We start from the raw sequence: 72,089 nt of genomic DNA, 5'->3' as shown, positions 1-72,089 counted from the left end.
TTGAATTCTAAAGTGACGAGTGATTCCAACGTTTGAGCTGTGAAAAGTTCATGCTTCAAGACTAAGTTAATTCTTGGCGTACAAGTCAAGAAATTGCCTATTATATATATATTCCAAATTTATTTCAATTTTGTCAGAATTTTTTATTTGTTTAACTAGGCTTGACTTAATTTTTAAAGTATTTAATTACAAGTATTTATACTTTATGATTTAAAATATAGTTTGAATATTAGGAATGTCTATAAATACAAAACAATCTTAATCTTCTTCTTATTAGAACGATATGAAGAAGTGGTGTAACAACTGTCTTACGAAGATTGAATTGAGATGCGACGGAGGTTTTTTGTATGTTCGTTCTTTTTTTTTTTATTTATATCGATAATTAATGGCTTTATTTGACCTGAGATTTCATTGGAGGTTTTCTTATATGTTCTTTCTTTTTTGTTCTCAATTTATACAATTAATCATTTAGTTTGATTGAATGTTTGTAGGTGTTGTTCTTTTTGCGGTAAGGTTTTGATGGAAAGACTAAGCAAACGTATCAAGAAGATTAGGAGAAAATCATCGAACAAATTAAAGCAAATATCAACTTCTTATGTCCAAAGACTTTCGGTTAAGAATTCAAAAGGGGCAACACTTAATATTGGTTTTGATGGTTAAATTTTTTGTAAATTTAAACTATGTACATTATATTAGATCAGTGATGTTAATTATTTCATTACCCCCCAGCTAAACAATTCAATTTGGACTGTTTTGGGATTTTAATTTTATGTCTTGTATTTGTCTCTAACACTAAAAAAATATAATAAATTATTTTAATTGTATATTTATGTTGACATTTAGTTAAAGTAAATTATTTTAACTCATAAAATAAAATTGATACCAATAATGAAAATATCATGGTTAAGATTATAATAGAAAAAAACACTATAAAACATTATATTGAGACTTGATGTTGATCTCATTGCTCAATAAAAATCAAATAAAAAAACTGAAAACAGAAGATTATATTTTTCTGTTTATACTTTCTCTAAATTTTAAAAAAATTCAAGTATATTTCAAATTTGTCTCCTTTAGATACAGCTCATGTTATCTAGAGGAGGCTAGTACGATCTTAGAGTCATGACCCCATTTCAATTTAGAACGTTTTTAATGAGAATCGAATCTGAGACATTTAATCTCTTATCAAAGCTTATGATAACTTATGTCGAAGCATTATCGGGTCGATGATCTATCATATGTTAATCTTTGAGTGTTGATAATGAATCTGATAAGTCTTGATTGGTGACTTGATATTAAAGGGCCAAAATCATGATATGATATTCCATAACACATATATATATGTATATAAGATAAAATATGTGTCAAATAGTCTGTTAACCTTGTTCCTATTGAATTGTAGTTCATCTTTTGGTATAAATTGTATGCGTGTAAAGCTACACTTTTCCGCCTACATTTGGGCTTGACGATTCCAACGTAGAAGCAACTTCTGCCACCACGATTTTATCTCTTTTGAATTCAATGGAATTGCTTTACTACTACTTTCATTAGATTGTCCCCATATCACAGTGTAGAATCCAACTGCTATAATAGCTGCTCCAATTAAACTGCAAAAAAGTTAGATTGAATTGTCAGCATTTATAGTTTCCGTTTAATGATCTATTCAATGTCCCTATAGTTTGTCCAGTTTTCATCCACATTTCAAATAAAGACTGGAAAATTACCTGCCAAGATAAAGAGCATCACCAAGCAAAATCATTCCAGAGATTACAGCAATAACCATACCAAGGGGCTTGAACATAGTAACATAAAGAGGACCCTTCTCTTGTAAACACCATGTCACAATATTGTAACGTATCGCAATTCCAAACGTAGCCTAATAGGATTGGAAATAAAAAATGAAAATACTTAGCAAGATAATAGGGATCAAGAAATGCAAAAGAACTAATAGAGACAGAACAATAAAAAAAATAGCCATTGTGTTGTCGCGAGAGCAACTTCTATTGAATAGGTAGAAAAAGAAGAGTAAAAGCTGTTTACTTACAGCATATATAATAGCAAATGTGGGGATTCCGGGTGGTAATATCCAAGCAATTGGATTTCTTTCAACAAAGAATGCAATAATCGCACATTGTATGGTCCCAAACAAGGTGAAGAAAAACACGACAGTTATCTTATCTGGATATATCTTCACAGTTTCTGCCTGGAAAACACAGTTCGGTTAGTATTCCTCACATAAATGATCATTTTTAAACATCTATCCTCAATTTCAGTAAGATAAGAAGTTAAAAGTTATAGCATTTTTTTTATAACCAGGGACCCTTAGTTCATGTCACTTGCCTCTAAGCACAATTGATCCCTTGATCTAACACAAAGAATCGAGTTTTTCAACACGAAGCTAAATCTTCAGCTTAAGATTAAAAGATTTTGCTTGATTCTACAGTTTTAGATAAATAATTAGTCCAAAATATATAGCAGGAATCCTAGTTACTTGCTTTCTTTGCATCCATGGTAATCACGGGACTATCTTATAACCTTAGTAAACAAAATCTTGGTCAAGTTAACCAAAATAAGTCACCATAGTACTGATCAACAAAACACTTTTAAGATTTCTATATTTGGACATTGTCCCAGCCTGCTGATGGATATTTCAGAATTGCCAATAAAATCTTCTGACTGACTAGAGTAAGAGAAACCAATAAACATTACTATTATGTGCTTATCATCGTTATAAAAAGGATGTCCTAGACGATTAACAACTTTCTGAAGATATCTTGAAAGATTAAGTATAAGACTCTACTAGGAACTAGGAACAAGCTTAAAATACAAATGGCTTAGATGAGAATGATTCAATTGGCATATAATTTAATGCAAGATGGATTCTTAAAGAGATATAAGAATGTACAAATATTATACTGACAAATGGGTACTTACAAGAGAATAACATAACAAATTAACATAACAAGAAAATTTCCAACACTACTCTAATAAAGTGTAAAAGGGAGCTACTAGCGAGGCTTATGAAGCAATAAGGAGCTAACTTAGGTGCATTCATGCTTGAAACAATTTTTGATATTGAAGGAAGTTCCAATTTGTTGCATTATAGCCACAAACCAATCTGTAACAAATTCCAAAGAATAAGAACCAGCTGTTTGGTAAACTAGCATGCTAAGATATATATTTTTTAAATGTTATAGTTCGTATTGATAAATTTGTCACAAAGGCGATTACTAATAATACAAACAATGATTAAATGGAGTCTTTAAGACGAGAAGGGAATTTTAAGTTAACTATGATGTTAAATTAGTTCCAACTGTGTCAGTCTGTCAGATTAGGAAGGACGGTATGTTTTGGATTGAGGTGTGTAATAATAAATCTCCTACCAAACTCTCATTTGATCAAAAACGAGATTTTAATTCGTGATAAACTCAAGCAAAAAGGGTTTGCTCTAACTAGTAAAGCTGCATTTACGAACAGTCTGAATAAACGATTCATTACTTGTTTCTCTTCTGTTATTTTGTCATGTCTTTGAGGGATACGATCTAGTAGGTGTTCAAGGAAAGTTTGGTTAGGCCTAGACCATCTGGAGTGAAAGGAATCGAAAACGAATTTTTGTTTCTTTTATGAATGGAACAAATGTAACGGGTTGGAAGGTGTTTTGTTGAGGAGATGACCAATCATTACAATTTTCCCATTTTGGAGCATTGTGGCATTGAGGCATGCGATTTTTTGTTTTCGGGATATGAGAGTAACATATATGAAACACCAACATTGTTCACTGAAACAGCTCTATATTCTTTGATCAATATAATAAGACATGAAACTAACCTGTAAGATATTCCATGATGCAATTGAACAAGCACTTATTCCAAGCATAAGACCACCAAATGCCCAATTCGATTCATCAGCTGCAAGAGCCTGAGAATCTAAAGCAGATTGAGAAATACCAGACATAATTGGTGGACCTTTATATAGAGTATCCACCAATGCACCTGATACAGCCACTATAGTCCCAAGAAATTTCGCTACACTACTTGCACTCTTCATATCCATTTTCTCAATCCTACACATAAATAGAAGAATTCATAATGAAATTTATCCCCAAAAAAGAAAATTTATGATAATTAACACTAGATCTATCATCTATCAATCATTTACTTGAAAATAATGGCAAGCAAGAATGTGAAAACAGGAACAAGATTGTTAATAGCTGCAGCCAGAGCAGGAGAGCTATATCTGATCCCTGTATACCCAAAAAGCCACATGGTCCTCCTGCAAAGAATTGACATTTTTTTCAATCAGTTAGTTGAATAAGTATTAGATCTGAGAAAAGATCAGCATTGAATCTTACTCTTACCCAAATAAACCTAACATGAAAAATCTGAAGAGTAGAGGGAATGTGAAGGGTGATTGCTTGCTCCTGACACAGATAGAGATCAAAATCAAAACAGGGTTTTACTTTTAGTAGAAAGTAAATATTGAAAATTTGATGATCGAGATTTTGGAAAAGTGAGAAGACAAATGCATACAAGAAACCTGTAGATCCGGTTGATGAAGAAAGGGAAGAGAATTATGACGCCTATGGAATTGTAGTAGACAAGGTAAACAAATGTGCTCATTCCTGCATTCATGGCGGCTTTGGTGAAAATAAGCATTCCAACCTCGCCGAATTCTACAAAAACCATGGCTGCAAAGGGAGCGATCCCCTTTAACGAAGAAATCAAACCCATTTCTCTCGTTTTCTCTTCATCTTTCTCCATGATTTCTTTCTTCCTTAAATACCCATCTCCTCCCTCCTCTTCTCTGTTGCCCTTTCAATCTCCGAACGGCTGAATTTTCATTTCGTACCTTGGCTTCGAAGAACAGTGCCTAGAAAAAAGTTGACTTCTTGACCGTTTCATTTGAAATTTACAAATTACAGTTGGCCTATATTCTGTAAATTTAAGATCTATATATATATATACTTTTTTTTTATTGAGAATGAAGTAAAAACAAATAAAATTTGTATTAAAGATAAATTGAATTTTATTAAATTCCATTTTCATGTTAAATCCTCTTTTCATTACACATTATAAAGGTTTTATTTTTAAAAAATTAAATATATTTTTATGTTTTTAATAAAAATTTAAAATATATAATATTATAGAGTTAAAAATTAGATTGATATTTTTTTAAGAATTTTGCACGAATTCTCATACTATTCCTTAAAGTACCCCCAATGTTTGATTTAATTTATGTACTATCAAATAATTATGAAATAAATTTCTCATTAATTTTATATTTGAAAAAGTGCATATTGTCTTAATTTATATAAATGTAAAAAAATTCAACTTAAAAAAAGAGGGAAAATTAGTGCAAATAATTTTTTTTTTATAAATTATAAGTATAACTAAATAAAAACAAAGTTTTGTGAATAATTTTTATTAACAACAAGATTTAAAAAAAAAAATCTTTTTATAAATATTCATAATAATTAAACTTAGAAAAATAAATAGCACTACAACTATTCAAACTTTAGACCTAATAGTTAGAGTAGAGTAAACCATTTGGCAACAATGCTTTAATTATTGTTCTTTAGTTTGGTACCCTAAACTAAGTATCTAATTTGAAATGTCTTCCTCAAACACTATTAGTTCAAATTTGATTTGGGTTTTGAGTTTATCTTTTTTTTTGAACCCTCTACAAAAATGCAAGACAATTGATAGAATAAAAACAATTTTAGTTTTACAATTAAAAAAATTAAAATCAGGGAGATATCAACCTCAAAACTAGGAAGATACTCTTCATGTGAACCAACAAAATCATATCTCAAATCAAGTCTTACATGAAGATGTAGTGTGGTTAGGACCCTATTTTGTGTGTTGTTATAGTTAGAAACAACAATCTTTTCCTATTCAAAATTTATTTAACTTTGTCTAAAGTCAACTATTACCAGACACCTAATTTAATAAAAGGTTGGAACCCCATAGCCAACAAATCAAAATGTATTATTTTGAATGGTTAAATTGTAGTTAATTTGATATTACTATTCATTTATTTTATAATTTCTCGATAATTTACTTCTTCAACTCTACACAAATTTCTGGTTTTTCCTGCATAGAATAAAAATCTATAGCCACCGGTTTTCACAAGTCACTTTAATAAATTTTATTTCACTTATAAAAAAAACCTTATTAGATTAAGTATTTGAACCATCGATTTTTAAAATAAGTTGTTGATTTGCTCGAGAGATTAAGGGGAAGATTTAAGATCTTTTTTACACTCAATGTACCCATGAATTCAAATCCCATAATCAGCAAATTACTACTAATTTATTTTATAATTTTGAGCTAATTCACTTCTTCCACTTTTTTCTCCTTCATAGCCATCAATTTATTTGTTTTTTTTTACTAAAATATAAAATTCACATTATTCTCAATATCAATAGTAATTTATTTTATAATTTTGTGAGAATTCACTTCTTCCACTCCTCTCAAATATTTTTTTTCTTATGCATAGATTAAAAATCGATAGCCACCAGTTTTCACAAGTCACATTAATAAATTTTATATTTTAGGTACAAAAAAAACGTAAGATTGAGTATTTAACCCTTCAATTTTTAAACAAGTTGCTGGTTTGCCCGAGAGGTTAAGGGGGAAGACTTAAGATCTTCTGCACTCAATGTGCGCATGGGTTCGAACCCCATAGCCAGCAAATTAAGTTTGATTTCACTAAAAAAAAAACTCCATTTTCAAAAATAATAGGGGTGAAGTAATCTTTGCAAAACTGATATTTTGCCCCTGGAAAAAGACCAATATACCCCCTTAATAATTTTTCTCTTCTTTCTCTTTTCTCTCCATTTCTTTTCTTTCTCTCTTCTTCTCCCTCGGCCGTTTCCCCTCTTCTTTCTCTCTTCTTCTCCCACAACCAACAAATCGATCGACGAAGCAACTCTTCGATCAATGAAGCAATCCTCGACTCCCCGATCAACGCATGTAGCAACTCCCATCATTTCAGGTGAGTTTTTACGTCGTTTATCTCTAACATGCATGCTGAGTAGAAATGGTTTTAGGGTTTAGGTTTAGGGTTGTAGGAGGAGATTGTTTTGTGAATGTTGAATGGTTTTAAATTGTTTTAGGGTTGGAATATACATTTTGTGTCTGCACAAATGCATTTTCGCCTGCAAAAATGCATTATTCGTCTGCGGAAAAAAATTTTGCCTACTAAAAATGCAATTTAAAGCTTTGAACTGGACTAACTAGACTTATCCCATTATTTGCAAACTGGATTGATGAGAGTTTTAAACTTTATAAATTTGAAGGCCTTGATTTTAGTGAGCTATGAGGGCTTCACAATTGATGACCTTATTACCACTGCTTCCAATTGTAGGTATATGGTTATATAAACTTGATTTGTTTCTCTTTTTGCTGTTTTTGTATAAATTGGGATGTAATTGTTTTTTTGCAGATTTCTGAGAGAGTTAGAGAAAATTTTGATTCAAGCTCCACAACTTGAGAAAATTCAATCATTCGGTGCCTATTGACAGTGTTGAGAAGATTTTGATACAAACTCCACAACTGGTTGACCTAGGACAGATGCCCTTAATTTTGTTTGGATGGTTCCGATTGATGAAGGCGTTTCAACCTGCTTAGCCCACAATAATTAATGTTTTTTTATTGTTTAAGTTTGTGGTTATTTAATGCTTTTAGGAGAAAAATTGTACATTTTTATGTAAAATATGAATGGATTTAGCTTGGAAACAGAGATGGTCTCATAGTTACATTATATTATAATCCTTGTTTCAGTTCAGAAAATATGATTGTTTTAAATCTAATTGGTTCAATTGATTAAGTTATTTTTACATTAACCACTACATAAGTTAATTTAAAATCCCATTTGAAAATAACACAAATTCAAACCAAATTGTCCTAAGAAATAGGCATTTGATGGTTTATTAAACGGTTTAGGGTTGGTTGCATAATTATATCTCAATCAAAGCACCTCAATCCATTTGGTTGTACAATTGTGCTAAAAATAAAACTCTCATGACGAAAAAAAGTAATCATAATCATGTAAGTTATAAAAACCAAAAATGAGTAAAATTGTGTTTCTTTAGTAACTAGTTGTAACAAAAGCTTTAACCAAAACACATACAAAATGTATAAACACAACACAAACAGAAAAAAAAGATCTAAAAGATTGGCCGCACTTTAACTTATTAGAAAAGTGGATTTCATCTCAAAGTCCTAAGCAAAAGAGATCAACCGATTTCCTAGAACTTCTTTTTGCTTCCTTTAGCACCACCAAACTATGATGGGGTCACAATCATGTATACAAATAAACCCACAAAAGAGATCACCAGAATCAAAGACTCATACTTAGCCAACAATCTCTGCAAGATTAGCCGTGTGAAACAATGTTAAGAAAATTAAATGGATCGGCTAAAACAACAAAAAGAGAAACAAATCAAAATATTATAACTCTCTCAGAAATCTGAAACAACAATTACATCCAAATTTATACAAAAACAACAAAAAAAGAAACAAATCAAGTTTATAGAACCATATACCTGCAATTGGAAGCAATGGCAATAAGGACATCAGTTGTGAAGCCCTCATAGCTAACTAAAGTCAAGGCCTTCAAATTTACAAAGTTCAAAACTCTCATCAGTCCAGTTTGCAAATAATGGGATACGTCTAGTTAGTCCACTTCAAAGATTTAAATTGCATTTTTCGCAGGCGCACATGCATTTTTCGCAGGCGCAAATGCATTTTTCATAGGCAAAAATGCTTTTGCGCCTGCGAAAAATGCATCATCGTAGTAGACGAATAATGCATCATCATAGACGAATAATGCATCATCATAGATGAATAATGCATCATCATAGACGAATAATACATTTTCGTAGACAAAAATACATATTCGCAGGCGAAAATACATATTCGCAGGCGAAAATACATTTGCGCAGACGCAAAATGCATATTTCAACCTAAAACAATTTCAAACCATTCTGCATTTACAAAACAATCTTCCCTCCTATAACCCTAAACCTAAAACCCTAAAATCATTTCTACTCAGCATGCATGTTAGAGATAAATGATGAAAAAACTCAACTGAAATGATGGGAGTTACTGCCTGCGTTGATTGGGGGAGTCGGGGTTGCTTCGTTCATCTGGGAGTTGCTTCGTCCATTGACTTGTTAGTTGTGGGAGAAGAAGAGAGAAAGAAGAGGGGAAACAGTCGGGGGAGAAGAAGAGAGAAATGAAATGAAATGGAGAGAGAAGAAGAGAAAAAAGAGAAAAATTATTAAAAGGGGGTATATTGGTCTTTTGCCAGATGCAAAAGGTTAGTTTTGCAAAGATTACTTTGCCCCTGTTATTTTTGGAAATAACACTGTTATTAGGGTTATTTCGTCAAATTTCCCTATTAGACTGAGTATTTAAACCTTCAATTTTTAAACAAATTGTTGGTTTTCTCGAGAGGTTAAGGGGAGACTTAAGATCCCAATGTGTGCATGGGTTCAAACCTCAAAGCCAACAAATTACTAGAAATTTCTTTTATAATTTCGCGATAATTCACTTTTTCCATAACCATCAATTTATATATATATTTCTTGTTAAAATGTAAAATTCACATTAATCTCGATATCAATACTAATTTATTTCATAATTTTGCGAGAATTCAATTTTAGGTTTGATTTCACTGAAAATAACTTATTAGAGTGAGTATTTAAACTTTCAATTTTTAAACAAGTTGCTTGTTTGCTCAAGGGGTTTTGGGGGATACTTAAGATCTTCTGCACTCAAAGTAAGTATGTGTTTGAACCCCATAGCTAGCATATTACTACTATTTTGTATTATAACTTTGCGATAATTCACTTACTCCACTTTTTATCCATCAATTTATTTGTTTTTTCTTGTTAAAATGTAAAATGACATTAATCTCGATATCAACACTAATTTATTTTATAATTTTGCGAGAATTCACTTCGTCCATCCCTCTCAAATGTTGTTTTTTTCCTCATGCACATAATAAAAATCGATAGCCACCATTTTTGACAAGTCACATTAATAAATTTTATATTTTAAGTTTGATTTCACTAAAAAGGGTTGTTATTAGATTGAGTATTTAAACCCTCAATCTTTAAACAAGTTGCTGGTTTGTCCGAGAGGTTAAGGGGGAAGACTTAAGATCTTCTGCACTCAATGTGCGCATGAGTTCGAACCCCATAGCCAGCAATTTACTAAATTATTTTGTAAATTTGCGATCTTCCACTTTTTCTCCTCCATAGCAATCAATTTATTTGTATTTTTTTTTGTTAAAATGTAAAATTCATGTTAATCTCGATATCACAACTAATTTAATTTATAATTTTGCGAAAATTCAATTCTTCCTCATATATTATTTTTTTCCTCATGCAAAGATTAAAAATCGATAGCCACCCATTTTCACAAGTCACGTTAATAAATTTTATAATTTAGGTTTGATTTCACTAAAAAAAATATTATTAAATTGAGTATTTAAACCATAAATTTTTAAACATGTTGTTGGTTTGCCTGAAAGGTTAAGGGGAAGACTTAATTATCTTCTACACTCTATGTGCGCATCGATTCGCTCCTCAGATCAAGCAAATTACTACTAATTTATTTTATAATTTGGCAATAACTCATTTTCCCACTTTTTTCTCCTCCATAGATTAATCCATATTCATCAATTTATTTGTAATTTTTTTTTGTTAAAAGGTAAAATTCATATTAATTTCGATATCAATACTAATTTATTTTATAATTTTGCGAAAATTAACTTCTTCCATTCAACTCAAATGTTTTTTTTGCATGGAGGTTAAGGGTGAAGATTTAAGATCTTATGCACTCAATGTGCACATGGGTTTGAACCCTATAATCCCGAAAAAACCCTTTTGGTTTAGGTTTTGTGAAAAGGCTGGAAGTTCGAGAATTTGAACATCGGTTTGCGTGTCAGGAATTTTCTTTTAAAATAAAACTTTATTTTAAATGATTATTGACAACTTTTGAAATTAATTAAAAATAATTAACGTGGGGTTTCATTTTTAAACAATCCGGAAATTTGTGGTAATCAAATGAAAATTTGATTTTTTCAAAATCTTTTAGTTTAAATTAATTAAACATATTTAATTTAAAAGATTATTTATTTTGAAACAGAGTCGCGAATTGATATTTGAAAATCAATAAAAGTTGGTATACGTGTAGAAACCTATTGGTGAGAGTTTCTTTTAGTTCGTAGTTTGGTGATACTCGAGAAAGGATTTTCGCACTTCAACCTCCGTAGACGTTTTAAAAACGATCTCTACTTATAAAGTTGACTTTTGAAAATCGGTTGTGTCACGTTTTATTTTTACTGATTATTCTTCTGGTCCTAGTCATGTTTTTAGATTTTAGTGTTATTTAAAATAGTGAAAGAATAATATTTAAATACTGGTACATATTGCTGTTGATAACTAGAGAGGATTATACTTGGAGAATATCAATCATTATAAGAGTGTTAGGGTTTAGAAATAAACACAAAACATGTCTTAGTCAAAATATTTTTTTTGTAAAATATCTCAAAAATATTTTGAAATCATTTTCTAATTTTTGGGGATTTTTAGAAAATGGTTTGAGGTTCTAAAATTATAAAAATAATTTTTTGTTTAAAAAAATGGAATCAAACAGGCCTTAGGACCGGAGTACTAAGCCTTGGGTTCATTTTTATCGATTAGGGTCTAAAAACCCTCGGTCTGGATCAAGGAGCCTCTCGGTCGAGGTTCGGAATCTTCGGTCAGAGCGTCAAAGTCCCTCGGTCTTGGTGCTAAGGACTCTCCGTCCTTGGCTTCATCAGTCTGGGTGTAAATATCCACCGGTTTTAGGTTAACTATGGGCTAAGTTCATCGATCCTATGTTAGGGAATCCTAAGTCACGGTCAAGATTCTGCGGTCCTAGGTTTAGACCTATAGGTCCTAGGTTAGACCTCTTGGTCCTGGAAATACAATTCTCGGTCGGACCTCTCGATCCTAACTTCGAATTTCTCAGTCCAAGATTTCGGTCTAGACCAATGATTGTCGGTCGGACCTCTCAGTCCTAGGTTAGACCTCTCGATCCTCAAGAATACCAAAGTGTAGGTTTTTTAATTTTTGTTTTAAGATTGAATTTTTTGATCCAAGGGCTTGGGTACCTTCATAAATCTCTTAGAAACATGTTGATCATCATCTCAAGATATTAATAAACTTGGATGATGAACAAATCGTTCAAAACAGTTTGTGATAAAAAATGAGTCTTTGATTTAAAAGTTGTTTTGAGTAGAAATGATCTATCTAATAACTTCCTTATATCTCATATACTTGATTGATACCAAAACAAGAACATTGGCTATTCGTTTTGACCAAATCAAGATATTAGAAATTTCAATTATTTTGAAAATTTTGATTTTGATCAAACATTATCGGGATGGATCAAACATTATCCAAATAATTGTCCAACATGATTACAATCATGTTGGGAAACTTTCTAGGTTGTGATTCCAGAGAATTAGCCCTAGAACAACAAATACATTTTTTTATTTTTAAATTCAAATTTGGGTTTTTCTGTTTTAGTTTGATTGATTATTTATAACCTATCCAAAAAGTTTATAAATGATCATATGAATGATTTCCAACCATAAAACACCATAACAAGTATATAAGCTTATGCAATTTGAAATATAAAAAATTCAAATTCAAATTATAAATATGATTTAAAGGATGATTGGAACCTTAATAAGGACTAGAGAACACTCATAGATCCTTAGGGAAACTTTTGGTATGCTCATATCCAAACTTTTAGGCCTTAAACAGAAAATTCGAAAAATTCGAAAGTTTGAAGCTTACATGGCAAATTTTTAATTTTTTTTTGATTTGAAGGTGGACGGTGTTGAGTTATGGATCCTACACTTATAATAAACTCAACAATTGTTTTTTTTTTTGAATTAAAGGAGAACTAGCATGACACCCCACAACCATGGTTTCTCGCTTAAACTCAAAATGCTTTTAGATGAAATCAACTCTACAATTGATAATTAAAGTTTATTGGGTTTGTATCTGGTTTTGGGCTTGGGCCTGACCAATAGTTATTTAGGTTTTATTACCTGAATTTATACCCTATAAATATGTGGTTATTAAGAGCTTACGTTAAGACAAAATTCTAAAGAGATAAAGTGTGAGGCAAAAACTCTGTATTATTTCTTCTTCATAGTGAAATCTGGTGGCGGTTGAAGTGGACGTAGCTTATTTGAGTGAACCACTATAAATTTGTGTCTTCTTGTGTTCTTATTTTCTTGAATTTTTATAGATCGTTTCAAGGAGATCAAATTTGTGAGATACAAATCCTAATAGAGAGTGGATCTCTTGCCTTTGGAATGACTTAGGAGGAGTATTTATATTATTACCCTAGGTCGATTAATCCATCCAAGTGGATTGAATCATCCAAAAACTATTAATGGTGTTTTGGTTGTTCTTGAGTCAACTGGTTGGAATAAGGATGAATCATCCCTATGGAAGTAGCATAAATGATCACCGTAATAGGGTAATCATTTAAGCTTTTGAATCAGCTGTTTTGGCTAACTATGGAGAAAGTTATAAAAATGGAAAATCAAAGACATATCTTCATGTGTATCCTTCCGACATCGCAATGAAGACAATGGTGGCACTCAAAGATGTCGTTTTGTGCGCGTATGGGCATTCCGTCAGTGGTCCGTCCAATGTCATTGGCGTTTGGGCATTCCGTTAGCGATTCGGCTAACAGGCGTTAGCCGATCGCTTGCTTCTCAAGCACGCGCGTCTTTGGCTACAGTAGGATACGTGGACGCTTCCTAGGCGTTGGATGAGATTCTAGCGTCCATCCGATGGATGCGATTTCGGTTGTAGCCTTTCTCTAGGATTTCGGCTACATCGATTACGATTTTATTTTTAATTTAAAACTTTAAGGGTTTGTTTGAAAATGATTTTCTTTCATCCTTTTGGCTTTAATTTTGATTCTTAAATACACAAAATATTAAAATAAATATGACAAATATTTAACCAATTTATTTATATATTTATTTTTTTAGCATATTTTAAGGTTAAATAAATAATTTTGGGGGATGAAATTGATACCTCATTTCACGTAAATTATTTATTTTAATCCCTTGATTTTTTTCTAAAATTATTTTAAGATAAATGAGTACAACATTTACCCCAAATAATTTTTTTTTATTTTAGTCATTTTTCTTAATTAATTAGACTTTAATTATCATAATAATTAATCTAATTAATTGTTTTAATTAAGTTTTGGCATTGGGGTTAATTATTTTGATTTTTTTTGTTCAAAAATAAATCAAAATAATTGTCTTAATTTTATAAATTGGTGTGTAAATTTTTAGTACTTACAAACCCATAGCCAACCGTTTTCATAATTCACATTAATCAATTTTAGGTTCAATTTCACTAAAAAATACCCTTATTACAATGAGAGTAAACCCTCGACTTTTAAGACAAGTTGAAGATTTTCTAGAATGGTTAAGGGGAAAACTTAAGATCTTCTACACTCAATATGTGAATGAGTTCAAACCTCATGCCAATTAGTTTTCATAAATCATATTAATCAATTTTAAAATTTAGATCATACTTCACTAAAAAGACCCTTATTACAACGAGAGTTTAAACTCTTGACTATAAACAAGTTGTTGGTTTGCCTGAGAGGTTGAGGGGGAAGAGTTAAGATCTTCTGCACTTAATGTGTGCATGGTTTCAATCCTCACAACCAAGAAATTACTAATAATTTATTTTATATTTTCACAATTGTAATCCCCGGAAAATCCCATTCTATTAGGTTTTGCGGAAAAGCTAGAAGTTTGAGAAATTTTAACCTTAGTTTGCGTGTCAAGAATTTTTTTTTAAATAAAACATAATTTAAAAGATTTTGATATTATTCTTGATAGATTTTGAAATTAAGTAAAAATAATTAATTTTCGGGGTTCAATTTTAAATAATTCGGGGATTTGTGGTAATCAAATCACAATTTAATTTTTAGAAATTTGTTGGCTTAAACATAATTAATTTAAATGATTATTTATTTTAAATAGAGTCGCCAATTGATTTTTAAAAATCAATAAAAGTTAGCATACGTGTACAAATATATTGGCCAGAGTTTTTTAGTTCGTAGTTTGATGATACTCGAGAAAGGAATTTCGTGCTTCATCCTCCATACTCATTTTAAAAACGATCTCTACTTATAAATTTGGCTTTTTAAAATTGGTTCTATCATATTTTATTTTTACCGATTATTCTTTCGGTCTTAAGCATGCATAAAGTTTGTGCGTTATTTAAAATATTGTAATAACAATATTTAAATTTTTTGTACATGTTGCTGATGTCGTTGACTCTAGAGAAATACCACCTCAGAAAGACAAAGAAGGTGGTTCAAGTGGTCGAGGAGCTCACTGAGATAAAAGACACATTCGTTGTTTTAATTACAACGAGATGGGACATTCTCAACAATTGGTATCAAAGTATTAGGTGCATGCCTAAAATCATCCGGTGAGATCAATTGTCGATCGATGTAGAGTCATTAGGGGCACATCAAAAGAATGTCATATTCCACTATCCGCAGTTAACACACACGAACTACACCAGTTGGGTGATTTGTGTGCAGGCTATGATGGAGGACCAAGGAGTCTGGGAGGCGATCGAGCCAGCAACAGACACATAGATTGATGTCCGACTAAATAAGAAGACGATGTTGCATCTTCTACAAGCATTTTCGGAGAATCTTCTCATGTAGGTGGAAAATTAGAAGAGGACGAAGGAAGTGAGGGACTGTCTTAAGACGAGGTTCGTTGGTGCAGACCAAGTGAAGAATGTATTATTGTAGACTTTTCATTTTTTTGTAATGGATAGGAGTAATGCAACATTCTCCCTCTTAGAAGTGGTTCGAGGTCATGGACACTAAGCATGTGTCGCATCATCACCAGTCTTGATGTTGGAAGTCCCGAGCAAGTATTGGGGGAGGCAATTCATCATGTAGTCTATCTTCTCAACCAACTTCCAACCAAAGTTGCTCAAGACACAACCCCATTTGAGATGTGGACTGGAATGAAGCCACACTTAGCGCACCTTCATGTGTTTGGGTGTACTACGCACGCCAAGGTGACCACTCTCCATCTGAAAAAGTTAAACGACATAAGCCAATTGTTTGTCTATTTTGGTGTCGAAGAAGGAATCAAGGTACACAAGCTGCTCGAACCACTAAATTGCAAGATCCATGTAAGTCAGGATGTTGTGTTCGAAGAAAGTGTAGCATGAGATTGGTAAAGTAAAAGAGTGATCAACCATTCAAAGTTCACGAAGTGGTTAATCATGAGCATATTGGAATTCGAATGATCCCATTCGAGAATGGATCGACCCATAGATAATCTACTTTAGAAGTGTTTCAACATGATGTCTCGAATCCTCCACATCTCGAGCAAGTGGCTGAAGAAACAAACTAAGGTGATGGTCTACCCACTCCATGGTCATGTGTACACATTGGGAGTGATGAAAGATTTTTTGATACATGAATATGACCGATATCTTGGAAGAAACACCTTGAGTGACACTTAATTTTGAAGAGTTGATGTTAACACAAATATAAGAGTTGTCTTGATACAATAAAGCGGTTGGACAACCACAATGGGAAGAAGAAATGGCTAAAGAAATTGAAGTCATCGAGAAGAATGAGACGTGGTCTCTCGTCCCATTATTAGTTGGACACAAGGTAATTGGATTCAAATGGGTATTTAAGCTCAAGAAAAATTCAGATAGTGAGGTGATCCATCACAAAACTCTCTTAATTAGCAAGGGATATGTGTAACGAAAATGCATTGACTTCGAAGAAATCTTCTTTTTAGTTGCTCGAATGGACACAATTCAAGTCATTCTTGCCTTATCGACTAATCGTTGTTGGCAAATACATCATCTTGATGTAAATTCAGCTTTTCTCCATGGAGAACTCGAAGAGGAAGTATGCGTGACTCAACTAGAGGGATTCAAAGTCATAAGGAAGGAAAATATGGTGCTTAAATTAAAAAAGGCATTATATGGCCTAAGACAAGCTCCTTGAGCGTGAAATCTAAAGTTGGACAAAACCTTGAAGTAAATGGGATTCGTAAAGTGTACACATGAGCAAGCGGTGTACACAAGAGACAACATTAATACCCAAATTATTGTTGGTATTTACGTGGATGATCTTATTTTAACAGGTGAAGATCCGAAGAGTGTCAAACTCTTCAAGAAGTAGATGATGGGGGAGTTTGAGATGAGTGATCTAGGATTGTTTTTGTACTACCTTGGAATTGAGAGCTTAGTTCAAAGGAGATATCTTGATCAAGCATACAGAATATGCAAAAAATAATTTGAACCAGTTTGGAATGCTTGATTGAAATTCAACAAAGGCACCAATAGAGCATATGGCTCAACTCCATAAGGATTCCAAAAGACAACTAGTTGATGTAACTAAATATCAAAGAGTCATTGGTTGTTTATGCTATCTCCTTCATAAAAGGTCAGATCTTTCTTATGATGTTGGTGTTGCCAAAAGATTTATCGAGAGACTAGTTAAGATACATCACAAGGCAGTGAAGCATGTGCTTCGATACCTACAAGGCATTATACACTTAGGTCTAGTGTTTAAAAAGGAGATGGTGACGAGGAGATAGTGGGCTACTATGACAGTGATCTTGCATGCGACCTAGATGACCAGAAAAGTACGAGGGGAATTGCATTTTACATTAATGATAGTCTTGTTTTGTGAAACTCCCAAAAATATGGTACTGTCCACATATGAAGCAGAGTTCATCGGTACAACAGCGGTAGCGTGTCAAGCACTTTGGTTAAAATTATTATTGTTCGAACTAAGTGGTTAGAAACCTAAGGCAGTGAAGCTCTATGTCGATAACAAATTTGCACTTGCACTCATAAAAACCCAGTCTTTCACGGTCGTAGCAAACACATCGAAACGAAGTATCATTTCATTCGAGAGTGTGTTGAAGGAAAATTAAAGTAGAGTTTATTCGAACGGATGAACAGAAGGCTGACATACTTACAAAGGCCTTGTCAGCATCAAAACTGGTGATGATGCGACACATCCTCGATGTCCGTGATCTCAAATTACGCTAGGACTAAGGGAGATAATGTTGCATTACTCCTGGATAGTTATGACATAATATTGAAATTTTAACGTCGTTTTACACTTTTGTTATGTTCAATAAATTTGAATTTTTTTTGTCAAGTTTATATACATAGATAGAATTTTACGATTTTACATACATAGATGTAACCGTGAAGAACTTCTTGGCGCAGATGAAAATCTTGAAGGAGTTGAAGTCTGAATCATCTACTCCATAGACGAGTGGTCAGTCGATCATTCAGTCCAAACGTCCTACAACTTAAATCGCAAGACTCCTGCAAAGAGGGCTAGGCCTTTTGTTATGGAGTCCGCCGCTAGCTCCAACAGCCAGAAGAGGGCACCCATCGGAGAAACGAGAGAAGTTGACTCCATTCCCAAAAGAGCGAGATTCGAGGGAAACCCTATCGTTGTTATTCCTCTGTCCTCGATCTTGTCGTTGCCATCAGCTAGCCCAATGAAGGAGAGGGTTTTGACGTCTGCTCCTGTTGCTGGTCAGACGGAAACCAACACGGCTCGTAAGATGGAGGCGTCTACTCCCATTCAGACATCCTCCAAGGTTACTCCTTCACCATTAACCAACGTTTTGGCTAGTTAGCATGAGAAGCTGCTGAAGGCGTCTTCTGCTGTTCAAACTCCATCCATGGTAACTCCACCTATCTTTGTGGCCGAAGTGCCCTCTATTAAAGTTCCCATAGTGGAACAAGATGATGGACCAATTGTTGAGCCAGTTGGTCGACTTGTTGAGAATATTCAGGGGGAAGACACGTTTGTCTTCCTCATTGAACTAGTGGCTGCAGAATTTGTTGGTAATGTTGATGTTACAGTTGAAGTAGAGCCGAAGGCTGTTCCCTCTACTATTGTTGTTGATACTGTTAAAGAACTAGCATCCATTCAGACTGTTGCTGCTTCTGCTTCCATTCTTCCATAGAATGCTCTTTCGAAGAACATGTCTCATTTTGCCCTACTTAGAGTAGCACAAGGGGCTGCAGGTATCTTTTTCAGAGAACCAGCTCCTGCTCCTAAACGTGTTGAAATTGCAGGGAAAGGAAAGGGTGTGGAAGAATTCTCTCATGAACATACATCCGAAGCTAATTTGACTTTCAATCTCATCATGGAGGATGTTGAGGTGAAAGCGGCTAAGAGGATATAAACTTTCGATACATGGATGAGCCGCAGGCTCCACTCTCAATACGTTGACATTATCACTAGTAAGAACATAACGAAAAAGTGAAGAGAACTGTTGAAAATAGAGAAATCAATTCTCTCCTAGACTAAGACGAAAGATGTCAACGAGGCTCTTAAGCGAAGAGAGCTTGTCGTGGAAAATGCGAAAGGGCGCACGCTTTATCCTCTTTTTTCTCAAAGGAAAGCAAACTTCAATTCCTTTGAAAAGTCGGCTCAAACGGAGGCGAAGGTCCTTAACCGCCTTAGTTCGCTCATGGAGTCTTATTGCTCCACTACCCTCCGATACGTTCATGACACCGAGTCATTAGGATCATTTGCTCTTCGAAATAAGTCATCGCGTGTAGAGCTCAACTGCCCAGACAATGATGAGCAAGTTCTATGCATTGACGACATGCCATCTCCTCATGGTGTGTCATATCACATTTTCACAACCGAGCAGATGATCTCGGTGGATGAAGAGAAGATCTTTACTTCATCAAGCAAAACGAATCGTCCGTTGAGGAAAGGTGATTCTCTGCCTGTCATTTTATTGATCAGACGCTTCAATAGTCCACTCACATTGTTGAGAAGGCTATTACTTCTACGTCTAAGTAGACGCCTATGTCTATCCAAAAGGGGACGTCTGAAGTTCCCCCCTTATCCGAACCAAAGAAGACACCGTCTGTTGAGGGGGAACTCTCGAAGTCGTCGGAACAAGAGCAGACATCATCTGTTGAGGGGGAACGTGCTACATCTAAGGTCGAAGTTGTTGAGTCTTCTTCTTCATCTGAAGAGAAGGCGTCTGAAGAAAGGATGTCCTCTCCTCCAACTTACAAGCGTCCTTCCCGATCCAAGACCTCCTCACTTCCTGATAATATCCTTCACTCTAAAGACATTTCAGGATATGTCAAGGATCTTTGTGGTGAAATCCAAGGGACTGGAAGCGACTCCAGGGCAATGATTATGTTCCTCGAGCATCTGTCCACAACAAAGAACTAGAACACTCGATACATGTAAGCTTTCATGACAATCCTCTTTGCTTTGTTCCTACTAGTTCACAAATTGTCTCCTCTGCCCCCTTCTTCTGATGAAGCTTTTCTTGGAGCTGCGAGCTTCCGAAAGATCCTTCTGGATGCCTTGGCTCCAATGCAACAAAAGCTACAAGAAATGTCCTCCATGCTGCAAGACCTTGAAAGGGGATCTACAACAAACAATGAAGCTAATACTGCCTTAACTGTCGCGCTGAAAGGCACAAATAAGAACCTGTTGCAGAACACCTATGAAGTAAATCTCTTCCACACTTAGTATAGGAGGATGCATGAGAATATGTACGGGAAAAACTCATACATTCATGACTAGACCAAGTCCTTTACTCTTGAGCTTCACAATGAGACAAGGACTTCGTTTGAATCTCTCAATCTTTAACTGCTAGAGGCCGCCAAATCACTTAGGAGTGCTGAAGCCGAACGCTTGGAAGAAGTAGAAACAGTCACTAGACGTTTATATGCCGAAGAAGACGCTCTGAATGTTGCTGCCAAATCTAGAGCCCTCGTTGATGCAAACCCTAATAATGTTAAAAGGGGGGACAATAGCAATAGAGGGGGATCAAGTGCTCGTGGCACTCACTTCAAAAGGAAGCCTGCTTAAGGTGGCCGAGGTAGCTGCCAAACTGATAGAGGTGGTGGCGGTGGTAGTCAAATAGGAAGTCGATTGGAATATCCTATGTTCGGGGAAAGTAGTCTTCAAGACGTAAATCTAAGAGTTAAAAGGGAAGAACCTTAATCTTCCATCTTATATATTTCTCTTTTGATATAAACATATTGACTGCTATTGGAGTTCAAGTTCTAAATTGATTTTCCTTTTTAACTTGATTTAACTAAGTTTTTACATCATTAAAAAGAGGGAAATTGTTAGATTAAATTAAATAAATAAAAAAGAGAAATTTAATTAAGAAATAAATAATTAATTAACTTAAAAGAACATGTACTGCATAATTTTGATGATGAGGTTTGAACAAAACTAAGTTGGGTAATTTACCCTTGTGCAAGTACAAATATAAAAGAAGTATATCTCTTCAGACGCTGTCTGAAGCAAACGCATACAGACGTCGTCTAATTATTTTAGACGCGGTCTAAGTAATGCGCGAGCATACGTCGTCCATTTACTTTAGATGTAGTCTAAGTAATGCACAAGCAGACGTCGTCTAATTACTTTAGACATGGTCTAAGTAATGCGCGAGCAGACATGGTCTAAGTAATGCGCGAGTAGACGTCGTCTAATTATTTTAGACGTGGTCTAATTAATGCATGAGAAGACGTCATCTATCTTTATCAGACATGGTTTAAAGAAAAGCGCGAGCAAACATAGTCTATCTTCATCAGACGTGGTCTGAAGAAGAGCGCGAGCACACGTCGTCTATCTTTATCAGACGTGGTCTGAAGAAGAGCGCTAACAGACGTCATCTAACAGCGTCTGATGCCTTGCTTCAACATCCGTCTGAAGGAATCACTCGTCTACTCATCTACTCATCCAACTCGTCTGTAGTGTTCGTTATTAACAGTCTAACAAGCTAGTTGACCTTAATAAATGAACAACTGCCACATACGTCTATATTCAAATTGTCCACGATGTGTTGTACTATCTAGTACACCACGATCTTAGAGAAAATTCGGCGCACTATCAGTCTGGTACGGCCACGATCATAATGCACATGCTCTGTTGTACTATCGTACTATTTAGCGACCGTCTAACGAAAAGAGGACACGTGTCCATCAAGAAGATTCGATCGTTGGAGTTTTTTAAGTATAAATAGATACCCAAGGATAACAGATGAATCTCTGGTTTTTCATCTTTCGGTTATCTTAGTTGCTCAGATTACTTGCTATCAAAATCTCTCTCAAGAAACTCAAGGGCGAATTACATTCTGTCTATCCGTGTGATTACTCTGCAATTCATCTACTGTCCTTTTTGTGTGAAATTTCAGTATTGTAAGTTGAACAAATGTTGTTATGTTCAACAAAGAGTTAGCTAGAAGTTCAAAAACAGTCAGTTGTTAAATTCTTCTGACTGGGTTTGTGCAGTCGTTGTAACAAATCAAAGTCTTCTAGTGAACATCTTCCTGTTGAGGAAGAAGGGGTGACATATGAGTTTTATCTCCAAACATCCATAAAACTACTTGTGTTCTTTACTTTATGTTGATTGCATTCATTTGTCTGACGTTTGAAATTCAACAAACGGTTCCGCACTTGAACTTGTTTAAGAGTTTGTGAAAAATAAAAACATGTTTTAACTTTTAAAAGAGTTAAAATTGAATTGAAAGTCATAAGTTGATAACTGTAGTTAGACCCCGTCTCTATAGTTAACACCGGTCCTAACAATGTTGCATTACTCATGGATAGTTATGACTTATGACATGATATTGAAATTTTAATGTCGTTTTACACTTTTGTTATGTTCAATAAATTTGACAATTTTTTGTCAAATTTATGTATATAGATAGAATTTTACGAATTTAATAATAAATTTGATATTTTCATCTAACTTTATAAATAAAATTAACATTCTTCCTAAATTAAATTTGATTAATTTTTATTATTTAAATAAATTAACCAAACAAGTTAAAGTTACACTCTATCAAAATGTATTAACAATATTTGGAAACATTAGATTATAATATATATTAATATAATATTTAACTAATTATTATTTTTTTTATTAATTATAATACAAAATTATTACATGCTTTCATTCTAATAAGTTAAAAATATATGTTTTTTTAAGCACTCCGAACATCGCTAAAGTACTTATTATGAATTTATGATAGTAAATAACCTTGGCCGGATTATAAATATATTTGTTTTTATTATAAATCGAAATCTTAATATTTCTTTCTTTTATTAACTATTTTAACCATCTCAACTATCTTAGGTAAAATTATTATATTTGGAAGAAACAAAAACAAAAGAATTTCTAAAAATATTGATCAAATATATATTTATATATTTCTTTTTCATCAAGCAAAATATAATAGAGCTTATAATGTTTTTTTTATGGAAGAAGTATATATATTATTTTCTCCTAATTAAAATATTTTAAATGTGGACCTTCAATTTAGTTTATTTTAATATAAATAACTTTGAATATTCAAATTCACAAAATTTAATAATAATTTAGCCTGCCCTCTTTTATGGCTCTATTATTAAAAATAAGACCTGGGACTAATTGACATAGATTAAAAAGATTAAGGTCTATTTATAAATAAAATAAATTTCAAGGGTGAAATTTAAACTATGAGAAATTATAAGGATCTTACTTTAAAAATAATTCCAGAATCCAATAAACCCTATAAACCATCTTCTTCTTCTCAATATCTTCCATAGCATTCGTGAACCCTAATATTCTCTCTCATCTCTCTAACAAAGCTTCAATTAATGGCGTATTCTTCATCAGAGCAGCCAAAATACCGTCAATATCATCCTTACCAAGATCTTCAAGTTCCAATTCAGAATCTTTATAACCTCCCAACATCCCCTGAACTCGTATTCTCAGAAGAAGCTACCAAGGAACGACGATCATGGAGCGAGAATCTAACATTCTACACCGGATGTGGGTATCTCGGCGGAGCGATCGTCGGCGGCGCTAAAGGATCTGTAGAAGGCATTCGAACGGCTGAATCCGGCGAATCGTTAAAGCTTCGCGTTAATCGAGTCCTCAATTGTAGTGGTCATGCGGGAAGGAGATTTGGAAATTCAGTTGGTGTTGTTGGATTAATATTCGCTGGTATGGAAAGTGGGATCATGCATTTGAGAGATTCTGATGATGTTTTGAACAGTGTTTTGGCTGGATTGGGAACTGGTGCGGTTTATAGAGCTGCTGGTGGAGTTAGATCTGCTGCGATTGCTGGTGTGATTGGAGGTATTGCTGCTGGAGCTGCAAGTGCTGGTAAATTTGCAATGAAAAGATATATACCAATTTGAATGGATTTGAGTTCTTAATCTGTTGACTTGACTTGCCTTGTCTTGCATTGCCCTTCATTAGTTGATAGGAAGTTTAGTCTTTTAGCTAAAACAATGGAGATTGAATTGAATTTTGATACTTTTGTTCTTAGGGTTTATATGCATATTTTGAAGTTGTTGGATTGAAATTAAAATACCATGAGTTGATTATGATGTTTTTGTCTTGATGCATAATGTGTATTCATCAGGTTCTTTGGCAATTTTCAGTACACAATAAACAGAGTGACTGCCATGGCAGACATGTGTTGGTTAAGAACTATTGTGGTCCTTCTTTGAGCCACAAGAATCTAAATTCTTCTACTTTTATTTCACCTAGGGCTGGTTTCAAATGGGTTTATTTGAGGCAATTTTTTGGGGTCAAATTACCCTACATGGGTATGTTTAGATTATTGATGTATAAATTGGTGAGCCCTAAAAATAGTTATAAAGGTATAGTTTTTATTAATCTTAGCCTCTAAAGCAATTAAATGAGCTAAATAGTTGTGTCCTATTTAACAATGCTTCACTTTAAAGGATGATTTTGTTTCTTCCAACCCAATTCAAATTGAAAAATATTTGATTGGTTGGATATTGAGTTGGGATTAGGGACGTGAGCGAGCCACTTGGTTAAAATTCGACTTGAGTTTGATTTTGACCAGTTTTGAGTCGAGCTCGAACTGGCTCGTTTAATATTTGTATTTGATGACAACTTTTTCGAGCATGATAAATAATATATTTTTTTATTTTTTTATTTTAATATTAAAATATAAAATAAATATGTTTTCTTCACAAATATTTAAAAATTTAATTTTAGTTTAAGTTTTTGGAGTCGAGTTTATAGAAAATAATAAAGTTTAATTCGAACTCAAATTTATAAATTCGTTTGAAATCGAAATCGAAACAATTATTATCATATATGACTTGCTCTTATATTTTTATTTAATTTATTTAATAGTAAAATATATTTGATATTCTTATTATATTGATGTGGGAAAAAATAATTTTATTTTAGAGTAGAAATGTAACCTGTCCCTCATTTTTTTTATTTAATTAACTATTTCCTTATTTAATTTTAAAAAATGTCAATTATTTTTATTTAAATACTCATTTTAGTCATAATTTTTCTTTTATTATTTTATGTTAATCCAAAATTAATTTTAAAATCAACCTACTCTAATTTTTTGATCAGTAATGTATAATCATAAATAAACACTTTTCTAATAATTGAACTCATATTTTAAAAGGCTTGAATCTTTTGGTATTCATGTGTGTTTCATTGGGTTGTATGTTAAAAGGCTTTTTATGTGTTAATTGAGACTAATGTTTAAGGCTTTTTATATTTAGGTGTGTTTCATTTTTTCTTTTGAAAATTCACTTTGATTAAAAAAAATTCACCTTAAATAAGTCTTTGACATGGTTTCAACAAATAAAATGAAGTTTGAATAGGGTATATATATATATATATATATATATATATATATATATATATATATATATATATATATATATATATATATATATATATATATATATATATTTTCAATCATGCCTCTGATATTGCTTGATAAACTTGTTGATATTTTTAATTAACTTAGAAAAATGAATACAGTTAAAAAATCAAATTTAAAATTTATTTCTACATTGCATTTTAGAAAAATAAAATAAATTCTTTTGAACATTTACCAGAATGAGTAATGCAACTTAATGGTCTAAAAAGGTAAATTTAATGGACTAGACAAAAAGATGGCAATAATAGTTAGATTTTTTTTTAAATATTAATAAAATAAATAAACATATAAATATATAAAATTATTAATATATTTATCATTCATATTTTATATATATATTTTTTATAATAGTATAGAAAGACAATTTTATCTTTAAAAATATTTATTTTGCAAAATTATATTAAAAAAATTCAACAAATAAAATCACATTGAGATCTCAACTAATAGGCCCTGAATTGCATTTTTCTTGAAAATAGGGATTAATTTATGAAGTTAATATTATTTATTTTCAAAAGTTTGAAAAGTATAGATCCAATAAATCAAAATATAATTTTGATGCAAATTTAAAAATTATATATTTTTTTTCAAAAGAATTAATTATCATTCAATTTAGTTTAATAAAGTTACTTTTTTTATTTAAAATTGTAAAAAGTTATTATTAATATTATATATATTGAAAATTTTATTTTATTTTCATAAAGTTTATTTATTTATTTATTTTTGGTTATCAATAAAAGGATTTTCCAAGTTTTGGGTTTCACAGCCTTGCGCCGGCCTTAAACCGAATCAGTCCAAATCCAGAAAGCAATGAAATTCGCAGCTTCCTTGAACTAACAGAGCATATAAAGCCGATTACTTTCTCTCTCGTTCACTCTCTCTTCGTTCACAGATCCAAGCCGACGACGACCGCTAGAAATCTGCGAAGATGGTGAGCAAATTGGAAGAAGAACAGGTGAATCAGTTAGAGGCTCAAGTCGACAACGGAGGAGGTGGGACTTGGGAGTATCTATGCCTCGTTCGGAAGCTAAAGATTCGACGCTCCGATAAGGTCTTAAAACATGGACTATCAATCTTGAAGAATCCGAAAAAACTATCAAGTATTGGCTCTGAAGGTACACAATTTGTATTTCAATTGATTCATCAAATCAGCTTATAATAATACTGGGTATTTTCATTGTTGATCTGGGTTGTTATTACTTTATTGTAGTTAATGTATTAAGTTAGTAATTCTGAGTTGTTTCTATGGACAAATCTGGATTACTAGTTTATGATATTGACTATATCTTCTTGGGTTAGATAATAACTGAAGAGTTAAGTAGTGGGTTGAGAAATTGGAACTAGAGATAAAATCATAATAATGTCTTTGGGTAATCAATCTGTTGGTTTTGTTTGTGTGGAATCACAGAGAAAAATTTGTTGATTAAAGTTGGGATTGAAAGGAAATCTAAATCAATTTGTAACACCCTTCAAGTTCAAGTACATCTCAAACAACTTAAACTTGAACCATTGAAATTGTTGGTTACTCATAATTGATGAATAGATAAATCAGAATACTAACCATGACAATAATTGGCTATATGTTCATAAACTAAAGGCAAATTGGATGTATCTGACTATAAATAATCTCGGTTACAATAAGGTTCAGATGGGTTAGATCATATGCTAACATAATATCAATCTGTTAGTCACTTGATTCAAGACCTAATTAATTGTCAAATATACAATTTTGCATGTTAATAATAGCATTGTGCACCCTTTGCGGCCAGGTTGATCTATCCCTTGAACCTTACCTTAATCTGCATCTTGCCAACTCTTTAGAGACAAGACTTTGATTTTGGTCATAGAATGAAGTCTTCTATACTTTAAACAGAGGTGATAAATTTGTTTGTACAAGCATCATATAAACTCTATGATTGTGTTTGTTGCATACCTTTTTTTAGGTTTGTCTTCTAGGAGCTTATTCTCTCACTGAATTAGCTAAAAAAACACATCTTCACACATTTCTTGGATTGTCTTCTCTATTTTGTTTTTTTTTGTGTGATTGATATATTCTCCTCAGATTTATGGACCAGTTTTTATCCTTGTGCCTTATTTATTTGTGGATTCCAAAACAGTTAATTTTGTGGTCAAGGGATATGGGTAAGCTGAATATTGTGAAACTATGATATTTTTTTTACTAGATATGTATTTCTTTTTCATCTGGGTCTGTTTTTGTGGCACCGTGCTGAACTTTCTCCAAACTAGATTTAGTTTGAACACTGACATTTGGTGTCAAAAAGCTTGTGACCATTGTTTTGTTGAAGATATTAAGCCTATGATTAAAATTTCTGTTAGGCACGATTTATGTTAAAAGTTCTTTTTTCTTCCTCTTGTCCATTTTCTATTAAATCCTATAATCCTTGCTATGAATCTTTCACTATTTTGTATTTTAATTAGTTCCATTCTCTCTTTCTCTTTCTTTTGTGATGCAGAGTGGACTCTATATGAGCAAGTTGCTATTGCAGCTATGGACTGTCAAAGCCTTGATGTTGCAAAGGTATAAGGATAAATCTTCTAGCTATCTCTCTACATGCTTTTTGGGATTTCTCCATTTTCATTACCTCATCAAATTTAGCCAATGCTTTTGTATTTTCGTTCTGTTATTGGTTGTGCAATTATTTTTGATATATTATCCACTATTAACATGTCAATTTGTTAGTTGCCCAGTTTATTGAATCGTTTTACAATCTTATTCTTTTTCGTACTAATTTAAATTTTAAAACGAGAATGTGGAAATGAATGGAAAAAAATGTATGCTTAGCAAGAAACTGTTGGAAACAACTAGAAGCCTGGTTACAAAGTTCAACAAAACACTAATGCAAAGTACATTGATGAACAAGTGGAAATCCTCAACTAGATCGCTGAAATGGTTTTATCCTTTTAAAATAAACTGAGTGAAAATAAATCTATAAATGCTAAAAATATATATAATGGTTTTAGCTACTTCCAGGACCATTCAAATAATTCTATGAACATTGTTCCTTATTATGTGAAACAATAATTCAATTCTTGCATCTAGTACATTGCTAGCGGACAAGGATGATTTCCTTTTTATTTTCATTATTTGGATGTCAGCTAATATTTTCCAGCTATCATTTTGTTCTTATATTGCTCTGGCTAAGATTAATATCTAAAACGTCTTGGATGCTTAAGATAATTTCACAACTTATCTCTCTTTTAGCACAAATCAGTTGTACTTCTAGATATTTTTATTTATATAAGATTTTAATGGCTTTTAGCATTTTTAAACAATGTTCAATTTAAGTAGCAATTAGAAGTCACATATAATATAAAATTGAATTTGAAGCTAATGGATCCATGAAACATGTTTGCAGGATTGCATAAAAGCTTTGCAAAAGAAGTTCCCTGAGAGCAAAAGGGTTGGTGAGTCATTTTATCTAGATCTCTTCTATTTGCTGCATTACTATGTACTTAAGGCTTTCTGTATTTAATTGCTGCATTCATAAACTTGTTTGCTACTTTGTTTGTTGATGTAAGGATGCACAAGGTTGCATCTGTGTCTTTTAATTAGGTGGTTCTAGCCTTTTAGACATTTGGTCGGAATGGAATAACCAAAAAGTCATACATGCTATATGGTATGCTATATGGTTGGAAGTTCCAGATTCTTAGGGAACATGATATTATTGAAATTAAGTAAAATATTGGCCTTGTTTGATGATCCAAATAACCCATTAACCCATCATCGTGACTTCATCAACTAAAATACCAAATTACCCTTTTTTCCTTTTTTTAGAACATTTAAATATTAAATACAAAGAATATTTTAGTCATTTAACCCAAATAATTCACTTTTTCATCAAACAAGATTTTTTTACAAAAATATCAGATTATTTTTAAAAAACCCTATATCAAACAAGTTCGTATTCTTTAGTGGATAAATGAACAACCAGCCCTAAAGAACCAGAAAATGTGTTTGCAGGATGCTAGAAGCTTGTTTAATGAAGGTTATTTAGGATTATTTCCAAATAATCCTATTTCCAATCAACCATCATTCAAATCATTAACTACAATACCAAAATACTCTTACGCTATTTTTTTTATCATTTTAAAATATTAAATGCTAAACTATTTTGGTCATTTTATCGAAATAATCTAAATAATCCACTTTTACATCAAATAAGATTTCCCCAAACAACCCAAAGATTATTCAAATAAGCCAAGATCAAATAAGTTTGGCTGATAATGTAGTTATAATGTTAGAAAGTAAAAGCATTTAATCATGGAGTATCAAGCCTCTCATGATTTCGGTGAAAAAACAACGATGTATAATTATTCTCAGTGACATCATGTTGGTGGATATCAAATTATCAACATTCACATGTATCTCAATACGAAAGATATTACAACTCGAAATACTAGTAATGATTTTTAGCCCGGTTGTTCTCATGGTCACATATATAGTAGTCATGTAATAGGATTTATTGGCTGTAGACCTAGAGTTTTCTGAGTGAATTCATTCTGAATTTATCTTTCATTTAATTGTGGTTGAATGTTACTTTTTACTTGCTGGCAGAGTTGCAATTTTTTCTCCAATTATTTCAGTGATTTGTGACAAATACGTGCACTGGAGTTTTGGTTTGTTTATAATTAATTTTTTTTATTCATTTGGCTTGGGAATCTTCATTTTAGGTCCCACCAAAATGTGCTTCCTTTACACATGATTCTGGAGACCATTATAATACATATTTGGAAAATGATATCTTAATCTGTAGACTTTGAACCTATGTTGTCTCTCTTTCATAGATGTGATGGAAGGAATGGATATGTAGGTTTTGTACAAGAAACAAATGGGAGTACATCTGAAGGTTCCCATGTATTCATCATTATTAAAACTTACGATCATGTTTCCTGATGATAATTTTCTAGTTGCTTGAATATGTTGTGTGATAAATTTCAAATTTGCGAGTTCATTTGAAATTAGTGTTGACAAATGTTAGAACTGCAGTTACTAGAATTTATTGATCTAGTCTTCAAGATCTTTGATAGATTTTATATAATAATCAGGTAGGCTGGAGGCATTACTTTTTGAAGCAAAGGGATCCTGGGATTTGGCTGAAAAAGCTTACTCAAGTCTTTTGGAGGATAATCCACTTGACCAAGTAGGCTGTTCTGAAGTTCCTTTGATAAGATCTTTGTCTTCCAGGATGTAGATATTCCATGATTTTTTTTTCAAAGGAAAATTAAATTAATAATATTCCACAAGTTTTGTTCTAGAAAATTTATAAATATGCCCTAAATTATTTTTGGATATAAGCCCAAAAAAACAAAGAAAGGAAATGAGATAATGATTTTTTTGACATGTTGATCACCCTTTTATTCTAATATCAGGCAATCCACAAGAGGAGGGTAGCAATGGCGAAGGCACAGGGAAACTTCTTAGGGGCAATTGAGGGTCTAAATAAATATCTTGAGATGTGAGAAATTTCTGAAAAGCATATTATTCCATTATCAGTTTACTGTAAACTAATGATTCCTTTTCCCCCCAAAAAACTAATGATTCCTAGTATTAAAATTTGACAGATTCATGGCAGATAATGATGCCTGGAAAGAACTTGCGGAAATATACATTTCCTTGCAAATGTGAGCGTCTGAAGTACCCTCCCTTTTTACATGCTAACCTGCAGATTATAACCTGCTTTTCCAATATTCACAATTGAGCCTATATAGCTTATTCTAACTTGTACATTCCTTGGCTTATATTAGGTACAAGCAAGCAGCATTCTGTTACGAGGAACTGATCTTATCTCAACCTACAAATCCTCTGTATCACTTGGTTTATGCTGATGTAATGTACCTCTCTCTTCTCCCTCTCCTCCCCTCTCCCCCCCCCCCCCCCCCCCCCACACACACAAAAAAATAGAAATAACACTTGAGAGTCATCATTTGCTGATACATTTATTAGCTGAAGTAATGGAGTAGCTGGAATCCAACAGAAATGTTGTTGAAATGTTCAGAAATCAAATATTGAAGTTAAAGTGTTTTATATTATTACCCATTAGGGTTTGGTATAAATACAAATTACACCTCTTGTAGAGAGAAATCAAATCCCTAATAATTAGTCCCTAGAAATTAGGGATTTATGGTTAATGATTTTTAGGAATATTAAGCTAATGTTTATCCCTTGAATTAGTTAATTACTGAAGTGACAAATAGTGTCATTAACAGTTCACTAATAATGAGAATCTATTTTCCCCCCAAAAATAATGAGAATCTACAAAACCGTCTTCATATTTTGGTTATTGTTCATTGGAAAGCCATAGAATTTTTTCTGATAATGTTGAATAAAATTGATGTTTACTGCTCAGATCCTATTCCTGGAGTCTCTATGAAGGAACTCTTATCAGTTAATCTAATTTCTCACTTATCTGTTGATCCATTTATTTACCAGTCTGGGATGATTGATGGTGCTGAGTTGCTTTACCAAAGAAGTTGTTTTACTCTGGACTTAATTCTTTGAGGGATTAGAATTAGAATGTCTTGAGTAATATAAACTATCATTCTAACAGTAATCTAGTAATTTCTATAAAAGAAAAATAATTCGATCCAATTAGTAGATATGATATACTTCTGCATAACCTTACGCACATGCATATGGTCTATTTAGAACAATAATTATAATTGCAACTGAAATTGTGATGATGCTGACATATGTAATGTTTATATTAAATGAATGAAATAAACTCATTTTGCTTCATGAACTTGCACCAAATGATTCAATCCAATTAGTAGATATGATATACTTCTACATAACCTTACGCACATACATATGATCTGTTTAGAACAATGATTAGAATTGCAACTGAAATTGTGATAATGTGACATATGTTAGTGTTTATATTGAATGAATGAAATGAACTCATTTCGTTTCATTGCATCAAAAACTCATTTTGCGTCCTCAATTTGCGGTACACTTATTTGCTTCATCTAACTTTTAAAAATGGCTCAAACTACTTTTCGTCGTTATTGGTTAACTCCATTAATTTCTCGATATGCACTTTAGAAAGAAAATAATAGCCTAAGGTTAGGGACGCATAAATTATGTAAAGATGATTTAAGAACTTAATGGGGTTAACTAAGAAATGACAAAATAATTTGAGCCATTTTTAAAACTACAGGAAGCAAAATGTACCCCACACAAGTTGACGAAACAAAACGATACATCGATGCACGTTCAAGAAGCAAAATGAATTTATTTCCTTCAATGGATTTCAAAATAAATAGTCGATTCAGTCATTTGGTTCTAAATATGATCGAAGTGTTCTGCATTAACCATTTAAAGCGCATATGAGCTTTATCACCATATACAAACCCAATTGAGACATTAAACATATTAAGTATTATCTTCATCTTTTGTATATAGTTATTTTTAGTATTACACTAGTTGAGCAGTTATGTGTAAATGAAAAAAAATGTTTTTTTAATTAATTTTGTCATCTGTGTGTGCGCTTCTATTAAAAATGGTATCTTTGACTCTTGATAGGTCCTTTACACGCTTGGTGGTTTGGAAAATCTTCACACAGCTAAGAAATATTATGCCTCTGCTTTGGACTTGACTGGCGGGAAGAACACCAGAGCCATCTTTGGTGTTTGCTTGGTAAGCTTCCCTTTACACACATCCTCTCTAGTAGTTTAGTTTCTTAACATAACATAGGCTCTATTTGGGCACTTTATATTTTTGTTTCTGTATCTTCTGGATCCAAATACTTAAACCATTGGAAACTACCCTTAGTGAGATATAAACTCAAAATTTTATTGGTTCTCATCTAGATCTAGATACAATAACATAAATAAATACTGTTTATAAATGAGGCTAATAAAGAATATGGTAATTGTTGCATGACCTTGTTAAATCAAACAAACTTTATACTGCATATAACATAAAGTCGAGAGGCTTGGACTAGCTTAACTTTCTTGATTTACCTGTTTACTATTTTTCTGGGTCATGTCTATCTGCCCATCTTAACATCATTCACATATTCACATCCATGTTAATCCAGTTTGTGATCTCATCTAACCACCGATCTGTTAAATGAAACTGCCATCTTAAACGACCATACAACTACCTTTTTTTTATCTGGCCACATTTTATTTTATCAAACTCAAAATAAATTGATATGTTCTCATTGAGATTGAGACACCACTACAAATTTACTAAAACTTCTTTCTTTTATCAAATGGGTTCAATGGTATCCTTCTCTACATAACATTGTCTTCTCTACAGACTCAAAACTGTCAATATCCAAATTTCTATTTTGTCTTTGGCTATAGCTTTTAACACGATTCTTAGAAATTAAAAATTATAGACACTTAAGTTGGGTTCTTTGGAAAATCCATTTCTATCAAAATTCATCCATCTAGATGGATCACTTTGTAAACAGGGTGTTCTTGAACTTAGTGTGATACATATTCAGAATATTGATACTAATGAGCCAGTTCAATGTTATCCTTCTTTACACAACATGGTCTCCTCTCTAGCCTCAAAACTTTGTCAATATTCAAATTTCTCAGGTTTCTTTGGCTAAATATCTTTTGACTTGATTCTTGAAATTAAAATTTATATCAAGCTAAAATTGGATCTATTTGAAAACACCATTTTATCAGATTTCCCATCCAGATGGATCACATTTGCATACATGATGTTTCTGATATTAGTGCCATTACATATTTAGAAGTTTATTGATGTTTCTAAATGCCCAATTCAATGTTATCCTTCTCTACACAACATGGTTTCGTATCCAGTCTCAAAACTTTGTTAATATCCAAATTTCTTAGTTGTCTTTGACTGCTATTGCTTTTCACATGATTCTTGAAATTAAGTTTATAGAAGCTTAAATTGGGTTCATTTAAGAATAGAATGTTGATGAACTTAGTGTAATACACATTTAATTTTTTATTGATCCTCTACTAATCCAGATTCGTTAACATCATTAAATTCAAATAATCTGCTGCTAACATTGACTAAGATCTTTTCTTGCGGTTATGTAGTGCTCCTCTTCCATTGGACAACTATCGAAAGGACGAAACAAAGAGGAGAAAGAGAGACCGGAGTTGCAAGATTTAGCAGTGGCTGCCTTGGAGAAAGCCTACAAGAACAAGGCAACCGATAAGTACTCTTTACTTGTCTCAACCTTAAAAAGCTTAAAGCTGTCATCATCATCCTAACTGAATTCAATCGATGACTTATTATGACCTACCTGGTATCCAAATTGGCGAGCCTTTATTGTCTTCTTTCTGATTTAGTCTGATTCCGAACTGCTATTTAAAGCATGTTTTGTTTTGATTTTTGTGTTGTTTCAATCATTATTTATTGTTAGCTCGATGACCAATGTATTTTTATAGTTAGTTTTCATGAAATTAGTATATTATTTTTATCTGCTTGAATAATTACTTTCTCAGACGTTTCAGATCAACCAATGTATGGCTATATACAATATACATGTGATCTTTTAAATGTTAACTAGTTGTTGTAGCAATTTGCTCGACAATTCAAAGTCTCGTGTGCTTGTAGGATTATGAAAAAGTTAGGATTTGAGAAAGAATGGGAATCTAGATATTAGTTGAGGTGAGAAACTGATTTTTGATTCAATTCATTTTTAACTGCTTCAGACACAAATTTTCAACTTTTATATGCTTTTGTTATTAAAAAATGATTTCCTTGGTGTTCTTGATATCAATCTTGAAAGTGCATGCAAAGTTCTTGCTAACTAACTGTCTTCATCGGTTTGGTTGCTTCTTACTTTGTTGGGTTTGATGATTATGAAGGTTTCTTTTAATTGTTTACTCCATAAAAGTGTGTTTGTTTGTTTTTGTTCTAGGTAATATTTACCACGTTTCGATCGTGTTTGTTCAAGAGACGTCACGCTTGTTAATCTGTTAAATAAACTAGTTATGCTTGTTAATCTGTTAAATAAACTAATCTTGTTGCATAGATCAATGAATAGGTGAAAAATTTCACAACAACAAAACTGATTTTTGATTCAATTCATTTTTAATTGCTTCAGTCACAAATTTTCAATTAATTATCTTCAATTATTTAAAAAATTCAAGATCTTCTCATTCTGGACAAGATGAGTGATGCAATTTTTGTATATCTTAGATTTCAACCATATATTCATTTATTATTTTTACCTTAATATATGTGATATCTGTGTTTATCAAATGAACATGGAAAAATCAGGGTTATATTTTTAGGGAAAATTAGGCCAACATTTAACCTTATTAATAAACATGTTAAAAATTCAAATCGACTTGAAATGGCCCAAAAAAGACCTGCCAACTTATTTACAATTTTGTCTGGTAGGATATTGTATTTGTCCTTTCTTACTCACTCATTCATTATTCTTTTGTGTTCATGTTATTTTAGAAAAGAGATGTAATATTAATTAAATCGGGTTGAGTTCGATTAATTGAGTCGGTTTCAGATCAATTATAATAAACATGTTGGTTTAGGTTAGAGATTTTGATTTTTAAATAATTTAAAGAAGATGCAGTGTGTGGAAAGAGTTGAAAATAAAAAAAAATAATGAGAAATTAATATTTTTTTTTTATAAATGTGATCAATTATTTAGAAGTTAAAGTAAGAACACGATGGTCCTTCCTAAATAGTTAAAATCAGGTTCGAACCCAGTTAAGTGAAAACGAACAAAAATTCACCTATCCCTAGACAAATGTTTTATATATAGTTATTCAAATAATTTCAAATTAATTATTTTAATAAGTTACATGAAATAGGGTTATTTAAATCAAGTAAATGGCCCGAGGAGACTAATATATATATGATCAACTTGCCAAAGTTTTCCAATATTTTTTGAGATAAAAAAGATGGAAGCAACAAGGCAATATGTCATCTTCTTCCTCCAACAATAGAAATCCAAAAGTGGTAACCCTAAGGAGCTCCGATGGCATCGAGTGTGTTATCTTGGAACGTGTTGCCTTAATGATGCATATGATAAAGATGGTTATTCAACACCCAATAATACTACCTCCGGCTGTGATTCCTCTTAAAAAAATTGATGGTAAGAATCTCGCTATGGTTATAGAGTACTGCGATTGACATTCTCGACCCGACCCGTGGAGGAGCATTCCGATAGTTCAGAACCGTTAATCTAGAGGAATATGATGATAAAGAGTCTTCATTCGAAAATCTCAAAGATCCACGAGTTGAAGAAACTCGAGTTTGAATTATTCAAGAACCTTGACATAAAAGAAATGCTAGCAGTATACGCAGCAGATGATCTTGGGGTAAGTGGACAGATGATCTTGGGGTAAGTGGACTATCAGATTCGATTATATTATATTCGTTTTACCCGGCTGTGGTAATGTACTATTCAACCACTAGACCACCACTAGTTCTTTTATTACTTTTTTTTTTTTATTAAATCTCGACTTCAAAATATTCTAATTTTATTATTTTGAACTTTTTCTTAAGCTGTTTGGAAGAATAAATAATAAAAAAATGAATTCGGTTTTCGGTTTGGTTTCGAGTTTGGGTTTAATTTTCGAGTTGAAACCCAAACTCGAAAACCAATTCGAAAACCGTATTTGAATTCAAATTGGTTTGAAATTCGATTCGAAAACCGAAAATTAAATTCGAATTCGGTTTATTCAAATTCGGTAAATTCGAATTCGGTCGGTTATTCGGTTCAGACCAAATATTGAACACACATAACCACATGGCAGTTGGATGAACAATCTTATATTTAGTTATTAATTTTCTTCTGTTTGTAATAGCCCTTGCACTTACTTTATCTTTTCATTTAGGCCCTTGTCTGATAGGCCAACTCATCAATAATTTGTAACAGAATCATCCGGGTATTTATATTTGGTAGATTATTCATATTAGAGCATGTATGTTTTTTTGGGAAAAACAACTTAGCGTCATTTCATTAAAAATTCTCAAAAATGGGAAAAAAACTACGAGTTTAAGAGATCATTCTAGACAGGCATAGAATGATTTTGAAGTCGTATCATTATTAATAAAAACTAAAAATCTAAAAACGTAAATGAATTATCTAATTACAATGTTTTCAATTCTAGTGAGTTTAAAAAACGGTAAATTCCAGTTTCTACAGATATTTCAATTCTGCTTCGTGCTTGGAATTTTTCTCGATGTTCCCACGAGGGCACTGCAATCCGATAAAATATATTTCCATAACTCTTCAATGCTCCTACAGGTTCTGCCATATTCATTTGCATTCCGTTCTTCCCAAATGTTATACACCACTACTCCAAAGCAGCACTTGAACATACTTGTTGCAAATATATTTCCCTTGGCTTTGAGTAGTGTCGCTTCTTTGATTTCATTCCATCCGCTCGGAAAACTGATCAACTCCAGAAGTACTGTGATTGACATTCTCGACACGACCACGTGGAGGAGCATTCCGATAGTTCAGAACCGTTAATCTTGAGGAATGTGATGATAAAGAGTCTTCATTCGAAAATTTCAAAGATCCACAAGTTGAAGAAACTCGAGTTTGAATTATTCAAGAACCTTGACATAAAAGAAATGCTAGCTTTAGTATACGCATCAGATGATCTTGGGGTGAGTGGAATATCAGATTCGGTTGCATTATACTGTTACGAACTGTAACTACAAATGATCTGACAGAGACTATGGAGCCACATGGAAGTTGGATGAACAATCTTATATTTAGTTATTAACTTTTTTTCTGTTTGTAATAGCCTTGAACTTACTTTATCTTTTTATTTAAGACCTTGTCTGTTAGGCAACTCATCAATAATTTATAACAGAATCATCCGAGTATTTATATTTAGTAGATTTTTTGGGCATGTATGTTGAATGTAAGAGTTTTTGGCTCTCTTTTCTACCTCTCATCTTCTTCATCAGTTATCCAACAATCGTTCGCTAGACTTTTTTTCTCTCATCTCGATCTGAAGTTTGTATCAATTGGTATCAGAGCCGACATTCCTCACGATGGTCGATATAGAACATCAATCGGAAAACAACTCCTTGCGTGCATCCATAACTTCTATTAAGGAAACTTTACAAAAATGCAGAAATGGATGAAAAGTAAAGACGAAGAACAATCGCACATACTGTCTAGTAAAGGAAGATTTTAACGTCAAGAAGATTATGCGAAAGCATCCAAAATATAAACCGTAAGGGAAGACAACATGAAAATCTGTAAAAGAGGATGCAAGGTGAGACAAAATACTGTATTCCTCAATTTGAAGGTGCTGATGTTGAAAAATGTATCATCAAATCAGAAGAGTATTTTAGATCTAATCAAAATCCTGGAGAAAATATGATTCAAATGGCAAAAGAGAAACTCACTGGAGAAACACGTAAGTGGTTTATCTCTAATATATTTTCTAGAAATGCAGGTATTGCCTTAACTTGGACGGAGTTCAGAAGAACTATTCAAAATCGCTATAATCATGAGAATAAGTTAACAGAATCGCGAGCTAATGAAAAAGTTAGTGAAAGCTATGTTGGATTTGAAAGTGAAAGGTTGGAATCAGATTCAATCGACAACTAATTAGAGTTGAACAAGTTAAGCTCGATTCAGATTTTCTGAGAGCAGATGAATCTGATCTTCTTACTATGGAATTAAATGTCCAACTAAAAGGGGAGAAAATTGTCATGCATAAACTCAATCTTAACCTGGAGCTACAGTATAAAACCATTGGCATTCAAAAGTGTTCTGAGGACGAATACATCAATGAGAAAAAACCAATGAAACTTAAATGTACTTATCAGGGTGATTTAATTAAAACTAAAAGCCAAACTGTTATATCTGTTCATAGGCTTTTTTTTAGTGAGACATCGTCACAAAATGAAGCCAGAAAACAACAAACTAACTAGACGAAACAACAGGATTAAATTGCAGCGATGGAACCTTACATTAGAGAAAGATATTTGTTTAAAGGCGATGAAAACTTTGAAGACTAAAGGACTTAACTTAGAGACAAAAGTTTAGGATCCATTTGAGAAGAACTAGGAACTAAGAGATTGGCGTTAACCTGAAATAGAGAGATAAAAAATATTGAGGTTTATTTGGGATTAAAGCTATAAAAACAAAAAAATCGTGAAGAGTAGAGTCTGTTACATTCAGAAGTTACCAGCGAAGAATTGACATTCAGGAGAGATAAAAAAGATTGAATTATTGTAGGAATTGACAACACATAAGCTGTAAATTTAGAGGCATCAGATTTTTTTTATTTTACTTTTTTTTTAGCTTTGCAGACATGAATTCACCGGGACGTCGAATTTCAGTTGGAGAAGGTATTGTTACGAACTGTAACTACAAAGGATCCAACGGAGACTATGGAGCCACATGGCAGTTGGATGAAGAATCTTATATTTATCTATTAATTTTCTTCTGTTTGTAATAGCCCTTGAACTTACTTTATCTTTTCATTTAGGCCCTTCCAGTTCATCAATAATTTGTAACAGAATTATCCGGGTATTTATATTTGGTAGATTCTTCATATTAGGGCATGTATGTTGAATGTAAGAGCTTTTGGCTCACTTTTCTACCTCTCATCTTCTTCATCAGTTATCCGACGATCGTTCGCCATACTTCTTTCTCTCATCTCGATCTGAAGTTTGTATCATATACTTGTTAGAAGATCAAAAGTTTTCTATATGATTTTCTCATTGTTCTTTTCCTTGTTCATACATATTTTCTTTAGGTGAAGTTGAGTAGTACTTTCAAATTGAATGTTGTTTTGGTATGTTTCAGATTTTGCTAATGACAGAAATCTTTTTTTTTTTTTTTTTTTGTAAATTCATCTTCTTATCTGGATCTTCTTTTCTTGATTTTCTTTATTTTCTTGAAGTATAATTAAGAATAAATTATAATCAACATTCTAGTTACTAACAAGATAAATTAGAGGTTAATCTTAATATCTTGAAATGGTTAGGAAGATCTTGATATTTAATTTTTGAATTTGATTTCACTTTGCACGTAATACAAATATTTTGTTCTTTATACGAAATTGTTAAAAATATCATATGGATTAAAAACAAATGGAAATTATGATTTTTTTCGGCATCCCTCGTCTTTTCTAAATTGTAGTTTCCTAAACCCAATTTTTATTTTGAAATATTCCAATCAAATTCTTATATGAAATATTTAAGATCGATGAATATACCAAAATATGGTTTATTCAAATTCGGGTAGTTCTTAAAAAATAATTGGATTTTTTTACAACGAGATTGTAAGTCACGAGTCCTCTTCAATTTTGTCCTATACCAAATTCTAAATCTTTTAAACGAAATAGACTAGGAAATCTGCATATTCTAAGAGAAGGGTGACAGATCATGCATGTATTTGAAGAAAATAAGAAAAAGAAAGGAAAAAAAAGAAAGTTACTTCAATTGTTCATATCTGTTTATTTTGATAAATATGACCCTTTATCAATGGAAAATTTGATGAAATGGCCCTATGAAAGGGCCTAAATCCAAAAAAGGACTCCTCTTGATATAGTTTGCAAAAAAGGTCATTTTGCCCTACGAAAAGTATGTTTTATCCCTCGCGCGACGAATTTACCGCTCAATTACGAGAAATACCACTCTCGCGTTTTCATCTAAAATGCGTGAGTTCATAAAAGCGTTTTAGATGAAACGCATGAGTGATATTTCTCATCTTTCCATTTACGAGAAATACCACTCACGCGTTTCATCTAAAACACGTTTATGAACTCACGCGTTTTTGATGAAAACGCATGAGTGATATTTCTCGTCTTTTATCGTTTATATATATTTTTTGTCATAATAAAAAAAGCCCATTCACGAATCTCAACTCTCTCACTTTCCACTCTGACTCCCCTGAATACCACGACCACAACCAAGACCACGAGCAACAACTGACGACGACGACTACGACCACGATCTCTCCGTTTGAAGTCGTGACCCACTACTCTTTGTTCTCAAAATGAGTATGTTTATTTTATGTTCTTTAGTGATTATGAACACTAGGTTGGTTATATTATAGTATAGCTAGGTTGTATTCGATAACTCCTGAATGAATGAATGTGAATCAATACTATGTTATATGAACAAAGATAGATGTTACACGTATTGTGCTCACTCACGCGTATTTTTCTCATTCATGCGTATTGTTTCTTACTCACGCGAAATACTCATCGAGGAGGAGTTTGCTGGTATGTTTCATGGAAATATAATGTGCCAAGAATTGTCCACAAGTTTGCTTCAATGGACCTATTAGATAGGGGGCTCCTATCCCATTAGATCCATTGTAACAAATTTCTAGAAAAGTTGCTGCATTGGATTTCCTGAAACTCTACCAGCAAACTCCTTCTCGGTTATGGTTCATGCCATCTTCAAAAAGCAACAACCGATGTAAGTAAAAATTGTGAGTGAGGCAACAACAGAACATTACAATACGCGTAATTCTTGTAATGTTGTTGAACTGTTTTCAATTGCAGCTCAAGTAATTCTTTACTTTGATGGAGAGTGAAAAACTACGGATGATGTCACTCATTCTTCTGCAAAGTTAAACAGAGGTTTGCATGTTCTCTGAAATTCTACTTATGCCCAATTAGTTGATCTAATCTATTCTGCTACTGATGCTGACAAATCTAGATATGATTTATTGTTTCAAGCCAAGTATAATACTCCAGGCATGAATGTCAAATTTTCTTATATAACTGATATAAAAAAATGTGGATGTGGAGTTCTTTTTACATGAAGCAGTTTCAGTCCACAACCGCACTCCATTGTGTGTATCCTTAGTAGAGAATTCACTACCTAGAAATCCAACAAACCTAACTCAAGAAAGTGTAGTGATTCCAGAAATTGATGATCCTGACGTATTCTCGAAGCAGCGGGAGGTTGTCTTTGAAACTGAAAATGACATTAAAGATGAACCATGTTTGCGTCTGAATGAGAAGGATGATGATTGGGTTCCTATTACCCAACCTAGTAATGATGCTTGGGTTTCTAGTACCCAACATGTTAGTTCATATTTGATGTATCTGGTCTTCCTTGTACTCATGCCCTAGCTGCTGCCCGTACACGAAAATTGGATCCCTATGACTTTACTCAAGGTAACAATTGCATGTTTAATGTTATCTTTAATATATCTATCTAACCAATTTCTCACATGTTTAATCGTTATCTTTTTCAGGTATTACTCAACTGAAATGTGGTTGAATGCATATTCAGAGACATGTTATCCTGTTGGTGATGAAGAAGAATGGGATGTTTTGGAAATTATCAAACAACGCGTCTGCCTAAAACCACTTGTTAAGGTGAAGAAAGGGCGGCCAACAACAAATCGTAGGTCATCCCAATGTAAGACTCATAAGGCCCGAAGACGATGCAACTCATGTGGTGGTCAAGGTCATAACAGGACAACATGCAAATCAGTGATGCTTGCACCATCTACTACAAGAGTAGCATCTTAGCAGCAACATCAACCATCATCTCAGTAGCATGTTGAATAATTCTATTTTCAATGTTCTAAGTTTACTTTAATGTTCTAAGTTTACTGTTGTATGAATAATGTTCTAATTTACTTCAACCAAGATAATTTTGTATTGCATAAAACATAATGTTCTAAGTTTACTTCAATAGTGCTCTTAGTTTGGATCATAATGTTATTTATTTCAGCATGTTGAATTAACAGTAACTCACGCATATTGTAATATATGTGAATCATGTTATAATATGCATGAATCATAACTCACACATATTACAATATTCGTGAGTCACATTGTAATATGCGTGAGTTAAGTTGTAGTATGGTGCATCATAACTTACGCATATTACAATATGCGTGAGTCACATTGTAATATGCGTGATTCATGTTGTAATATGCATGACTCATAACTCACGCATATTACGATATGCGTGAGTCACATTGTAATATGCGTGAGTTAAGTTGTAGTATGATGTATCATAACTCACACATATTACAATATGCATGAGTCACATTGTAATTTGCGTGAGTTAAGTTGTAGTATTATGTATCATAACTCACGGATATTACAATATGCGTGAGTCACATTGTAAAATGCGTGAGTTAAGTTGTAATATGGTGTATCATAACTCACGTATATTACAATATGCGTGAGTGATATTGTAATATGTGTGAGTCACTATTTGCTCAACAATCTGAAATAAATAACAGTAGTACATAACTAATGATGATAAACAATATTTAGTATTACACAACATGTTATAATAATAATGTGAATTGTTTCAACATATTACAACTTCATGGCTCTAAAATTTGGTGGAACAACCTGACTTCCCATTTTTCTCTATAAAATTTCATCTTATCTGATATTGCAATTTCTAGAACAAGTTTAGCAGTCAAGTACTCTATATACATTAATACAAAAATGCCACAGTCCCCACTTATTGATGCTTTTGGTACTTATGGATGTGAAGTTCTACGAAATGTTAAAGTCTCCAATGTCATGTTTGGATACCTGGAAATTTGAACTGGAGACATTGCTTTATGAAGGAAGGACGACAACATTTGACACATGCGTATCATGAATTCTGCAAAATTGTCGTCATTGAAAATTGACTGATCGCAATCATAAACATCAATTCTCCATTCTTTCATTTGCAAAACACACATACCCAATGCTTGAGGTCGAGGTTGAGGGGAAGTAAATGTTATCAACAATGCTCCACATGAGCATATGTCCATCTTCCTTACCCTAATAGTACTCATAAAAGGATTCATCAAAAGCATGGCCTTCTGGATTATCAGCATCAGTAGAATTAATAACAAATTTCTTATAGTGTGATTTAAATAAAGGGGAGAGATAACAATCTGTGATGGTGAAATCCTTCGTGTACGTCTTAAGGTAGGTGATTGCTCTTTTTCTTAGCAGAGCACATCCGACATTGATCTCCACATTAGTTAGCCACATAGTTGTCCTCAGAATTGTATTCAAGAATTTAAAGCCTACACTGCCAGTACAGAGGTCCAACTTTTTAAATTTACTTCTTTTCCGCAACTCTTTTCATCAACTCTATCATTAGTTTTGGATCAAATTTTGCCATAGGATCGACAATGATTGGATCTTTCACCCTCATTTTTTTGGACCATGGATGGTGTAGGGACTAAGTAGTACTTTCAACCTCAACCTCTTTCTCTTAAATTGGACTTGGGTTGCATCGTCCAATTCCACCACATCCTCCTCCACCTTTTGCTTGTCCTTCTTATGCACCACCACATCCACCTTCTTCTCAATCTTCTCCACAAACACATAATGGTCCACCTTCTTCTGCACCACCTTCTTCTTCTGCACCACCTTCTTATTCTGCATACTGTCTTCATTCTTCTCAATCTTCTCCACAAATACATCATCGTCCACCTTCTTCTTCTGCACCATCTTCTTATTCTACACATTGTCTTCTTTCTTCTCAATCTTCTCCACAAACAAATCATCGTCCACCTTCTTATTCTGCACATTGTCTTCCTTCTTCTCAACAAACACATCATCGTCCACATTCTCCTTCACCACCTTCTTATTCTGCATCATCTCCTTATCATTGACCACATCCTCCACCTTCTCATCCACATCCTTGAGTTAGTGAAAATCAGTGAGATTAGACCAATGTTTGAAATAGACCAAATGCTCGAATTAAACCATATGCTTGAAATAGACCATATGCTCGAAATAGACAATATGCTCGAAATAGACCATACCTCAATATCCTCATTCTTCTTCTCCTCCACAAGCCCATCATTGTCTTTCTTCTCCACAAGCCCATCCTAAAAGAAGACCAAATGCTCGAATTAGACCAAATGCTCGAAATAGACCATATGCTCGAATTAGACCAAATGCTCAAAATAGACCATATGCTCGAAATAGATCATATGCTCGAAATAGACCAAATGCTCGAAATAGACCATACCTCAATATCCTCATTCTTCTTCTCCTCCACAAGCACATCAACTTCCACCACAAGCACATCATTGTATTTCTTCTCCACAAGTCCATCATTGTCTTTCTTCTCCACAAGTCCATCATTGTCTTTCTTCTCCACAAACACATACTAAAAGAAGACCAAATACTCGAATTAGACCAAATGCTCAAAATAGACCATATGCTCGAATTAGACCAAATGCTCGAAATAGATCATATGCTCGAAATATACCATATGCTCGAAATTGAACATATGCTCGAATTAGACCAAATGCTCGAAATAGACCATATACTCAAAATAGACCATATGCTCGAAATATACCAAATGCTCGAAATAGACTATACCTCAATATCCTCATTCTTCTTCTCTTCCTCAAGCACACCAACTTCCACCATAAGCATATCATTGTCTTTTTTATCCACAAGCCCATCATTGTCTTTCTTCTCCACAAGCCCATCCTAAAAGAAGACCAAATGCTCGAATTAGACCAAATGCTTGAAATAGACCATATGCTCGAATTAGACCAAATGCTCGAAATAGACCATATGCTCGAATTAGACCATACCTCAATATCCTCATTCTTCTTCTTCTTCTTCTTCTTCTTCTTCTCTACAAGCCCATCATTGTCTTTCTCTAGAAGCCCATCCTAAAAAAACAAAATTATTGACTTAGACTAAATACTCGAATTACATCAAATGCTTGAATTAGATATACCTCAATATTATTAATCTTCAGCACATCATCCTCCACCACATCCTCATTCTTCTTCTCCTCCACAAGCCCATCCTAAAAATAACAAAATGCTTGAATTAGACCAAATGCTCGAATTACACCAAATGCTTGAATTAAACATACCTCAATATTATCATCATTCACCAAATTCCCAATCAACACATTCATCTTCTCCAAATCTTCCTCATTCACCTCCAAATCTTCCTCACCCTTGTCTTCCTCATTCACCTCCAAATCTTCCTCATTATCTTCCAAATCTTCCTTTTTCACCTTCTTTTTCTCCACAAGCACATCCACATCCATATATTCCTCATTAAATATTCTCCTTCTCTGTTCATCCCTTAGTGTGGCTGATAATATGCCAAATGGTTCTTGTAGTTGGTTTAACATCTTTTTATGAGATTTATTTCAGTTCTCATTTCAGTTTTTAGTTCATTTAGCTCATTCGTAAGTTGAGACAATCTACATCTATCATAGGGAGTTATTGCTGTTGGAGTCATTTGAGAGGAATCATCATCTTTTCTACTAGTGGCGCTCTCGACAAAATAAGAGTTGTTGGTGCTTGGGATAGGGTTGCGGGTTCTTCTACTCGTGGAAGGTTTGGCATGAGTAATTTGTCTTTTCTCCCTCATGTTAGGTTTAAGAGGAACTACATCTTCAATATCTCCAAATTTCCTCTTTCTGCGATCAAGTTCAAAAAAGACATCATAAATATTACCTCCCATATCTTCAAAGTCCTCCCCAACATACAAGATCTTCTCGTCTTCAGACAATTCCATCTTCTTGACAATCTTGCCTTGCAGGGCAGTGTGAAGATCAGAGGCGGTGCTCTTCCTACTGGATTTTTGTACTGTATTATCTTTCGGAAAATAGGCTCTTGCGCTTGAAACATCGTATTCCTCGAAAGTATGGGGACAAACATTTGGATAACCTCATAGGTCCACACTTGTAAGGCTAGTGTGAACCCATATACGTTATAAGAAACATCGACATTCTTGTCTTTGTTCTTCTTCCCCACGGCTTTCTTCTTCTCTAGATATAGCAACCTATAGTGATCAAGGTTCCTGTTCAAACCCTTTATGGTTGCTCTAAAGGACAACTTTCCCCATAGAAATTTGAGGAAAGTTTCGATGTCCTTGTCCATGCTGAGGAGTTTGATATTTATTATCCTCTTTGTTTCAAGGGCGAAGAGATATTGGCAAACCAGGTATACCAGCCCTAATTTCCATGCATCTTCCTCATTAGAGTAGGACACAAATTTTGAATGAAGGTCTACTGTTCTAACAAGTTGATTACTTTTAAAATATTTGACAACCAAAGGTGGACATTCTTCAACTTCATTGAAAATGGTTTCCACTGTAGGGAATCTCCCAAAATTGAGACATGTGACCAATATAAACTCATTTATCCCGAAGCACAACTCCTTTCCATTCACGAGGAATTTCATCTCTATAGAATTTGAGCTGCTCTTCTTAAGGAGCATTTGGTGTATTATCGTTCTCGAGAACTGTAGTAACGTGGATCCTTTGAATAAGAATCGTAATTGAGTTTTCTCTACCCTTTCCATTAAATCCATTGCAGCAAACTTGGTGGCAATATTTGAGATATTGGTTTTCCATGAGACCCTACTAACAAACTTAGGAATTATGGTGGATTCCATCTACAAAACAAGGAACAACATTGGAGTAAGCAACTCTAGAACATTATAATTACCTAAACTATAGAACATAACAACTCAAGTAAGTAACATCAAAGAATACACGAAAATTTTATATGTTTTTTATTCTTTGTTTTATTTTAATCAGGCATGTGTGTGATGGTATAATATGTTTTTCTTTCATAATCTGGATATTAGATTATGAGCATATTTGATCACTTGAAATTTTATCACTTAAATTGAGCTTATTAGGAAACTAGCATTTGTTACAATCTTTGTCACATTCATGATTTCATTTGCAAATAACATTAGCAAATCGTCCGTCAAAGTACAATGCTCGTGAAAGCAACATATAGGTACAATGATCAACATATAGGTACAATGCTCGTGAAAGCAACATATAAGTACAATGCTCGTGAAAGAATAAAAGAGAAATGCATGCATGCAGAATAAGAACACTGATATAATACTCGTGAGTGAAGAACATTGGATAAACAACAACATCATATACACACATAAACCCTATAAGATACATGGACCCTAAAAGCTAAGAATTATACATCAATATCCATCAATATAAACGACAGAATAATGAGAACATTACAAATTAAACATAAACCCTAAACTCACATGAATATATTATCGAAGAGACAGACGATGAACGATGATGAGAGTGGATCGATGATGTTGAACGAGGTTGGAATGGAAGTTGGAATGGAAAGTTGAGAGTTGTAAAGACGAAGTTGGAAGTCGGAGTAGAAAGTGAGAGAGTCGAGATTCGTGAATGGAGTTTTTTTTTATTTAGGGCAAAATAAATTATATATACGATGAAAGACGAGAAATACCACTCACGCGTTTTCATCTAAAACGCATGAGTTCATAAATGTGTTTTAGATAAAACACGTGAGTGGTTTTCCCATAAATGGAAAGACGAGAAATACCACTCACGCGTTTCATGGGAAACGCGTGAGTGATATTTCTTGTAATTGAGCGGTAAATTAGTCGCGTGTGGGGCAATATCGACTTTTCGCAGGGCAAAAGGGTCCTCTTTGCAAACTATATCAAGCGGGGTTCTTTTTTGGATTTAGACCCTTTAATAGGACCATTTCATCAAATTTCCCTATCAGATTTGTACACACAAACAAAATATATATATATATATATAAACTTTATTTAGTATATTAGTAAATCTATTTTTTTAATTCACCTTACCATTAGAGAGTTAGAGAAATAGTTCGAAACAATAAATCCTACCTCATACACTCTTCAATTCCTAGACAATTGTTCACTCTTTATTGTTAATCATATAAGTTATTGGTTCTAGTAATTTATTTATTTATCTTAATTTATTGCTCTCTATTTTCTCTACAAATATTGTGTTTGGTTTATTTGTTGGGTTCAACATTGTTTATCTTCATACTCAATCACCGAATATTGATTTATTGCTTTTTGTTTTCTCTACAAGTATTGTGTTTGGTTTATTCGTTGGGTCTAACTAGGGGTAAACAAATTATGGGTTGATTCAATCCCCAACCCCAACGCAAACCCAAACCCAAAATATTAATTTGGGTAAGTTAATTTGGGTTGGGTTAAGGATTACCCAAATTATATAAATTTAATTTAGTTCTCTCTTATTAATCTAATATAAACTAACCATCTTCCAACTTCATTATATTCTTTTGATTTTTACTACGCTGATCTCCATTAATCCATTACAGTCGAACAAATTTGACATGTTTAATACGTTCAACACATTTTTTCACACATTTAACACGTTTTCACGTTTTTGACATGTTTAACACATTTTCACACTTATAACACATTTTTCACGTTTTGGCATCTTTAACACGTTTATGACACGTTTAATATATTTTTCAAACGTTTAACATGTTAAACACATTTTTGACATTTTAACACATTTTACACATTTTTTACACGTTTAACACGTTTTTCACGTTTTTGACATGTTTAACATGTTTAACACGTTTATTACGTTTTGATAGGTTTAATACGTTTTTAGCACATTCAACACATTTTTAGAACATTTAACATATTTTGTTACGATTTTCACGTTTTTGCCACGTTTAACATATTTTATATATTTTAACACATTTTTGCACATTTAACATGTTTTTGACATGTTTAATACGTTTAACACGTTTTGACAAGTTCATTTTTTTTTGCAAACTAAACACATTTTGACACGTTTGACACATTTTTGCACGTTTCACACGATTTTTACGTTTTTTTGCATGTTTCACACATTTTTGACATGTTTAACAAGTTTTTCACGTTTAACACATTTTCACATTTTGACACGTTTAACACATTATTGATACATTTAACATGTTTTGACACATTTAACAAATTTTTTTACGATTTTGGTACATTTAACACGATTTTTCAAAAACATGTCAAAAATGTGTTAAATGTGTCAAAAACATGAAAAATATGTTAAACATGTTAAAACGTATTAAAAACATATTAAACATGCCAAAAAGCGTAAAAAAATATGTTAAACGTGCGAAAAATGTGTTAAACGTGTGAAAAACGTATTAAATATGTCAAAAACGTGTTAAATATGTCAAAAATGTATTAAACATGTCAAAATGTGTCAAAACGTGTCAAAAACATGTAAACATAAAAACGTGAAAAATACGTCAAAATGTGTTAAACGTTTCAAAATAGGTTAAACATGCCAAAAACGTGAAAAACATGTGAAAACCGTTTTAAACATGTTAAAAACGTGTGAATCATGTCAAAAACGTGCCAAAAACATGAAAAACATGTTAAACATGAGAAAAACGTGTTAAACGTGTGAAAAATATGTTAAATATGTTAAAAATGTGTTAAACGGATAAAATGTGTTAAATGAGTCAAATACATGTTAAATAAAAAATTAATTTGGGTTACTCAAACCATATTAGTAAATAATATGGGTTGGGTAAATTTAATTTAGGTTGAATATAGGTTGGGTAATATGAGTTGGGTTTACCCGTTTGCTCACCCTAGGTCCAACATTATTTATCTTTCATACTCAAATTAACCTTTCATTATTTTCTCCAAATTCACTAACACTAGAGAGAACATGCCTCTTGGATGAGACTATATAATTAGTCATCAGTCCAACCCTAAGACACATTTAACCTTAAGGTTCTATACTTAGTCGTTTTCTAATACAAGAGAATCTACCTAATAATCGTCATTCTCCTCCAATCATCTATCATGAAACGACATAATAAATTAGAATGTTTTTTTATTTGTTTGTTTCCTTTTGTTGTTATTTTCGATATTTTTCTGTTGGTTCCGATTTATCTATTTAGTAGTTTTTGTTTTATAACCAAAAAAATTAGGATATTAGTGTGTAATTTTTTTCTTGCAAAATAATAAATAATTAAAAATATTATCTTTTTTTAAAATATAAATAATTTTATTGGAGAAGATTATGGAAATTACTATTGATATTAATAAGAAGTACTTTTTTTTATGTAAGAAGATTATGGAAATCACATTAGATGGATATTAATATGGAAACTGAGTAATTGTGCTTTTGAAAAATATTTTATTTATTAATTTATTTTTGTTTACATTCAATTGGAATTACATTCAACTATTCATTATTATTTAAAAATAAAGATATTTATTCATTTAATTCCTATTCATATGAATGTTTAAATCAATGAAAACACAATTTAACCATAGTATTTTATTTTGTAAATGTAAATCACGATCATAGTTAAAATGAGAAGTTTTTTTAGCACTATTAATTTCGACAAGAAACTGATGACCCATCAGTTAAAAATGAAAAACAATTCAATCACAAATGTTCAAACCCTATATTATAAAAAAATTGTTCAAATTGAATTCCAAATAATAATTGAATCATATCTAATTAATCAAACTATATAGTCTCACTATCCTCTTATAATCTCTTATAATATAATTAAAGAAGGATGATTGGACCATCTATTTTTATAATAAGAATTGTATTTATTGATTTTTCACTTTGAACATAGAGTTGTTCTATTGCAAAAATATTATATACTATACAAAATAAGTGTGAATTCCTAATAATAACTTGATATATTATTTGAATCCAAAATAAAATATAAAATAAACAAATCATCAAGAAAACTACTTATATAAAATAGATGGGGCATAAAAAGTAAAAGACTTATAACCAAATTTTAGAACATTAGAAAATAATAGAAGAAAAAGAAAGAACCATTTCTAGAACCACTAGGCTCTTAGACTACTAAAGGCTCTTAGACTACTAAAACAAACAAATTCCTAACCAACATATTTTAATAACTAATTTGTTTCTCAATAATCATGCAATCATTCGACCAACATCTTCAGTTTTTTTGCTCTTCAAAAAACATTTTTAGCTCTTCCATCTTATCATTCCTCAAATGTAACTCCATCTCCTCAATGGATGTCTCCCACTATCTTTTCTTAGCATCTTTAGTCATATCTAGTGACAATATTTGTTCTCGTTGTCGTTCAAGTTTGAACATATCTTACACCTCAACTGTTCGAGCTTCAATCTCTCGAACACGTAAATTGTTTTGTGCCTCTAAGAGTTCATGGGATATTGGGTCAAGTGTTTTCAAGGGATCAAGGCCCATGAATTGATCCAATATGGAATTTACACTGGGATTGCCATAAGAGAAATCTTTTCCACTTGGACTAAACATGACTACCGCTAGCTCACTTCCACAAAGAGTGGAAAGCTCTTAATCTTTCTTGAAAGCGCTGAACTTTTCCTTCGAAAACGTTAGTGAACTATCGACATTTTTAATCATCTTAATCGAAATCTCTTTCTCTATAGTGATTTTTTTTTGATGGGATACATTTCAAAGGTTTTTTAAACATATATAAAGGGATTGAATATATTATTTACTTAACCAAAAACAATATATCATTAAATATATTTATTAAATTGATATATTTCTTATCTTTATCACAAATATTTTATTGATGTAATATGAAAATAGATTTTCACAATATTGAATTAATCTAAAAAAAAAAGATAATATGAAAAAAGTGTTAGTAAGAGTTATTACATATTTGTGGCGCATCTTTTTATTGTCGATATTTTTTTATTTTGAATTATTTATCAACGACGATTAATTTTAAAAATAATTATTTATTGAACAAACATAAAGACACTATATATATATTTAGCGTAAAGATCTATGTATGATTCTAAAAGTGTATGAAAAATAAATTATGCGAGAGAAGAGTAAATACATTAAGAAATCACTATAACAATGTAAATTACCCCTTCTAAATAATTTATGTTATTTTTTTAATATAGAAAGTTGTAATGACTTCATAGTTATAACATTCACTTAAACTTAAAGATTTTTAAGTGTCAATAAAACCCCTAACTTTTAACTATTTAGGCACCTACTTTTCCCAATTAAGCTACCCTAATGAGTTTAATTTATATGATATTTGTTTTTGACAAGAATAAATATTGATAAAAAAAAATTAAGTCGTTCTTCATACATATAGTTCATCTTCGTCTCTTCTTCTTATTTTGTTTTTTTAGCTTTTATTTCATGATTTTTTTTAAGTGTTTGAAGCATATTCAAGAATGTCTAATTAAAAAAGTCCACACAGGTTTTGCAATATGTTGTTTATAAGGTACTTTTGATATGCAAAAATACCTTTAAAATATTTAAAAATTCAAATTATTAAGATATCCGCTAAATATTAAAGAAAGCTAAAATAATATTAAAACATCACTAAATATAAAAACGAATGCTCAAATAGAAAAACAAAATATTGTGTGGGCTTTATACGCCATTGTATAAGCACATAAAAAAAACTTCAATCAATGTTATTCTATCGCCGCTAATGTTGATTTAGATGTAAGTCGCAAAAGAATAATTTTGATAACAAAAATTTGTGCCATAAAATTCTAGGAATGTTTATGCTATGAAACATTTATGTGCCGATAAATTTCTTATTTGCACCTAAATTAGTGCATATTAATGTTGGATACTTTTAATTACGTCATCAAACTATAATTATATTCCTTCCGAATGAGTCAATATGAATAAATTAATTTGTTGATTGGATCTTGTGAGCCATATTGACACCTATAAAGATAGAAAAAAATTATAAACTCGTTTACAAAATAAACAAATATGATAAGTGCAAGCAATATGTCAAACTTGACACAATTCTAAGATATAAAAAATGACATTTTCTATCCTTAACCCTTCAGCAACATCTATAATTCTTGTCAAGTGTTTGATCAAGAGACAACACTTTTGTTAATATGTTAAATTAACTAATCTTGTTGCATAGATAAACCACCTCTCATTGCTCTTCAGTTTTTTTACTAATGATCACTTTTTCCCTTAGCAATTGATTACTATTGTATGTGTCGACCATTCCATTCGTCATCTTGGTGTAACGTGCAAAACCAATGACCTAGAGAATGTGCAAACCTCGTATACTACCAAGTTCTTCAAAACTAATCTCACGTTTTCCTAGAATGACGATTAATTAGTTGAAGTGGATTGTCGTAATGTTGTTTTTGTAGTCTTCACAAATTATCTCTCGTTAAAATGATTTCTAAAATCAAGGGAATTGATATTTCTTTCTGCAATGCAAGTTTCTTTATGTTGTTATTTTATTTATTTATTAATGTCGATTCATTCCATTGAGAGTATTGGACCTCTCTATGGTATTAGAGTCGTTCAACTTTGAAGGCAACGATTTACTTGAAGGCGAAGAAGTGGAAGAGAAAGACATACATTAGGATAATCTTTCAAAATTTGGAATTTTTTTTTATTGAAAACTCTAATCGTGAAGAAACCTTTTCTTTAAATTATTTTCTTCGGATTCATCAAGAATGACGACCAATAAGAGACATTGTACTGATACACTCTATATACATAGCACTCTACATACATAGCAAATAGATTTTAGGTGAAACCCTAACTTTGATAGTACAAATTAGGGCGAACTATTTTGAATGAAGCACAAGTGTTTGAACTATCCTTTACAACAAAGATGAAGATGAGTGTCATTGATGTGTTTGTACTAATAAACATTAATATATATGTAATGTGTTGGGTAATGTCTGGTGTCAGAAAGTTGCTTGTAGTACACCACATGCCTATACTGATCAATTTAGGAGTTGTTTGTTTTCAAGTTATTTGATATTTTTTTTCAATAAGAAATGTATTAATTGATTTAATTCCATAATCTTCTTCAATAAGAAATGTATTTAGCACTCCATTAAGGAGATTATCTATACATCATATGAGATTCTTGGATGAACCTGATATAATATCTCTTTCTCATTACTTAATTCAATAAAAAAAATTAAATTATTAACTAAAAATATAATTTTATTTTATTTAAAAATATTTTAAAATAAATAATATTTTAATCATTTAATATATGTGTTAAATTAACCTATACAGCATAAAAGACTATTATGAATTATAAATTATACAATAAATTATTATAAGGAGATTACAAGTAAGTTAGACTCAATTTTATCAAGTCAATTTTATTATATTAATCCTAATTATTATAAGGAGATTACAACTAAGTGAGACTCAATTTTATAAGTCAATTTTATTATATTAATCCTAATTATTTTATTGGTCTATATATTTTTTATAACAATAATTTCATTTATTTACATTCATTTAAAAATTGAGTTGTGCCTTAGAAAATTTGTGATTGTACAAAATAATATAATATTAAAAAATGAATGAGAACTTTCAATAATGATCACTTGATATATTAAGAATATAAATAAAACATTATAATACTTTTATAAAATATGTTGTCACCAAAAGTCACATATGAATTTCTAAAACAACATATTTTTATTAAAAATGCATATAACACATTCTAATAAGCTTGACAAAAATTAACAACAAATAACTTATTGATTCACACAGAATTCCAATTGTGTGTCCATCTTTAACCTTTTATATTCTTCGAATATCATCTTTAGGTTTTCCATACTTGTATTCCTCTTTTTTATTTGGTCGGAGGTCATTTTCTCGATTGGCTGCTCCCACCATTTCCCAATAGCATGGTTAGTCATCTCTAGCGATAATGTTTTCCCACGTTGTTCCTCATGTTTGAGCATTTCTTCACCATTCATTATTTTAGCTTCCATCTCTTGAATACGATAAATTTTCTGCGCCTCAATGATTTTACGTGATGTTGGATTGAGCACTCTTTGGGGATCTAAGCCCAAAAAGCGATCCAATATGACATTTAAAGTAGGATTGCCATAAGAGTAGACTTTTCCACTTTCATTGAACAAAATTAGTGCCATATCAATTCCACACATAGTAGAAAGTTCACTCACCTTTTTCATAACACCGGACTTTCTTTTAGAGAACGCTACAGAACGCTTAGCCCTATCTTCAATAAACTTTATCGGAATTTTCTTGCGACCTCCACCTGATTTTCTGGCCATAACAATTTTTCTCTATAGTTTATAGATCTATATAACTCTCTTTGTTGATATACTTAGGTTTCACATATTTTTGAAGCATATAAAGGGTACACTATTGAAATTTAGATATCCAATAATAAAGGTGTCATTTAATACATTTATTAAAATAATATATTTTTCATCTTTTCATAAAGAATTTAATGAGTTAATTATTTATAGATAAATTTAAAATAATTTTATACAAATCGGGATAAGATCACATTAAATTAATTATTGACTATTTGGATTCTTATAATCTAGCCAGTTGTTTTAATATTTTGTATAACCTGACTCTAATAGAAACCATTTGACATATTTTATTCACTATTGATATTTCTTGAAACTCTTTCAATGACCATGCATTACCCTTTTACATTTTTTGCGATTGTTTATGTTGTTATATTTTGTCAATATGTATATTTGTTTCAAGAATTCTCTATCTTGAAGTAATAGTTTAAAAAATAAGCCAATTTTCTTGATATAGTTAATGTTCTTGTACTTCATATAATTGTTTTTGTGTCAATAACATTTGTTTCAACGCTTTAGAACTATTTATTTTGTCGGACCATTTTTGAAAGTATTTAAACTTATTTAGTCACTACAAATTATAGGGCTCAATTATGTGTCGGTACATTTGTCGTATATGCGGAACAAAATAATTTTTTTTGTATGTAATGCGTTTTTAATTTTGACATCGAACATTTCTAATATATATATATATTATCTTCAAATTTGTCAATATTATTTTATTAATAATTTTTAGAATAAACTTTTTATATTTATTGATCATCATCAATCTAAAGATTAAATTATTTAAATTATTAATATTATTAAATATGAAGAAATTCATTTATTTGTCATCTTATTATAATACATAAATCTAAATTAAGGTAGCAAAGCTTGCTAACCCATTATAAGAAATAAGAATATAATAACCACAATGTGACGATTCTGATATGATTTTTGACAATTTTTCTTACATTAACCAACTAATTACATCAATACTATTTGTTAATGTCTTCAATAAATAAATTACTTTACTAGAGTTTAAATATAAATACATTATTCCGTCTTTGATTTAGTTTTAATGTGTGGGTTATGGATCAAGAGCTCTATGTAATTGATGCGGTGCGAGTCGAAGAGATTGGAATATAATCTAATTAAGGAAGGGATTGGAAGATATATTCTAATCAAGGAAGGGATTAGAATATATATTCTAATTAAGGAAGAAATTACTAGAGATATTCTAAATTAGGTAGGGATATTCTTGCTATGGAAGGAATATCCTAAATTAGTATAATTAAATTGTAATTAGACGTAATTCCTAATTTAATACGTGTAAGTCCTATAAATACCCTGAAGGTATTCCATTGTAAGAGGAGAAGAAGATTATTAATCAGAAAACGAGGTTTCCTCAATATCTATCGACTTTCGGTATTCGTAAGAATCAACGAATCTTGATAAAGATTCATCCTAGCCACGCACGCTGCATCAGTTGGTATCAGATTCCAGTCGACCCTGAGGTATGCCGCCCCGAAGACAGCCGCGCAACCCTACCCCTGGTGCTGATGATGGTGACCTTGCTGAGTTGCGACGTGAAAACGCTGAGTTTCGCCGTGATAACGACGATTTGAAGCGGCAGGTTGAATGGTTGACGCAGCGGATGGATGCATCTATGCACATGCACCACCCTGAAGATGATGTTACGATGACAGATGAAAACCCCTTCGGTGGTCTTCGGAATCGATCCCCTGAACGCCCCAATCATCGCTGGGAGCAGGCTTTCAGGGTGGACATCCCTAAGTTCGATGGTAGTCTATCACCGGAAGAGTTTATTGATTGGCTTTCTCAGGTTGAAGAGATTCTGGATTTCAAGGAAGTTCCTGCAGATCGTCGTGTACCCCTTGTTACGATCCGCTTACATGGTCGTGCACAAGCATGGTGGCAGCAGTTGAAACAGACACGTGTTCGTCATGGTAAGGCAAAGCTCACGAATTGGGACAAATTCAGGAAGCATATTAGGGCTGCGTTTCTACCATATAATTACGAACGTAACCTGTACCAGCGGTTCCAGAATCTTCGTCAGGGTTCTCGTTCCGTGGATGACTATTCCACTGAGTTTTACACCTTTGTGGCTCGTGTTGACCTGTCTGAGTCCCCTCTCCAGTTGGTTTCTCGCTATATTGGTGGCCTTCGCCTCCAGTTGCAGGATATTTTGAATATGTTTGATCCCTTGACTGTTTCTGAGGCACATCAGCGTGCTTCACAGGCTGAGAAACAGCTAGCTAGGCGCGATTCGGGTAGCTTTGGAAAACAGGTTGTCCCCACTAGTGGCATTGGTTCTTCTTCCCAGTCGGCCCATCCCACCCCAGCTCCCCCTCGCGGCACTACAGCCCCCCCACAGGGACGTCCCGGTGGCTTGCGTTGTTTCAATTGTGGTGAAGTTGGTCATCGCCAAGCAGAGTGTCGCAACCCAAAGTCCACCAATCGTGGTCTTTTTACTGAGGTGGATGATCCTGACTCTGCTCTTCCTTCAGATTCAGCCCCAGTGTATGATGTTTATGATGATGAGGCAGCGGAGGAGTATGTTTCTGGTGATGTTGACCCCCTGTTGGTGATTCGTCGATCATGTTTAACCCCTCGTGCTCCTGACAACGAGTGGTTACGCAATAATCTGTTCCATTCCACTTGTACCATCGGTGGCAAAGTTTGCACCTTCATCATTGATGCTGGGAGTTGTGAGAATGTGATTTCTGAGGTTGCAGTTTCGAAGCTGGGTCTGTCCACTAAACCTCACCCCAAGCCTTATCGTCTGTCCTGGCTGAGTCAAGGTACGGATGTTACAGTTTCCAAGCGCGTACTTGTTAATTTTTCCATTGGTTCCCATTATCGTGATGCTGTATATTGTGATGTGGTTCCTATGGATGCTTGTCACCTTTTACTTGGTCGCCCTTGGCAGTTTGATCATTCTGTTATACATGATGGGCGTGCTAATACCTACACGTTCTTATTTCATGGTACCAAGATTGTGTTGATGCCAAATCAGCCCAAGAAGGGTGCTGCCCCCACTCATCATGCGTCCCCCCCTACCACCTTGTTGTCTCGGGGTCCTTTTCAGACCGCCATGGTCGAATCGGGCATGGTGTTTGCTCCATTTTGTTCGCTGATTACCTGTGGTGCTAGTTCTGAGGTGCCTATTCCAGTGCAGCCGCTGTTACAGGAGTTTGCAGATGTTTTTCCTGAGAATCTGCCTTGTGCCTTGCCTCCTTTGCGTGATATCCAGCATCACATTGACTTGGTTCCAGGTGCTGCCCTACCCAACCGTCCTCATTACCGCATGAGTCCCATAGAACATGAAGAGTTGCGTAGACAGGTGGAGGACTTGCTGGCTAAGGGACACATTCGAGAGAGCCTTAGTCCCTGTGCTGTCCCGGCCCTTCTTTCCCCAAAAAAGGATGGGTCTTGGCGTATGTGCATTGATAGTCGTGCTATCAACAAGATTACAGTGCGTTATCGGTTTCCTATTCCCCGGTTGGATGACTTGTTGGATCAGTTGGGTGGTGCTTCTGTGTTTAGCAAACTGGATCTCAAGAGTGGATACCATCAGATTCGTATTCGCATGGGTGATGAGTGGAAGACTGCCTTTAAGACTCGTGAGGGCTTATATGAGTGGCTGGTTATGCCGTGTGGTCTGTCGAATGCTCCTAGCACCTTTATGCGTATGATGAACCAGGCTCTTCGCCCTTTCATTGGGAAGTTTGCTCACAATCATGCTGTTAATCGCTCCACTGGTTTCAGTCCTTTCCATGTGATTTACGGGCTGTCTCCGCGTGCTCCTCTTGATTTGTTAGCGCTGCCCAGCAAGGTGCGTCCTCATTCCACTGCTGCGGATTTTGTTGGTCAGTTGGCTCAGGTTCATCAGACCACTCATGACCGTTTGGTTGCTGCTACTGCCAAGTACAAGGAGAAGGCTGATTCGAGAAGGCGTGCTGTTGATTTTGAAGTTGGTGACTTTGTGTGGGCTATTCTGACGAAGGATCGTTTTCCAGCTCATGAATATAGCAAGCTTGCTGCTAAGAAGATTGGTCCTGTTGAGATTGTGGAGAAGATCAACCCCAATGCTTATCGTTTACGCCTTCCCAGCCATGTGCGTACCTCTGATGTGTTCAATGTGAAGCATCTTGTTCCTTTTGTGGGTGAGTCTTCTTCTGATGAGGATGATGCGGTTCCAGATTCGAGGACGAATCTTTTCTACCCTGGGGGGAATGATGCGGTGCGAGTCGAAGAGATTGGAATATAATCTAATTAAGGAAGGGATTGGAAGATATATTCTAATCAAGGAAGGGATTAGAATATATATTCTAATTAAGGAAGAAATTACTAGAGATATTCTAAATTAGGTAGGGATATTCTTGCTATGGAAGGAATATCCTAAATTAGTATAATTAAATTGTAATTAGACGTAATTCCTAATTTAATACGTGTAAGTCCTATAAATACCCTGAAGGTATTCCATTGTAAGAGGAGAAGAAGATTATTAATCAGAAAACGAGGTTTCCTCAATATCTATCGACTTTCGGTATTCGTAAGAATCAACGAATCTTGATAAAGATTCATCCTAGCCACGCACGCTGCATCAGTAATGTTGCAATATCTTTTATAATCAAACAAATTTTGATAAAAAAATGTTTGTATTTTCTTCATCCTTTTGATCTCTTCTTTCTCTTCTTGAGGATTTTTATTTCTTCTCTTAGAAAACTAATCTAATTTTTTTAAATGTATTTTTTTAAAGCATTTGAACATATTGGATATCAAACATTTTGACATTTGAGGCTTTTTACAAACAAATGTTTAGTTCGTCTATTTTAAATGACGTGTAATTACTTTGAAAATAATACTCCGCTATCTTTGTCGTACTCCTCATCATGAAATTCTCATTCGACCAAAACCTTCTCTCGATCTATATGCTTTTTATGACCTTGATTGGGCTAGATGTCTGGACGATCTTTACTCGAATTCTTATTACGTGAACTTTGTATCTCACCACCTCAACCTCCCACTTTATGGTGTGATAACATTAATGATGTATTTCTATCAACAATTATAGTTATTCATGCTCGTTCAGAACATATAAAGATTGATTTTCTCTTCATTCATTAATGTATTGTACATAAATCTCTCTTCATCTGATACATAGCCTCACACTCGCGAAATTATTAGTTTCAGGCCGAGGTGAGATACTGACGTATTAATCTTCAAAAACAAAGTTATTTCTCCCATGAAACTCAATATTCTCAAAATATATTACAGGTCCCGCCTTATAAATTATTTTTAACTTGGGATCATAAAATTTATACCCCTTGTTCGTTCAGAGTACCCAATAAAATAACCGCTAATTGTTTTGGGATCAAATTTTATTTCATTCGGCCTATATTGCCTTGCCTTAACAGGACATCCCCAAACATGAAAATTGTTAAGTAAAAATAGGTAATTAAGTATTACCATTAATTAACTATTAAATTATAATTTAATTGAGTTAATTTTGTGTAGATTAAAGAAAAACCGGAAGGAAAGCTGATCGGTATTTTCTCAAGTCTTATCGGTTTTATACTTCAGCATTAAAAAAGATCGGTCATTTCAATAATTGGTATTTTAGATATCGGTTTTATGAAGAAGCGGAATCAATATTTTACATATCGGTTTTATGAAGAAGCGGAATTGGTATTTTACATATCGGTTTTATGAAGAAGCGGGATCAGTATTTTAGATATCGGTATTATACAGAGACGCGTAGTTGATATTCTTGCATATCAGTTTTTTCCATATGTGCAACCCGTCGTATTCGAAATCGGTTTTTCTAGATGCACAACCGGTAGTATTTGAAATCGTTTTTTTCAGATGCGCAACCGGTAGTATTCGAAATCGGTTTTTCTAGATGCACAATCGGTAGTATTCGAAGTTGGTTTTTCTAGATACGCAATCGGTAGTATTCTCAGTTTTTCCGAATGCGTAACCGATATTTTACCAAGTCGGTTTTTAACACATCCGGTATCTTATCAAGTTAGTTTTTTGGATGCGTAACTTGTATTTTACCAAGTCGGTCTTCCACCAAAGCATAACCGGTTTCAGCATTTTATAAATCGGTAAAAGAGTGTTCGGCTTTATTAATCATGTCTCTAAGTACAAACATATTTCCGACAGCTACAGACATTTAGTTTTATGCTACATCAATATTTTATTTCCATTTCAGTGCAAGTTTGAGGAAGATTTACTGGTAGCAGCTGTCTGCTAACATAGTCCAGATTGTCAAAAGTACCAAAAGACAAATTATCCATGGATAAGTCCAGATTGTCAAAAGCACCAAAAGACAAATTATCCATGTTGATCCATGCTGCTCGCTCATAGGAAATTATAACCCAATTAATGACTTATTGACTTATTATGATTAAAGTATAGACAAAATCAAATGATATTTTATCGAATATACTTTTCTGGACCTCAACCAATCAAGAACAAAAAAGATGTCCTATTAAAAACGAAATACCAATGTAAAAAAAGAGTGGCCGTTGTGCTTGGATGTGAAGGAGAAAAGAAAATGAAAAATTGAACTTTGTTTTTTATAAATATGTCACTTCTATGAACTTTGTTTACACATAAAAGTATTTAAAAAAGTATTTACATGAATTCAAATCTTCAATTAACTTAGTAAGGATAAGTACGCCTACAAAATCGATCTTTTGAAAAATCTCGACTCGATAGTTTATACCTAATGCCTATATTCATTTAGAATATTGAGAATGAGACGTGGACCAAATTGGGATATAATCTAGATTTCATTTTTAATTTGTCGATATTTTACTAATTAAGTCCCGTAGCTTACTTTTATAGTCTCGGATAGTGACGCACTTGCGAGAACGTGGAGAAAAGTTCCAAGTACGGAGAAAAAAATATCAACAGGAATTAGAATTTACCGTTTACTGAAATCATTAAAAATGAAAACATTGTAATGAAATAGTTCATTTATGTTTTTTTATTCAGAATGATATGACTTCAAATTCATTTTAAGTCTGTCTTGAATAATCTCTTAAACTCGTGATTTTTTTTCGTTCTTGAGAATTTTGAATGAAATGACGCTAAGTCGTTTCCTCAAAAAAAAATAAAGTCATGTAGCGAGTAAACGACAAGGAATCCAAAATAGAACACACTTATAAACTCATTTACAACAAAAATATGATTAAGTGCTAACAACATGCCAACTTGTCACGATTTCAAGATATAAAATTTGACAAACTTTTTATCCTTAACCTTCCCGTTCACCATCTATAATATTTACCAATTTTCGATCGTGTTTGATAAGAGACGTCACGCTTGTTAATCTTTTAAATAAACTAATCACTTTTGTTAATATGTTAAATAAACTAATCTTTTTGCATAGATCAACCACATTTCATTGTTCTTCAGTTGCTGTTAAAATTAATTAATAGGTGAAAATTTTCACAACCAAAAAAACTGAATTTTGATTCAATTTATTTTTAATTGGTTCAGTCACTAAATTTCAACTAATTATCTTCAATTATTTAAATAATTCAAGATCTCATACTCGACAAGATGAGTAATGCAATTTTCGTATATCTTAGATATTAACCATATATCCATTTATTATTTATACCTTAATATATGTACATTTGTGTTTATCATATTTGTATAACTTATTTTCTTGTAAAACAAAAATTAAGCCATCAATTGCTTTAAATTAGAGTCTGATACATTAAAAATGGAAGAATTAAATAGTACTGACAATTTCTTACAGACACAACAAAAAATGAACTGAACCGAATACATAAAAATTAGGTTAGGGTGAGGTGAACAACCCATTTAATCTAATTAATAAACATGTTAAAATTCGGGTCAACCTAGAATGGCAGAAAATAGACTAGCAACTCATTTACAATTTTTTCTGGTAGGATTTTGTGTTTGTCATTTCTTACTCACTCACTTACTTATTATTCTTTTGTGTTGATGTATTATTAAAAAAGAGATGTGATATTAATTAAATCGAGTTGAGTTCGATCAATTCAGCCAGGTTCGGATCAATTACAATAAACATGTTGGTTTATGTTAGAGATTTTGATTTGAGTTACTGAAATTGTGATGATGCTGACATATGTAATGTTTATATCAAATGAATGAAATAAACTCATTTTGCATCATGAACTTGCATCAAATGATTCAATCCAATTAGTAGATATGATATACTTCTGCATAACCTTACGCACATACATATGATCTGTTTAGAACAATGATTAGAATTGCAACTGAAATTGTGATAATGTGACATATGTTAGTGTTTATAATGAATGAATGAAATGAACTCATTTCATTTCATTGCATCAAAAACTCATTTTGCGTCCTCAATTTGTGGTACACCTATTTGCTTCATCTAACTTTTAAAAATGGCTCAAACTACTTTTCGTCGTTATTAGTTAACTCCATTAATTTCTCATAAATTAAGGTTAGGGACGCATAATAGCCTAAGGTTAGGGACGCATAAATTATGTAAAGATGATTTAAGAACTTAATGGGGTTAACTAAGAAATGACAAAATAATTTGAGCCATTTTTAAAACTACAGGAAGCAAAATGTACCCCACACAAGTTGACGAAACAAAACGATACATCGATGCACATTCAAGAAACAAAATGAATTTATTTCCTTCAATGGATTTCAAAATAAATAGTCGATTCAATCACTTGGTTCCAAATATGATCGAAGTGTTCTGCATTAACCATTTAAAGCGCATATGAGCTTTATCACCATATACAAACCCAATTGAGACATTAAACATATTAAGTATTATCTACATCTTTTGTATATAGTTATTTTTAGTATTACACTAGTTGAGCAGTTATGTGTAAATGAAAAAAAATGTTTTTTCTAATTTTGTCATCTATGTGTGCGCTTCTATTAAAAATGGTATCTTTGACTCTTGACAGGTCCTTTACACGCTTGGTGGTTTGGAAAATCTTCACACAGCTAAGAAATATTATGCCTCTGCTTTGGACTTGACTGGCGGGAAGAACACCAGAGCCATCTTTGGTGTTTGCTTGGTAAGCTCCCTTTACACACACCCTCTCTAGTAGTTTAGTTTCTTAACATAACATAGGCTCTATTTGGGCACTTTATATTTTTGTTTCTGTATCTTCTGGATCCAAATACTTAAACCATTGGAAACTACCCTTAGTGAGATATAAACTCAAAATTTTATTGGTTCTCATCTAGATCTAGATACAAAAACATAAATAAATACTGTTTATAAATGAGGCTAATAAAGAATATGGTAATTGTTGCATGACCTTGTTAAATCAAACAAACTTTATACTGCATATAACATAAAGTCAAGAGGCTTGGACTAACTTAACTTTCTTGATTTACTATTTTTCTGGGTCATGTCTATCTGTCCATCTTAGCATCATTCACATATTCACATCCATGTTAATCCAGTTTGTGATCTCATCTAACCACCGATCTGTTAATTGAAACTGCCATCTTAAACGACCATACAACTACCTTTTTTTATCTGGCCACATTTTTTTTTAATCAAACTCAAAATAAATTGATATGTTCTCATTGAGATTGAGACACCACTACAAATTTACTATAACTTCCTTCTTTTATCAAATGGGTTCAATGATATCCTTCTCTACATAACATTGTCTTCTCTACAGTCTCAAAACTGTCAATATCCAAATTTCTATTTTGTCTTTGGCTATAGATTTTAACACCATTCTTAGAAATTAAAAATTATAGAAACTTAAGTTGGGTTCTTTGGAAAATCCATTTCTATCAAAATTCATCCATCTAGATGGATCACTTTGTAAACAGGGTGTTCTTGAACTTAGTGTGATACATATTCAGAATATTGATACTAATGAGCCAGTTCAATGTTATCCTTCTTTACACAACATGGTCTCCTCTCTAGCCTCAAAACTTTGTCAATATTCAAATTTCTCAGGTTTCTTTGGCTAAATATCTTTTGACATGATTCTTGAAATTAAAATTTATATCAAGCTAAAATTGATCTATTTGAAAACACCATTTTATCAGATTTCCCATCCAGATGGATCACATTTGCATACATGATGTTTCTGATATTAGTGCCATTACATATTTAGAAGTTTATTGATGTTTCTAAATGCCCAATTCAATGTTATCCTTCTCTACACAACATGGTTTCGTATCCAGTCTCAAAACTTTGTTAATGTCCAAATTTCTTAGTTGTCTTTGACTGCTATTGCTTTTCACATGATTCTAGAAATTAAGTTTATTGAAGCTTAAATTAGGTTCATTTAAGAATAGAATGTTGATGAACTTAGTGTAATACACATTTAATTTTTTATTGATCCTCTACTAATCCAGATTCGTTAACATCATTAAATTCTAATAATCTGCTGCTAACATGACTAAGATCTTTTCTTGCGGTTATGTAGTGCTCCTCTTCCATTGGACAACTATCGAAAGGACGAAACAAAGAGGAAAAAGAGAGACAGGAGTTGCAAGATTTAGCAGTGGCTTCCTTGGAGAAAGCCTACAAGAACAAGGCAACCGATATGTACTGTTTACTTGTCTCAACCTTAAAAAGCTTAAAGCTGTCATCATCATCCTAACTGAATTCAATCGATAACTTATTATGACCTACCTGGTATCCAAATTGGCGAGCCTTTATTGTCTTCTTTCTGATTTAGTCTGATTCCGAACTGCTATTTAAGCATGTTTTGTTTTGATTTTTGTGTTGTGTCAATCATTATTTATTGTTAGCTCGATGACCAATGTATTTTTATAGTTAGTTTTCATGAAATTAGTATATTATTTTTATCTGCTTGAATAATTACTTTCTCAGACGTTTCAGATCAACCAATGTATGGTTATATACAATATACATGTGATCTTTTAAATGTTAACTAGTTGTTGTAGCAATTTGCTTGACAATTCAATGTCTCGTGTGCTTGTAGGATTATGAAAAAGTTAGGATTTGAGAAAGAATAGGAATCTAGATATTAGTTGAGGTGAGAAACTGATTTTTGATTCAATTCATTTTTAACTGCTTCAGACACAAATTTTCAACTTTTATATGCTTTTGTTATTAAAAAATGATTTCCTTGGTGTTCTTGATATCAATCTTGAAAGTGCATGCAAAGTTCTTGTTAACTAACTGACTTCATCGGTTTGGTTGCTTCTTACTTTGTTGGGTTTGATGATTATGAAGGTTTCTTTTAATTGTTTACTCCATAAAAGAAGTGTGTTTGTTTGTTTGTTTGTTTTCTAGGTGATATTTACCACGTTTCGATCGTGTTTGTTCAAGAGACATCACGCTTGTTAATGTTGGGTTTTGCAACAACAAAACAATGGATCTTCTTAAAAATCAAAACTTGTAGCAAATCAGATTCCAAATCGTCTATGACGATAAACAGATTATCAAGAACAGAAATAGCACAAACCAATAAACGACAACACAATATACGTGGTTCGGTCAAAATCGACCTACGTTCACGGGAGGGATAAGTTTCACTAAATCAAACAAATGTCAATAGTAGAAACTTACATGCCCTGCTCTCAAATGAATGAAGTGATTACACTAGAAATGATTGGACTACTCCACAATCAAAAGCTCCCCCAATCTCTCACTCTGGATAAGCCAAAGAACAAGAAGAAGAAGGAAACCAGAAAACCCTAGATCTGTAATTCACTCTCTCTCTATTTGCTCTGTTATGAGAAAAATGCCCCAAAAAAAGTATGGAGCCACATGGCAGTTGGATGAAGAATCTTATATTTAGTTATTAATTTTCTTCTGTTTGTAATAGCCCTTGAACTTACTTTATCTTTTCATTTAGGCCCTGCCATATTAGAGCATGTACGTTGAATGTATGAGCTTTTGGTTCACTTTTCTACCTCTCATCTTCTTCATCAGTTATCCGACGATCGTTCGCCAGACTTCTTTCTCTCATCTCGATCTGAAGTTTGTATCATATACTTGTTAGAAGATCAAAAGTTTTCTATATGATTTTCTCATTGTTCATTTCCTTGTTCATACATATTTTCTTTAGGTGAAGTTGAGTAGTATTTTAAAATTGAATGTTGTTTTGGTATGTTTCAGATTTTGCTAATATAGAATTTTTTTTTTAAATTCATCTTCATATCTGGATCTTCTTTTCTTAATTTTCTTGATATTCTTGAAGTATAATTAAGAATAAATTATAATCAACATTCTAGTTACTAGCAAGATGAATTAGAGGTTAATTTTGATATCTTGAAATGGTTAGGAAGATCTTGACATTTAATTTTTGAATTTGATTTCACTTTGTACGTAATACAAATATTTTGTTCTTTATACAAAATTGTTAAAAAATATCATATGGATTAAAAACAAATGGAAATTATGATTTTTTCCGGCATCCCTCCTCGTTTTTAAATTGTAGTTTTCTAAACCCAATTTTTATTTCGAAATATTCCAATCAAATTCTTATATGAAATATTTAAGATCGATGAATATAAATCCAAAATATGGTTTATTCAAATTCGGGTAGTTCTTAGAAAACAATTGGATTCTTTTCCATCAAGATTGTAAGTCATGAGTCCTCTTCAATTTTGTCCTATACCAAATTCTAAATCTTTTAACAACGAAATAGACTAGGAAGGCTGCATATTCTAAGAGAAGGGTGACAGTTCATGCATGTATTTGAAGAAAATAAGAAAAAAAAGGAAAAAAAAGAAAGTTACTTCAATTGTTCATTTCTGTTTAATTTTTTTTTTTTTTTTTTTTGATAAATATGACCCTTTATCATATGGGAAATTTGATGAATGGCCCTACGAAAGGGCCTAAATCCAAAAAAGGACTCCGCTTGATATAGTTTACAAAAAGGTCCTTTTGCCCTACGAAAAGTCCGTATTGTCCCTCGCGCGACGAATTTATTGCTCAATTACGAGAAATACCACTCTCGCGTTTTCATCTAAAATGTGTGAGTTCATAAACGTGTTTTAGATGAAACGCGTGAGTCATATTTCTCATCTTTCCATTTACGGGAAATACCACTCATGCGTTTCATCTAAAACACGTTTATGAACTCACGCGTTTTTGATGAAAACGCGAGAGTGATATTTCTCGTCTTTCATCGTATATATACTATTTTTTGTCCTAATAAAAAAACCCCATTCACGAATCTCGACTCTCTCATTTTCCACTCTGATTCTACTCTCAAACCCTACTCCCCTGAATACCACGACCACGACCACGACCACAACCACGACCAAGACACGAGTAGCAGCTGACGACGACGACTACGACCACAACCTCTCCGTTTGAAGTCGTGACCCACTACTCTTCGTTCTCAAAATGAGTATGTTTATTTTATGGTCTTTAGTGATTATGAACACTAGGTTGGTTATATTATAGTATAGCTAGGTTGTATTCGATAACTCCTGAATGAATGAATGTGAATCAATACTATGTTATATGAACAAAGATAGATGTTACGCATATTGTGCTCACTCACGCGTATTTTTCTCATTCACGCGTATTGTTTCTCACTCACGTGAAATACTCACTGAGGATGAGTTTTCTGGTATGTTTCATGGAAATACAATATGCCAAGAATTGTCCACAAGTTTGCTTCAATGAACCTATTGGATAGGGGGCTCCTATCCCATTAGATCCATTGTAGCAAATTTCTGGAAAAGTTGCTGCATTGGATTTCCTAAAACTCTACCAACAAACTCCTCATCGTTTATGGTTCATGCCATCTTCAAAAAGAAACAACCGATGTAAGTAAAAATCGTGAGTGAGGCAACAACAGAACATTACAATACGCGTAATTCTTGTAATGTTGTTGAACTGTTTTCAATTGCAGCTCAAGTAATTCTTTACTTTGATGGAGAGTGAAAAACTACGTATGATGTTACTCATTTTTCTGTAAAGTCAAATAGAGGTTTGAATGTTCTCTGAAATTCTACTTATGCCTAATTAGTTAATCTAATCTATTCTGCTACTGATGCTGACAAATCTAGATATGATTTATTGCTTCAAGCCAAGTATAATACTCCGGGCATGAATGTCAAATTTTCTTATATAACTTATATAAAAAAAGATGTGGATGTGGAGTTCTTTTTACATGAAGCAGTTTCAGTCCACAACCGCACTCCATTGTGTGTATCCTTAGTAGAGAATTCACTACCTAAAAATCCAACAAACCCAACTCAAGAAAGTGTAGTGATTCCAGAAATTGATGATCCTGACGTATTCTCGAAGCAGCGGGAGGTTGTGTTTGAAACTGAAAATGACATTGAAGATGAACCATGTTTGCGTCTAAATGAGTGGGATGATGATTGGGTTCATATTACCCAACCTAGTAGTGCTGCTTGGGTTGCTAGTACCCAACATGTTAGTTCATATTTGATGTATCTGGTCTTCCTTGTACTCATGCCTTAGCTGCTGCCTGTACACGAAAATTGGATCCCTATAACTTCTGCTCAAGGTAACAATTGCATGTTTAATGTTATCTTTAATCTATCTATCTAACCAATTGCTTACATGTTTAATCGTTATCTTTTCAGGTATTACTTAACTGAAATGTGGTTGAATGCATATTTGGAGACATGTTATCCTGTTGGTGATGAAGAAGAATGAGATGTTCTGGAAATTATCAAACAACACATCTGCCTAAAACCACTTGTTAAGGTGAAGAAAGGGCGACCAACAACAAATCGTAGGTCATCCCAATGTGAGACTCGTAAGGTCCGAAGACGATGCAGCTCATGTGGTGGTCAAGGTCATAACAAGACAACATGCAAATCAGTGACGCCTTCACTATCTACTACAAGAGTAGCATCTCAGCAGCAACATCAACCATCATCTCAGTAGCATGTTGAATAATTCTATTTTCAATATTCTAAGTTTACTTTAATGTTATAAGTTTACTGTTGTATGAATAATGTTCTAATTTACTTCAACCAAGATAATTTTGTGTTGTATAAAACATAATGTTCTAATTTTACTTCAATAGTGCTCTTAGTTTGGATTATTTATTTATTTCAGCATGTTGAATAAACAGTGACTCACGCATATTGTAATATGTGTGAGTCATGTTGTAATATGCATGAATCATAACTCACACATATTACAATATGCGTGAGTTAAGTTGTAGTATGGTGTATCATAACTCACGCATATTACAATATGCGTGAGTCACATTGTAATATGCATGACTCATAACTCACGCATATTACAATATGCGTGAGTCACATTGTAATATACGTGGGTTAAGTTGTAGTATGATGTATCATAACTCACAAATATTACAATATGCGTGAGTCACATTGTAATTTGCGTGAGTTAAGTTGTAGTATGATGTATCATAACTCACGAATATTACAATATGTGTGAGTCATAT

General features: G+C 32.7%; 4 protein-coding genes, 1 long non-coding RNA gene and 1 other non-coding gene across 7 annotated transcripts; 4 read left to right on the top strand and 2 right to left on the bottom strand.

The window, feature by feature from the left end:
* Nucleotides 1–1,226: 1,226 nt before the first annotated feature.
* LOC124941873 (WAT1-related protein At5g40240-like) lies at nt 1,227–4,914 on the bottom strand. Of its 2 annotated transcripts, none has more exons than XM_047482235.1 (7): nt 4,537–4,914; nt 4,358–4,420; nt 4,159–4,272; nt 3,829–4,063; nt 2,045–2,203; nt 1,725–1,876; nt 1,227–1,607 (listed from the first exon to the last, which is right to left on the bottom strand). In XM_047482235.1, the coding sequence occupies exons 1-7, from the start codon at nt 4,758–4,760 to the stop codon at nt 1,451–1,453; spliced, it is 1,104 nt and encodes a 367-aa protein (XP_047338191.1). In that variant the 5' UTR covers nt 4,761–4,914; the 3' UTR covers nt 1,227–1,450. The 2 variants fall into 2 exon arrangements, with proteins under 2 accessions (XP_047338191.1, XP_047338192.1); XM_047482236.1 differs by having other exon boundaries at nt 4,530–4,664.
* Nucleotides 4,915–6,609: 1,695 nt separating this feature from the next.
* On the top strand, nt 6,610–6,693 carry TRNAL-UAA. The gene has a single exon. It is a non-coding gene; the product is annotated as a tRNA-Leu (tRNA).
* A 17,024-nt stretch (nt 6,694–23,717) lies between these two features.
* On the top strand, nt 23,718–24,499 carry LOC124942291 (mitochondrial import inner membrane translocase subunit TIM23-1-like). Its single transcript, XM_047482765.1, has one exon. It carries the CDS (start codon nt 23,765–23,767, stop codon nt 24,308–24,310), a length of 546 nt encoding a protein of 181 aa, XP_047338721.1. The 5' UTR covers nt 23,718–23,764; the 3' UTR covers nt 24,311–24,499.
* A 2,128-nt stretch (nt 24,500–26,627) lies between these two features.
* LOC124942137 (ER membrane protein complex subunit 2) lies at nt 26,628–35,383 on the top strand. The gene is made up of 9 exons (XM_047482565.1): nt 26,628–26,948; nt 28,308–28,372; nt 29,211–29,259; nt 30,901–30,995; nt 31,225–31,310; nt 31,417–31,476; nt 31,600–31,681; nt 33,377–33,490; nt 34,882–35,383. Exons 1-9 carry the CDS (start codon nt 26,762–26,764, stop codon nt 35,056–35,058), a joined length of 915 nt encoding a protein of 304 aa, XP_047338521.1. The 5' UTR covers nt 26,628–26,761; the 3' UTR covers nt 35,059–35,383.
* A 20,702-nt stretch (nt 35,384–56,085) lies between these two features.
* On the bottom strand, nt 56,086–56,631 carry LOC124943740 (agamous-like MADS-box protein AGL62). Its single transcript, XM_047484215.1, has one exon. It carries the CDS (start codon nt 56,629–56,631, stop codon nt 56,086–56,088), a length of 546 nt encoding a protein of 181 aa, XP_047340171.1.
* An 8,919-nt stretch (nt 56,632–65,550) lies between these two features.
* On the top strand, nt 65,551–67,560 carry LOC124942890. The gene is made up of 2 exons (XR_007099764.1): nt 65,551–65,756; nt 67,137–67,560. It is a non-coding gene; the product is annotated as an uncharacterized LOC124942890 (long non-coding RNA).
* Nucleotides 67,561–72,089: the final 4,529 nt, after the last annotated feature.

This window comes from Impatiens glandulifera, chromosome 6 (genome assembly GCF_907164915.1).
Source record: "Impatiens glandulifera chromosome 6, dImpGla2.1, whole genome shotgun sequence".
Taxonomy (NCBI): Eukaryota; Viridiplantae; Streptophyta; class Magnoliopsida; order Ericales; family Balsaminaceae; genus Impatiens; species Impatiens glandulifera.
Note: the sequence above shows the minus strand (reverse complement) of the source record. Positions and strands in the feature narration are given on the sequence as shown.

Bases quoted from the DNA above. Each gene is read 5' to 3' on its own strand.
- LOC124941873 (XM_047482235.1), bottom strand. From the start codon at position 4,760: ATGGAGAAAGATGAAGAGAAAACGAGAGAAATGGGTTTGATTTCTTCG. The intron at 4,421-4,536 runs GTTTCTTGTATG...TATCTGTGTCAG, and splicing joins TTCATCAACCGGATCTACAG to GAGCAAGCAATCACCCTTCA. The intron at 2,204-3,828 runs GTTAGTTTCATG...TGTGTTTTCCAG, and splicing joins CATCATGGAATATCTTACAG to GCAGAAACTGTGAAGATATA.
- LOC124942291 (XM_047482765.1), top strand. From the start codon at position 23,765: ATGGCGTATTCTTCATCAGAGCAGCCAAAATACCGTCAATATCATCCT.
- LOC124942137 (XM_047482565.1), top strand. From the start codon at position 26,762: ATGGTGAGCAAATTGGAAGAAGAACAGGTGAATCAGTTAGAGGCTCAA. The intron at 26,949-28,307 runs GTACACAATTTG...TTTGTGATGCAG, and splicing joins ATCAAGTATTGGCTCTGAAG to AGTGGACTCTATATGAGCAA. The intron at 31,477-31,599 runs GTGAGCGTCTGA...GGCTTATATTAG, and splicing joins ATATACATTTCCTTGCAAAT to GTACAAGCAAGCAGCATTCT.
- LOC124943740 (XM_047484215.1), bottom strand. From the start codon at position 56,631: ATGGCCAGAAAATCAGGTGGAGGTCGCAAGAAAATTCCGATAAAGTTT.